At 39.4% G+C, this 72,089-nt stretch overlaps 1 protein-coding gene across 2 annotated transcripts; it reads left to right on the top strand.

Annotated features, from left to right (window-relative positions):
• The first annotated feature begins 24,246 nt into the window (after positions 1-24,246).
• Positions 24,247-70,332, top strand: PPP2R5A (protein phosphatase 2 regulatory subunit B'alpha). 2 transcript variants are annotated; one of them, XM_051616332.1, is made up of 13 exons: positions 24,247-25,268; positions 42,679-42,875; positions 48,055-48,156; positions 54,145-54,237; positions 56,400-56,530; positions 56,738-56,797; positions 57,977-58,085; positions 60,464-60,517; positions 64,473-64,523; positions 65,484-65,603; positions 65,688-65,815; positions 68,208-68,309; positions 69,095-70,332. In XM_051616332.1, exons 1-13 carry the CDS (start codon positions 25,118-25,120, stop codon positions 69,225-69,227), a joined length of 1,431 nt encoding a protein of 476 aa, XP_051472292.1. In that variant the 5' UTR covers positions 24,247-25,117; the 3' UTR covers positions 69,228-70,332. The 2 variants fall into 2 exon arrangements, with proteins under 2 accessions (XP_051472292.1, XP_051472293.1); XM_051616333.1 differs by lacking the exon at positions 24,247-25,268 and adding an exon at positions 42,209-42,313.
• Positions 70,333-72,089: the final 1,757 nt, after the last annotated feature.

Genomic DNA, 72,089 nt, shown 5'->3' with positions numbered 1-72,089 from the left:
TTTTCCCTAGTACTTAGGACGGTGCTTCTGCCTTTCTCAAAGGATAAGGGAAGTCAGAATCTTCCCCCGTACATTTTACTGAAGTTACAGTATTTCAGGCAGGTTATGAATGTTAATGTTGTTAATTGTTTTGGAACATATTTTTACTACCTTGTTATATTTATGGACTTTATTGTAAATCATCTAACTACTTCCTTCAGGCATATTTCCTTTGAAGTAAGGGGTACAATGTAAGTGCTTGAAATCTCAGGAGCTGCTAAGGTTTAGGATGCATGTGATGATGATTAGTATTTCCTTCAGAAACTTAATGCTTCTGGGATGTTCTTAACATCAAACTTTTGCGTCCCTCAGACAATTTAAACTCCCAGGAGTTCTAGGGAAGTTACAGTCCAGCCAACTCCACTTATTCCCACAGTTCGCTTTCCACACCTCATTAAAAAAGTGATCCGGGATTTCTCTTCAAAGCTCCAGCAGCCTCACAGATTTAGAAGAAACCTTTCAGAAACAAACCAGCGTCTGCTGTTAAGTGCACACAGTACTCTGGGAAGGATTACATGGCAATAAGAAAATACTTCTCTGCAAAAACCAGAACAGAAAAATGTTTTTTAAAAGCAATGCAATTCAAATGAGACCAGCAGCTCTGCCTGACTCCTCAAACAAGATGCCGAGGTCTTCAAGGACTTGTCTGTGCTTACAAGTTCTGCTACTTTAATTATGCTAATAGAGAGCAGCAGAATGCCTTTCTGACATAGTAGCAATTATACTTGTATGGTTTAGTCCAGTCACACACAGTGAAACAGAGTTTACTGGCATACAATTTTTGTAGCTGTGTATGCAAAGTTCAGTTATTACTGGGAATATATATATCTACATATATCTCAACAGAAAAATCATATTCTTGTTAATAAAACCTTGGTGTCAACTAGGTATAAATCCCAAGTAAATTCACCTTTAGTGGAATTAGCTTATTGCACTATCACTTCTCCTAGGGTTTTTCTTTGAGGATCTTTTTATCATCACCTCCCTTTGTCTCCCCTGCTGTGCTTCTGTGTGTGCTTCCACAGATTCCAAACCTCTTCCTAGATTTAATTCTGGGCTAGACTCCTCCCAGTTCTCTTGCAACATTTTCGGATCAAACTGATGGGTATGATCATCTAAATTCCACTTTTCCTTCTGACAGTTGCTTCCTCATCCTTCCGATCAGATAGATTAACAAATCAGCTGCAGCAGAAGGCCAACACAAGCCCAGTTATTCCAGCAGGACAGGTGGATGTTAGGCAATACTGTTACCTGCTTATTCCTGCAATTACATATACGAAGATAGGGAATGCATACAATTTGAGAGAGGTATAGCTTTTATTCTTACCATCAGACTGCCTCACCAGCCTATTTTCCATTGCTAAGAGGTTTCCCTAAGTACAGACCTTATTTTTCCCCACACAAGTTCTCTCTTGCACAGGCTCTTGCACGTTTATAAGACATTTGAATTAGAAATTAAGAGACACCCCACAAAACTGGATAAGGTACCTACGTGTCTACACCTAACTTTCCTACTGCTTCTCTAGTAGCAGCAACATAATTATTCCCAACCACAGGAGATAACCAGTGGAACAACTCCTCCTCGCTTCCTGAGGGGAGTCAGCATCCCCTCAGCCCCTGTACACACATGAATGCAACTTTCTCTGAGGCAATCACAAGCTAGAGGCAAAAAAAAAGGGAGGGAGTTTTCCATCCAAAGTGAAGACTGGCACCACCTCTGAGTATACGTCTTCACGTCACAGTTGGCACTGGTGGTTTGAAGATGAGTCTGAGACCCCAGACTCACCTATTAAAAATTAGTATGAAGAACTGTCTATGTTACTACCAGTCTGCCTGTCCAGGGACATCTCCTGCAGCTCTTTGGACTGGTACATTTGAGGATTGTTTCTCTGCTGGTTGCATCAGCTGCAGAAGCAGTTGGGTTTTGAGAGGGGAAGTGCGAGAAGGGCATCAGAGAACTGCCTGCATTTCATTCTTGTCCTCCCTGCAGATGGGGTAGGTACCAGGCTGCAGCAAAATATCACTCGGAGAACTAACCCACAACCCCAGCCAAGAAAACTCACTTTCACCAGGAATACTTCCAAGCTGGTATCTCTGGGGGCTGGGGAAGCAAAGGGCTGCACAGTGCTGAGTACAGTGAGGTTTTGACCCCCAATTACTGCATGTTGGTCATTTGAACAATCTAGTGACAAACCAAGGAAAGAACCTGGCTGATGTGGCTATTAAAGAAAAAAAAAGCCAAGCTTCAGAATTTGGCTTCCTTCATGTTTACTTGACTTGAGTGAGGACAGACTGCAAAACACAGAGTGGGAAACTGAAGCCCCGTATTGACTCAAACATTAGCCTGAATCCTGTGATGACCCAGATCACAAAGATTAAAAGCACCACAAGCCTTGAACTAATGAAGTAGATAAGTGGCTAGGACTTAATGATGGTGTGATACCTCGGTTACAGCTTGTGTACATACAGCAGTAAAGAGGAACTCTTTGGCTAACTGATTAGTTTATTTCCCCCCCTTTTTCTCAGTCTGTCTGGAACCAGCACTTACACTCTCGTAGCGCCTTGATCCTGCCAACATTCTGAAAGGGATGCTAAATGCGACTCACGTCAGAATGTGGTAGCACAGAAATGGCTTAACTTTCTCCCATCAGCTGCCCTTTTTATGATTTATACTGTAAGCTGTTTAACTAGGGCAGGGACAACTTATTTTTACGGATTTGCATGCTGGTTTCAAACCACAGCTCCTATATTTCACTGGGACCATTGTCTGCTATTACTTTAAAAAATATATAAAACAAAACAAAACAAAATAAAATAATCTTACAGGGATGTGCAGTGAGAAAGTCTAATGGTTACTGAAAAAGCCCACATATAGAAAGGCCAGTAGTCTAATGGTAAGTGACATCTAGTACAGTTATGTGACAGCGACAGAGATAGCAAACAAGGCACTAGTAACACTTATTATCAAAGGAACAATTACAGCACTAGCAGTTGTGGGTGAATGTGAAATCTCTGTAAAAAAGCCTGTACCTCTAGCACACTGCTTTGGCAACAAAAGCAAATGAGACACTGAGCTACCAAACTGCTGCATAAAGAAGGAAGATGAAGCAAGTCAGGCATGTCACTTTAAACTTCAGATAGCCACAAAATACATCACATTTTCTAAACCTATGTCTAGGCAAGCACGAGCAGATAGAGCTTGTGGCAATGGTTTTGTGAGATATTCAGATACCACAGTGATGGCTGCCACAGACATATATGCTTAGACACTATTTCGTAAGATGGTTGCCACTGGGAATCTCTCTTTCCATTTTCATGTGAGTGGGACTAGACCAAGGGATGTCATGCAGCGGGACAGACTGCTTATCAAAATTAGAGACCACTAAAGGACTGGAAAAGGGGACAAATCATGGCATATGATGTGTTACAGCAGGGCTGTCTAAGCCTTGGGAGTGAGGATGGCAATTCTGGAGCACTTCTGTGGACCAGCTCTGACTCCTCCTGAGCCCTGCGAGCACAGTAGCTGGCATGACTTGGGCCCCATCCATGCACAGGGGCTGTAGGAGGCCCTGAGCTATGGCCTCACTGTTGGATATTTCTGTGTTACTAAGTGCATCTCTTCTAACTCTCCTTATAGACTAAACACTTGAGGGAATCCCTCTAAACACTGCAGGAAAGTACATCATCCTTGGCACTAATATGGCTGCCAGCATTGTACCTACTGGTGTTTTGTAATCAAAGGAGTGAAGACTGCAATTAGTTGCTCATCCTTCAAGCCTTTATTTTGAAGAAGGTAACACTCCTAGCTACAACCAAAATGATTAAGACAGCAGAAAACGCAGAGCAGATGAGTGAATAATAACCATCTGACTCATTTCCTAACTCAGAGATGCCTGGGAACAGAAATTAGTAAGTCAGAGAGCAAAAGGCAATTTCAGCAATTTCACCTTTTCTTTTTCTTGTACATGAAGAGAGAAAAGTCTGAAGGGCACGGGCCTTGCAGCCGTGTCTTGCTAAGGCCATTTACAGAGGAACCTGCACTTTGTGTTATTTACAGACATACTATGCCTTAAAGCACAGTGCACAGCCAGGGGGTCTGCAGTGCACCTTCCTGAGCCATTGACACTGTGGGGCTTTCTGTTTCTGGGCCCTTCTTACTTTCCCAGCTGCAGGTTGCCAGTGGTTTTGTTTGGTATTTATAATAATGGCTCAGGATTGATTTTAAAACAAAATTGCCTTGCTGCAAGGAAAGCTGAGCTTTGAAGATTAACTGGAGTGTGAATTAGAAGAATCCACAAACTAAGAGAACCCTGCTTATGTTCATGAGTAAACTTACTGTTTGAAGGTGGCTGGTCTTTACCAGCTGCTGCTGACACCAGCCTGCTTTTCTTTGCAAATATGTTGATTCACAAATGGAAGTGAAAGACTTAGGAATTAAATCCACCACTCTCTGCAAATCCTACGGATCCCTTAAGCTGCAAAGAAGCCTAATTTTGAGGGTCTAAGTAGCACAGAAGTACTGTGTAGGGTTTGTGCTCATCCTGGAGCAGGGGAAACATTATTAGAACACTTAACATAACCTGGTGCTCTGGAGAGTAGCCACAGAAATTCATTACAAGACTAAATCCATTACACAGAAATAATTCACCTCACCTTGACAATTTGCACTCTGGATTTAGGAGATTAAGAGGTAAAATGTTAAGGCAGATATGAAAACTACTTAATCTGAATGTAATTTAAATGTCCAACAGAATGTCATTGTAGTTCCAAGTCTCCCAAATGACTGCTGAGAAATGAGATCCAGGGAACATCATTCAGAGTTTCAAATTAAGGAATATAAAAAATGGAGGTAGCCTGTATTATTCATAAAGGCTGGTCCAGTGAAAGACCCAAAGGGCCTGAGCTTTCAGGAAGTTCAGCCAGTGACGATCCCCTGCCTAAAGCCATTGGACCTCATAAGTCACTCAGCCACAGTGGACTTTAACACCCACAGCAGAGAAGCCCAGATAAAAAAGAAATATTTAAGAACACAAAAAATCAGTAACAGTGCTGAGCAGCAGAAGATAATTTACAAATGTATGAATCGGTTGCTTCATTTGTATGTTTACATAGCACTTATTTGTTCTTGAGAGTTTCTTAAAAATAGCATCCTTTCAAATTTTTGTAGAACCAAAACTATAACTAAAACATATTGTCTACCCACATTTTTTACAATTATCAAGTGTTCTTTTTTGAGTTAATACACTTATTAGCAAGGGTTTTGCAAACATTTTGGATGTTCTGGTAATTTAAAACAAGCATAATATGAATTTGCCCATATTTGCAGCAGAAACAAAGACATGTTGAGGTCCTGCTGGCTTCCCTGACAGTGCTCTAGAGCTGCTCAGCTGTCCTGGTCACCTCATCAGCGGGCTGAGGTGCACTGCCTGTACAACAAGCTTTAGCCTCCCCAGCTGCTCCAGCAGTCCCCACACAAGAAGCAATGGGAGGCTTCCCACCATCATGTCCAGCTTCAGAACAGAGACCTACATTTTATCTTTCTGTACTCTCCATGCCATTGGCCCTTCTGCCCTTCTCCTGTCACAAGCTCTTCCCATCCCCATTACTCCACTGCTCTCCAGCTGTTTTCCAGATATTACCAGTCAAACCCAGGAAGAAGCAGCAACAAAAAGACAATTTTTAGCTCAAACATGGCATCAGCTGAACAACCCAGATCACACCTTTGCCTTCATCTGACCGTGACTCTAGGATGCCTCTCACACAATCATGTCCTCATGTGTCCTACCTATATTGCCTCTCACCTAGTTTTCCAGTAAAATTCCTGGTTGCCATTAGCATGACTGTGCATACACAGCCTGCTCAATGAAAGCACAATTGCCTTTCACCCAAGGTGACACAGTTACCTTTCTCCCTCCCTATTTACTTCATCTTCCAGAGGTGGAAACCTTAAGTCCATTTGACTCCAAACATTTGAGCCTCTTAAACATTGATGCCTAATCATCCCCTGCTCACCAAGAGGTTGCAAGAATGCAACTTCAGCTCATCAACTGCCTCTCTCCGCTGAAACCCTTGAGTATTGGGGTCTGATATATATATATATATATATATATATATATATATATATATATATATATATATATAAAAGTTGGAATAGTTACTGTATTCTGTAGGTTTACCTGGCATCCAGGAGAATGAGTCTGGAGCTATTCTGGAATATAGATAAAATAACAACGTGCAGTTGCATGGTTGGTGTAGAAGTGCAGGCTCTTAAGCTCCTGTGGAAAACCTACCCTAGGCAAGGAGTCCTTGAAGGGGCCAATTTGGATCCTAAATTCTACCTTAGCCAACATACAAGTGAGCACTCAATTAGGAGTGCTCTCTTCCTGCCATTATCAATAGTGAGGTGTCAATGTTCAACACTGTGGAGTGTTTTCACCACTACGGGTAGGAGCACTACCTTCATCTGTATTTTACCTGGGCCCTGAATCACATCTGTTTTTTTTTTCCTGTACAGTTATTGCACACTAAGCCAGTGAGCACAGCCCAAGGATTTTGTTTTGTTTGTTTAAAACTTGCTTGCAGCTATGAGGTTTTGAAATTCTCACTTCTTTTCAGCTGCTAAAGCAACACTCTGGGATGACATGACACAAAAGCGAGGCCAGCTGCTTTCCAGAAGGAGAAATATCATAAAACAAAATAAACTACAAAGAAGAACAGGCTATTCTAAAAGCAAAAGGTGGTAACGTAAGAAAGCAAAACTGCAAGCAAAAAAAAAAGAAGTACAAGAGCTCGCACTACTCTTTTAGTCTGTAAAAATACTCAACTAAGGGCAGCAGTATTCAGTGGAAACCACACAACAGCATCATTGCCCAGCTGCTTTATTCTTTTCTTATAAAATCAGATCTAATATTAAACACTACAGCTCCTTATTAGAACATGAAGAACTAATGCTGTCCACACACTATAAATCATGTTGAGTTTCTATCTGTATTTAAATTTTCTGGACTTTCAACAAACTGACCTAACAGCTAAAAATACAACCCAGTTCCCATTTCTAAACTCCCATTTCTGCCCATCCTAGCAGTTCATCATAGCCAGTGATGGTTTGCTGTGAAGGTACCAGAGATGTGATGCAAACTCTTACTGATTGGCGTGGATAGGTATTCAAACAGACAGTTTCTCTGAGCTATCAGTTTTTAACTTCTGTGTCGCCCAGACATGATGACAGGGATCTAAAAATTAATTACTTTGCAATTTTCCTTGTTTAAAAATATTTTGCAAGGCTGACTTCTGGCTCCTGCTACAAAACTGTGGGAACACTGCTGTTCCCTGTGTTTGGTCCTGAATGGCACTGCTAGTAGGAAACAATGAAGGACCTATCTTCTTCCAGGCTATAGAGATAAACCACAAAAAAGAGAAAAAAAAATGTGTTCTTACATCAAAATTACCACATAATTTACAGTGTCTCTAAAAGATACAAAGTAACACACTGTCTACTCTGATGGAACAAAAATATCATTCAAAGAGAAATTTGTAATGATGAATAAGTGGCTGCATCAAATTTTACATAGGTAGCTGTGTAATGCTATGCACACAAGGCTGACTAGACTTGAAGATATTTCTGTGGGACACGTAGACCAAGCGTTTACAATATGGAATTGAGGTTTTCTGTCCTGCATGAGGCATTCATCTTCCATAAATCAAGTTTGGAAAATGATAATGATTCTTATATACTCATGTAACTACATAATTTAGAAATGTCAAGAAAGACTGCTGTCAGTCTTACAACACATTTGGCAATGCCGTAGAGTGGAAATAAAACAACTCCATAAACCAGGGTTTGGGGGGACATCCAGCATACGTATCCTTCTAAATCATCTCCATTTGCTTAAAATAGGTCTGACTCAAAAGGTCTGACTGAAGGTCTGACTGAAAAGCACACATTCTTCAAAAGTTAAACCAGTCTTCACTTCAGAGGAGTGGTTCTTTACTTGTGTGAAAGGTACAATCCCATTTAGCCGGCAATTTCATTTTGGCAAGAAGAACGTACAATTACGTTTTTACAATTCTTCAACCACGAGAACAAAAAAGCCTTACTAGCTCCTTGAAAACAAATCATGCTAAAGAGTGATGGAAAAATCGTGGTGGTAGTAAAACTGTGTGCATTGTAAATCGAACACTTTAATAAATAAGAGTCGTAGGAATTTGTAACAAGTTTAAGAGTTGTAAAGGCAAATTCGAAAAACCTGTTTGTTAATTGATACATTACATTAGCTACATAAATAAAGCAGCAAGCATTGTAAGTTTATTTTGCAAACAATACTACATTTTTTTCCCATACAATATGCATTGTTTGTATCTCATGCTTATTTTCTTCTATCCTCATACCAGAAACAGCACTACAGCAAAGTAGCCAAATTATGACCCACCCTTGGTAATTCCTTTTCATTTTGAAAACTATGATCCTATCCCATCCCAGAACAGAGGATCATTGTGATCCACAGAGGGGGTGACCCACTCTGGGACTACTGTTGAGAAGTCAGTATCTCTTGGGTACACAGTAAAGTTTATTCATATCTGACTAATGACTCTCCTGATCCCCACGGAAGAGTTCGGAGCATAGACAAGGAGTTCTGCAGAAGCTGGCAGACTTGGGACCTGCCTCGTGTATGATCCTGGAATTACAAGGGGAACATGCGGGCAGATCCTGTGCAAGCCAAGGAGCAGGCCCCATTGAGCATCTTGGTTCAAGAGCAGCCATGGTGGCCAGGTCTTTCACACTTGAGGGACCGGCCCTGTGGAGTTCCTTGGTTCAAGTCACGGTGGCTAAGGCAGGGCATGGTTGAGCTGCATCTGAGGCCAGGGTTGAGCTCTATGGGGATGACTGGAGCAGAGATGGCCAGCTGTGCCCCAGCACTGCTTTTTTCAGCCTCTTGGGCTGCCACCTCCAGCCTCACACTAACTGATGTGCTAGTATGTAAAATGGACATTGTATTATTATTACCAGAACAACCTGGTGCCTGCCACATCTTTGCCTACTTTCTCAAGGAAATGGGACTTCCACCATCATACCATCTGCTAGTCTGTCTGTTAGAGGTCCCCCTACAAGAAATCCTGAGTCTGTTGACCTGTTGTAACCACATCTAACAAATGGGCAGGAGTCTTAAAGAGAAAAGCTCTCCTGAATGTCATGCAAAATTAGAATGTGGGTTGTGGTGGGGAGACCATAGTAGTTATCCAGCACAAGAAGAGATCACTATAAAAGCTCAGCAGCTGTGGGATTTTTGGCTGGTCCATGTGCAGCAGACGTCAGAGCTAGCCATGGCACCATCTGTGTCCTGTGCACAGGAACACTGCAGCACTGAGGAGATGATGAGGACTCACATGGGACACCTGTGGTTAGTAAGGTGTTGCAGGTCATCAAACACCTACCATCAGAAACCAGGCTCTGCAACAGGCACAGCTTGTTGTTCCTATCTCTAAATTAATCTACAGAAGAAAGATATTTATTAAAGGTCACAACAGAGATGAAGTTTTCAATAAAATGTTGTCAAGAGGCCAATATTTTAATGTCTGATAGTTTCAAGTGCATCACACTGATATTATAGCATGACAACATACTGCTGTAATTTATTTTCTGATGCTCGCATAATGTGTAGATTGCCATTCTGAAATTCTCACTAAAAAAAATTAATAAAAATCCTACCTCCTGATTATTACTTGGAGTTCTGTGTTGAACTAGACCTTTATAGGCCTCTAACTCTGCTGCAGCAATGAATGAAAACTGAAGGGAGCACTGAAGGGAGCAGCAAGAGAAAACTGGTGAGCACACTAGCACCACACTCTAATCACCAGCAAAACAACACACCTTATTGGTACCAACCACAGAAGGATGTGGTCTGTGCCCTTGGGAAAGCCCAGACTCATGAGATTGGTTGGTCAGATTGGTTGAGGAGGAAGGGAAATCGAAAGCTTCACAATCTGGATGGCAATGATGACAACAGCATGCTGCTTCTTTTCACCATTTGCTAACTAGAATTGGGAATGTACAGTTTATTTTCTGTAGAAAAAGAAATTGGAACAAATATTATTTGTTCATTCCTGTTTGTTTATAAAGAAGAAAAAAAAAAATCCTGTGTCTTTAAATGCAAAAGGAATCAAGCAGCAAGAGAGACAAGCTTTGCGCACAAATCCAGTCCTCTTTTTGTTGGTGGTGGTGGGGTTTTTTTTGTTTGTTTGTTTTTGTTTGCTTGTTATTTTTAACATTGCTGAACTCTTGGTACTTCTGTGGCTGTGGCCATCACGTTCTTACTGCCCTAACTCAGTTTCACTCTCTTTACTGCCCTTCCTCCCAGACCAACAAACCTTTACCAAACTACACTCAGTAACACTTCTTTACTTGCTTATGCTTGTGCACTGGAAAATAGCTCTTACTGTTTCAGTTACCTGGTCTGTACAAAATACCTTTTCTTACCAAGTTATTAAAACTTCCCTAAATTTATTAAAATTACTTACTCCTCTGAAGGCCTAATGAATGTTTAGACACAGCAAAATGGTAGCAGCATGCAGTCTGATTAAAGACACTCAGCATGATATGACCTATGAAAGTAATACAAAGAATTTAAATTGTGGTATGCAGAGCTAAAAGCAACATTAAATCACATAGTGCTACAATTCCTACGGTGACAGATTGTTTGCAGTTAGAAGAGAGCACAGGTCAGTGAAAACAGCAAATGTAATACAATAAATGGGAGGTGGAGGGGTAATGCAAAGCTTATTAAGAAAAGACTGAAGGTATTGCCAGATCTTCAACTAGTATAAATTTGTATATCTTTGGTGAACATGATTAACTTATTTAATGTAATGGAGCTAAGAAAATAGCCCAAAACAATTATTAACAATTTAGACGGTCATAAAAGAACAAGGGGGGAAAACAAATAAATTAATGAAAATTAGTTTCACTTTGCATTATCTAGCAAAAGAATAATGCTTTAAATAACATACTTATTATTACTCAGATAAACAGAGCTTTCTAATATTCCAGTTACAAACCCAGGAACTGTGTTCCTCCAAGTGCTGCTGACAGTCTCCTTTCATCTGTACAGACTTCTCAGTCTCTTCAGACCCACAGTTCTTCTCTTGGAAGGCATAAAGTGCTTGGCCTGTGGCATCCACTTTCTAAGGCATTAGAAACAAAAAAACAGTGCCTGGGAAGCGTCGCTTCCTGAAGGCAGAAGAGTCAGACAAAGGAAAGCAAAGCACATACAAGTTTTGCAGTTTGGGATAACACCGTGGCTTGGTCAAGGTGGAACTGCAGGCTGTACAAACACATAATGCAAATGAGCGTGAGCTGATTTCCGAGTTGCCAGGGTTTGGCTCAGGACAGGTGATTAGACCAGCAACAATACTGCTTTTGATCCCCTCCCCGTCCCACCACGGTAGGGAAGGAGAGAGGAAAATAGGAGAGAGACTTTCCTGATTGAAAACTAAACTAGATAGATTTAATGAAATACTAGTGATAAAAGAAAAGATGTACAAATATATAGAAGTATGTACAGGAATATGCAAAACCCTTATCACCCCCTTCACCCCCAGCTACTCTCACAGCATCTCCTGAGCTGAGAGCAGTTCCAAAATGTCCTGGAGCTGCCGGAGAGAGAGGCAGAGCAGACAGGAGCCGAGGGGAGAGTTATGAGGATCAGGAACACAGGAGTCCAGGGATCAACAGCGATGGACAGATGAAGTCCTCCCTGGACAGTGGCCATGGACTGAAGAGATGGGAAGAAGAAGAAGGAAGGGGCTTGACTTCCATTATCCATGACCCTACACTGAGCTTACGTAGTGGAATGGAATACTTTGGTCAGTTTTGCTGTCTGTCTAGTCCACTCCTTCCTACTGGAGGGTTGCAGATATGACTCTTCTGTTTCTTTAGCATCCAAAGCTGGAGATTCACCAAGTTGTGCAAAGTGCCCATGGCATCTCAGCTGTAATATAAACATTCCAGCATTATCAGTCCACTAGCTGGAAAACTTGGTGCTAGTTAAAAGAGAGGACACTAAAGAAAATAAAATCAATAAAAATAAAATTTGCTTTAGCCTGGCTCAAACCAGGACACAAGTGTTTCATAGATTAGAAATGCTTCCATTCTGATGAATCAAACTTTTTGGAAACCAGTTTTTGGTACTAAGAAAGCACTCCTAAGCTCAAAATCAGGGCATAGCTTGTACATGGCATACTGGGGGCTTGGATAGGTCAACCTGGGCAAGGTGCCATTGCAGTAAAATGGTGATAGAGGTGGGAGATTCCCAATACCTGGCAACAGTCCCTAGGCTGTTTAAGTCCCTCACATAGTCATAGTCTCACATTCTTGGTGATCTTCACAAATCCTTTGCTAAAGCTCCAGCTTTGTAGGTGTTTTGGACTTTGGAAGCCAAAGGCCAGGTCAAGTCATACCCAGCACCTACAAAGGATGATGGCCATCGTAAGCTACTTCTGTAGTCAGTGTAGAGAGACAGGTAGTTTCCAGAGAGCAATTCAGTCCGCCTGAGATGTGACTTGCCCTGCAGAGTTCCTGGCTCACTTTTCTGACTAGAGAGTGCCTTGGTTAGCAGGCTTAGCATTTAGGCATTTTGGGTAGGTGCCCACAGCCGGGAAGGATCAGGCTGTGTGCAAGTCTTTGCGTGTCTGTGCAAAGCAGCATTCATCGCCATGCAGCCTTCTTGCTGAACACTAAAACAAGTGACTCTGCACCACGGTAACAAAAAAAAATATCCAATCATGCACAAAAGAATAAACTTCAATGATATTTTGCAAGCCTCAGTTTCTACAGCATTGTTTGGCAGTAGGTCAGACATCCTATACTGTACCTTACAACTCACTGCCTCTCTTCAAAATTGAGGTGTCTTTCTTGGACGTTGTGGGGTCTCATAGTTAAGTCCCACCTGTTTTCTCCTGCTTCAAAAAATTGTCTTTCTTTCCATTTAAAACCTTTGAAGGACTTATTAAATCTTCCCCTTTGTTCCCTTTGTGAGTCCCTCTGGAACTGCCAATCTTTTAATTTCTCTTCCTTCTTGTTTGAAAACTTCCCACTTTATCTGGTGCAGCCATTAAAATTTGTATCTCTTCATCACTCTCAGAAGTATATGGTATAGACCCAGTGAGAAAACAGTCTGTTCCATATTAAAAATATGACATTCATCATAACATTGTCCAAGATTCATAAGATGTATAGAACATGCTGGCCACCCCATGTGCCTGGGACCAAATAAAGTTTAAATGTTGTTGAAAAGGGATGCTTTAGGGGCTTTTCTAAGGCATAGTGCAGGACTGAGCCTACTTTAATCCATAAAGAACAGCTAACCAGCCTAGGAAATGAACACAGATATTTAAGTAAGATTTTGGTTACAATTATTTTGAAATTTCACCCTTTTTTTTTTTCCTACAAAAAAGGTAGTCAATGGTAATAATAAAACTGCAGAAACAAATGTGTTTGAAATCTCCACCGCCTTATTGGACAGGGCAAAAAAATACTAAAGACACTTGAGTGATGAGAGTTTTGTAGTGTTTAGTAATTACATGTGTAGACAGCAGTACATTCAAGACTGGACTCAATTAGGACATTTTTAAAATAAAAAGCTGGTAACTTACACATGCTCTGAAACCTCTGTGGTAAAAATCATCACAGGAAGAAAACAATTTTTGATCTAGGACATATATTCAGAGGTATGATTGGTTTATTTCCAACCACAGTAACAAAATATATACAGTTATTATAGCAATTTGCCTACATTATTTTGGAAATGCAGGGAATATTAACAGAAGCTGTTGTAAGAAGAGATCCCATCTTCTGTCTATTAGAGTGATCTAGAAAAATAGTTGACTGTGCCTGTATTGAATAAAACTGGAAGACATCTTTTAACTGTATCCCCCTCTTTTTCTGAACACTTCAATTTGCACAGTGGGAAAGCAGGCCTAGGTTTCACAGCATGACACCTGACACGTGGCCCAGTACAGCTGTTGACAGGGACAGAACAAAAACACATGAAATTCAGGGCATGGCAACAGTACTTACAAAAACTCTCTTCTCACTTAGAAAACTTATTAGTGATGCCTCTTAACAGTCATAAAAATGCCAAAAGTCAGAACAATCATCCTTGGGTGAGACAGGAGAAACAAGGTCTATGCAACGACATCTATTTTTTTAAGTCATGCTGTTGAAATCAGTAGCAGCAGTGAGTCTTTTGAGATCAGTGAAGACCCTGTTTTACCAAGGGTTATGTTGAAAGAACACCTAATATTTTTCTGCCTTATTTTTCACACAGTTTATCAAGTATCAGCTCAGGTGCATTGATGCGTTTTTTTGATAAGCACATGGTAAATGTCTTTACAAATTAATCCATGTTCAAACCCAATTGTGTTTCTCCATTGCATTAACTTATCAACCATTACATGCTCTCCTATTCCATAGAGTTCTGAGCTGCTTCAAAGACATACCTCCAGTGGTGACTCCTCAGAAGACAAGGAGTTTCCACAAGCAGTAGGCTAGTGAGTGGGCAGTGCACGCACTGACAGCATCACGCATCCTACGGAAAAGGTAACTGCATTTATTTTTATTAAGAAACTCCTGTAAATCATTATTTTAACACAAGTAGTGTAGATACAGGCACAATATTACACTTTGTTGCATTGGTTCCCAGCTACTGAATGCCTGTAACATAGGTGAGGTATAAAGCAGGCTGATAAATCTGCAGGACTCATGTCAGCTCCAGGCAGCGAAAGTTCAGGACAGACCCATGTGAATTTTCCAGCTGGAGCCAGAAGTCATCCTGGCTGCAACTGGTGGAAGTGGTGGCAGGACAGGACACCACCTGGGTGAAAAAGGGAGGGGAGGCAGCAGCACCCCAGACAAGAAGCAGCACGAAGGTGCTGGAGGCAACAAAGAGAGGAAGGATGTAGTGTGTGCGGTCCAGCAGGGCACAGCACCAGGAGTGAGCTTCGATGGGTGCCAGGTACAGAAAGGATGGGAACTGGTGCTTTTTGTGATGGCCTGCTTATGGCAGGACAGAATTCTTATGGACCATTTCATTCACTTGCAAAAGGATGCAGCAGATGCATCTGTCCTTGTTGGATATATTTGGTGTTAAGGATTGCATGGATCTGGGAGATCTACCTGATCTCTGAATTATTATTAGATAACCCAGCAAAGGGCAGTTGAAGTGGCAAAGTGCTGAGGGACATTGCAGGCCCTTTTATTCTGATTTTTTTTTGTGGTTTTTTTGTTTGTTTGTTTGTTTGTTTAGATTTAAATTAAATTTAATCCTAATAGAACAACTAGAATAGAATATAAAGTATTAAAATGAAATACAAATTTTTACCTTAACATAATATGGTGGTAGGACACTAGAAGCAATCAGACAGGCAATAGCAATGGAGCTCGTGCTAGTTGAAAAGATGTCTAACACAGGCCAATGAGCCTAAGCACAAAATAGGGGCTACTCAAAGAGGTAGAGGTGTCCTGGTCTAAAGTGCATGTATTTCAGAATATCTAAATATATACACCCAATATACGTACTTAAGATTGTATATATGTCTAGTCTTAGGCCAGTCCTACCCCTGTATGTATTTGATGGTTTTAACTGTGGCAAGGAAATTAGGATCATGAGTTGCCCTTAAAAGCAGTGCTCTTAGAACAGCACTGAGCTTTACTTACAGATCAGCTCATACTTCTGCTGCCTGCCTTTTCTGTAAGAAAATGGATAGGTTAACTTTCCAGACACTCATTTTAATGTTATTTTTAAGGAAAATGTAATAATTTGAAATATGTTTTAATTTCAGAAAACCAAAATTTTCTTTCTTAATTATAAAATTTTACCTTCAGGTTAATTTGAGAGATTGGTCCTTAGACATGTAAGTTAGTACATTTTATGTCAATGTAACTGTGATGACTTTGCCAGCTCTTTGGTCTTCAAAAAGAAGAAGGCCACCAGTGTTTTACAGGAGGGGAAAATGGAAGAGGAATCTGAGGTGCCCCTTTATGAAGGCATACATGACCAAATAGTTTTGCATATTTTTCCTTTAAGGTCTGTTTTATGTTCCAACTCATCAATCAGTAGGAAATAATTCAGAAAGGAATTATAGCAGGTGCTTGGTTATACTATAATTATTCTGATTCACCTCAGAGAGGTCTGAGGTTTATTAATACAGAAAACAGTCTGAATGTTTTCTTTCCTTAGAATCTGGAAGCTATTAACAAAGAGATAGACCAGAATAGCACATGTAGTCATTGCAATCTGTTCTGATCAGTGCTGGCTAATTAAGGCTTTAGCTAATTTAATTTTGAAAGATGGTTTGAGTTAGAATCTGAAAACTCCTGTTTAGTAATAAAAATGGGAACTGAAAACATATGTTACAACTGAGAATGGAACAGCACTTGTATGGCTCATGTTAATGGAGGCTGTAGCTGTCACTGACAACAATTCATTTCACAGCAATGATTTTGACTCAAAGAAGACATCTTTTGAAAGTGTAAAATAACCTACTGGTAAACTTTGATGTTTGAAAAGGGACACTAAACATGAGAAGGCTGACCTAAAAAGTGGTGGGCTTGAGTAGCAAACCTTAAAAAAACCCCTTTATTCTCTGTAAAACATATTTTCCAAGGATTCAGTTGTGTTTCATTTGAAGAAATGCAAATTTCTATCAGTTTCAGTAACTACGGGGGATATTTTTCCCAACACCTTGAACTACCTGTCTCTCCTAAGACATCAACATGACAAGAAGTTCTGTTGTTGCTTCTTGACAGTTTCCTGAAAGGCTAAACAGGACTGGTGGGACCCGTGCATGGGCAGATTGTATAGCATGGCTACTCCATGCCGTAATGTGGTTCAAGCCAGAATAATGTTAAATATGTGTTCATAATTTACTTCATAAGAATATGGAATCATCTAAGTGTTGTCCAGGCTGCTCCTTCTACAGTAAAGATGAAATTTTTAAGAAATGCAATCAGGTGAGATGATGGCTGTGGCCTGAAAGAATCCATCCTCATCCAACTTCTCCGCCTCTCTGGTGGAGAGGGGGGTAGTGGCTTCCAAAGCTGACTTTGCACTGAAGCCAGGGTACATTGAAATGGTATTGTAAACATCCAAACTTGAAAACATATGGCATTCAGTATAAAAATTGGATCTTCTTATGTTTTTTACATGACAGGGTAAAGATAAGTATGTCTACAGCAAAATTTCCAGTTGGAACCTTTGCTGTGATCAACTCATTACATACTGTTAAAAAGGTTATGTATTAAAAAAAACATATGGTTAGCTCATCTGTTAAGAATACTCAAACATATTTAATATTCCTGATATTTGTCTGCCTGTTTGCTTACATAAAGCTTTTTCTTGAAAATGAAAATACAGCAATATTTTCTTGGCCATGTTTAACTTAATGCTTCATAGACAGTAAAGTGATTCTGCTATTTAGATTGCTAGAAAAGCAAGAAGAACATTTGCTCTGCTTAAATCTTCCCTTTCTGAATATATGGTTTATTTATTTATGTATAATACGTGGAAACACACCCAGAGACAAAGTTTAAAAAAAAAAAAGAAGTAACAAACCAGAGTTATGAACTGAAATTTCCATAACGGTATGAAAAGGCAAATATTCAGAACTTACAAGCATGCTACGTTGAAAACTGATAAATCAGGATGGAATTTATCTCTTCCAAAGATGGCAAGGTTGCATACTGTCTAACCACATTCATAGTAGATGAAGCTTTATTTCTCTCAAAATCTTTGTCTTTTGAGTTGGTACTGATCTAAGATGTTCGAAATTACTGCAATCTACAGCAATAAGGGAAAAAAAAAAATCTGTTGTTAAACATGTCTGACTCTTGGAGACAATTCAAATGGAAAAAAATCCAGGTCATTGGCCTTTTTAAATAGACCCCCGGCAATATTTACTCCTCCATAAATAGCACAGTCACATGAAATAAAACTGTGTTCAGTAAAGCCTGCAAAACAAAAGAACAATTTACAGACTGAAACACAAACTGTGGCTCATGTGCTCGCTGGGTGGGATTAAGTGAGCTTGCTGCACGGTCTGCTTAGTGACTGTGGTGTCAGATCTGCTGGGAGGAGAGCAAGTCAGGTCACCGAAGGTGCTCCATCCTTCAGCAAAAGCAGGGAAATGCTGGGATCCTGTTCTAGACGGTGGCCTGTGAGAAACAGTTTTTGCTATCATGTCACATTTCACTGTGGCAGAAACAAAGCGCCGCTGCCTTTGCCATCCTGACGGAGAGCACAGCTGCATGAGGAAAAACCACGGGCTTGTCTGTGCTGCTTCAACTGCCCGCTGTGGCTCTGTCACTGTGGACAGGCAGCACTCTTCCCCAAAGTAGACAAGTCCTAACATGGAAGTACGTACTTCTGAAATCTCAGTATGACCATTCATTTCATCTGCTGGCAAAAATGTATCTTTTTTGATGTTACAGACAAAAAGACAAATTACTAAATTACTACAAACATTATTTACATCTCTTTAAATCTCGTATCAACTTCTTCTGTGTGCTTACCCACACTTATCACTTTATTTCAAGTTTTACTTCTTTCCCTCCCCACGCAAAGATACAGCTCCAGGAATCATGTTATTACATAAGAACCACAGCATTCTCTTTTAAGTCTTTTATTCAGATCTCAAAATGGTTAAGAAAAACTTAAAAAGATAAAACAAGTGCACACGACAAGCTGCATAACCTACATGGCAAATTAATGGTGTCCGCAAGTGCATGTGACTTGATTTCATTCATTAACAGGGTAGTGGAAGGATTATTATAGTTAATCAATATTTTAGACTGCCCCTTACTAGTAGCACTCATTCTGCTTTTGTAAAGTAAGTTAGAAAAATGCCACTGAAAACATCTAGTTTGAAATTGAGCAGTGTTTCAGAGGGCAGATTTGCAGATGATGGGTGCCTGCCCACTTGCTAGTGGACCGTGGAGAACTGGCTATTTGGCAGACTTGGCTCTTGGTTTCCAGTTGCTAAATCACAGCAGAGACAGACAAAAATATAAAAATACTTTCCTGCTATTATTCTCCAAGGAGAATAGAATTACAAGGGAATAGAATTACAATTCAAGATGCAAACCCAATTCCTTACAGAAAATACTCTACACTGTCAAAGCACTCAGAAACCCTGGTACAAGGAACCCTTTCCACCTTGGATTTACAGAGATTTCCCCATCCTCTTAATTTCTCTTTCCTACAGCCTATGTATCTGGTTTACATCTCTTGGCCCCGTTTTGTACTTTTCTGGCTGCCACAGTCATTAAGTTTCCAAGAGCAGCTGATTCTTAGCATGCACTAATTCTTGTTATCCTGCTGAGAAGCTGACAGAATAAACCTTGCTGTTTGTTTGTTTAATTCCCTTCACTGAGCATTAGGAATTATTTCTGAAAGAACTCAAGCTTCCAGGTGTTCGCTTTCACATGCAAACATTTCATAACAGAAATAGTTCCCCTTTATTTTCTAAATGCCGTGTTGAACAATCTTTACAAAAGACTGTGAAGCTGAGGACAGTGCTCATTGGCATTTACAGAGGTCTGCTTTGCCACAGCCAAAAGCTTTTAGAGAGTGGTAGTGGAACGGCTACATTGGTTTTTGTTGTTGGTGGTGATTGGTTGTTGGGGAGTTATTTTGGCATTTCAGTAAATACAAGTGCCAAGTCATTACACTTAAAAATACCATTAATCCACTCCTCTTGCTGAAGAATTTTCCCCATTTTATGGGGAAACAAATGCAAACAAATTTTCAGTTAATAAATACATGTATCCTTATGTTCTGTAGATTTTTTGCTACGGAAATATCGTTGTGGCAAAGATGCTAGCTGACTTTGAAAACTTAGTTGTAAACCTTTATCCCTGAGGGATGCTTTGCATTTTACTGAGCCAGAAAGAGTGCTGTTGAGTTCTCAGCACGGTTTCCACCAAAAATGACAGTTCAAGACACAGGCAGAATTATGGAGTTAAACTGGGGTACATTTGCATTGGACTGTTATGACAATCAGTGCATGTGTGTGTGTGCGCGCGTGCCTGTGTGTACAGACTTCTTAAAATATGCTTTTATTTGCAACACAATCACACTGGATTGTCTGACAGAAGATTTAATTAAAAGGTTTTAAAAATAACAACATGAATCACAGCTAGTTTTAACAATCCATTGCCTGCACATACCCATACACATAGTTTTGCCTGGAAAGACTGTAATGACATATTGATAGGTATGCTGAGGGAAAAAGAACTCAGGGCCCTTACAAAGGTCTTGCTGACTAATCTCTGAGTTTCAATCCCAGAATCTCAAATCCTGCTCTGGGAGGAAGGTGATGGATGGTCTCTGAGACAACCAATTCTGTATTATTCAAGGATTTATCAAGCAGAAGACCTGGGAATACTTCTGCTAGATAGTAACCAGCCAGTGTAAACCAGAGAATATGTAAACCTATGATTTAACCTGAAGTATGTGAATAGCTCACTTGGTTTTATTGGGACCACCCAAGTGCTTGAACTTAATTCCACACATGCTTGAAAGAGCACAGCCTTAGAGAAAGTATTTTAAGTTAGCTGAAATACCCTGAAAAACTGACGGAGTGGTGTTGTAGTAAAAGCACAGGTGCACTCAATATGGCCTTTCCTTAAAGATTTTCATCTTGAGAAGGAAATAAGTTTTCATAACCATTCTCCACAAACCTTCCCGGCTGAGGATTCATCCACTCAGGGCATCCTCTTGACTAAAATGTTCCTCCCACTATCTCTGAGAAGAGCTAGATTTCTTGTAGCTTGGCCTGTGAACATCTCTAGAGAAGAACGGGCAAGGAAAACTAGTCAACTCCTCATCTGTTGGCAACCAGGCAGCTCCCTGTAGCAAAAACATGGCAGCAACCTGGTACTCAGAAAGCGCTATGCTTTCAAGACAAGTTGGTCAGGATTCTGAAAGCTAATGATGCCTCACATTCTCACTGACCTTTCCAAAGGTTTCACTCCTGGATAAAAAGGTGTTAAGAGGTGCAGGAAATACATTTCTCTGATTGGATGAAAATAATTGCACCTGTGGCTTTTAGTTAAATCTGTTCCAGAATGTTGCTTTTCTGGTTTGAATAATGATCATGAATGATAATGAGCTTTCTTCCAAGTCAAGTTACATACATGCGTGAGGTTTTGCAGAATCAATCCTTCAGTGCATATTGAGGGCTCTGGTTTAAGAGTGGGAATAGCTTGGCATAAAATTACAATTCACAACATTCTCTGTTGACACCTCAGACTTTTATGAATTGGATCTGGAGCCAGCGGCTTATAACCTGGCATCATTGCCGTGTGCCTTTAAATACCCTCTGAAAACCAAGGGGCTGAGGAGCTGACTCAGAGCAGCTCCAACAGCTGTGTAGGAAGCAGTAAGTGCAGAAAGCAGGCAAGAGCCATCTTCAGCCCTCTGAAACGCAGCTATTTCAGATTGCCAGTCAGAGCTCTCACTTTCATTTTTGTTTTTCTCCAAATACCCCAGTCCTGCAGGCTGATCCAATGATTCCACACACCCAAGTAATTGCCCTGACTTCAACAGTACATTAATTCAAACATTGCCATTTCAGTTTGAGAAACTGTGGCTGGCCTACAGAGCCGCTGCTGATTCTTCTCCAAAACAGAAGAGTTATATTAAAAAGACAAAAGAAAACTCCATAGCCAAATATACTTTTCATTTATTTGAGAGAATAAAACAGTTTATTTTTGTTTGGCTGACTCGGATTTCAGCAATGTTTCTTTTATGAGCGATATGTGAAGATACAGTCTGAAAATATCTTCCAGTGCAACTGATACAAAAATCTCATCATTGCAAGACTATATCTATTATTACTCACAGAGGTGTCTGCGTCACGAATCTCAACTTCTAACAGATTTTCACAACATAGTTTTAAACAGCATGGCAGTCATTCCAAAGCCTGCTAACGTTGAAGAAAATGTTTTAAATCTTAGAAAAAATATTTTTACATTGCTTAGAACTTACAGAAGGCTTTTCATTAACAAAGCCCAAAATATTTAATTGATGAAACTTTCAGGTAGACTCTTTTACACTAGGAGCACACAGCAAGGCTTGAGTTGCCAATAAACAGTATACAGGACACACCAGGCAGTGCAACTTTCTAAAAATGGGGGCAGAAGAAAATGACAGCTGTTGGAAGGCAAGCAGGAACAGAGGAAGACACTGATACACGGTCTGGGCCTTAATGCTCTTTCAATGGGAGCTGTGGGCCCTGAAGTTAAATGAGCATTAACCAGGTAAGAAATGCAAGAATCTCCTTTATTTCAATGAATACACGAGTTGACAGTTTCAAGGACAAGTGCCTAAAGACTGCCATTTTGTTTGTAAAATACATATTAAAAAATAAAGTCTATACACTTACAAGAAAGATAATATATATTAACACTTGTCCCTGTAATTTCTAGCTCTGCTGTATCCAGAATTGAATCTAAAGTATACAGAAAAGAATTCTCTTAGAGTACTCTCCATCTCTGCTTCCAGACACTGAAGATTATTTCACCAAAAGCTAAAGAGATGGAAGGTATACAAGTAATTATACACAAAAACTTAGCAGAGATTGTGCTGGCAAAGGAAAAAGGAAGAAATGAGAGAAGGAAACACAGCTTCCATTGAACAGGCTTCCCTGGCCATAGACTTCTGCATTTGCATAAAGCTGTAATGTACACTTGGGTTTTGATTTATGGTTTATATATACAAAGATTAACTCATGAAAGCTACTGAAACTTGAGCATGTTTTTAAAATACTACGAATACTTATTTGCTGAATCGGTCCATAGAGCTATATAGTAAGAAGAAATGTGCTGACGTGCATAAAATTTATCTCTGTGTGAATGACTATCAGCTAAGGCATCCCACAAGTTTGCAGTTCGAAAGGGGGGTTGCTCCTACATGGAAATGGCACAGGGCAAAAGTCAGACTTGAATGCAGCCACGTACTGCACGCACTGTCTCGATGTTCATATTCTGCAGCACAGTTCTCATTGCCTAACTTCAGCCTGAGCCATATAAACCGTGCGGAAGAATTAATAACTCCATAGATCTTCACTTCTTGGCAACACGTGCTGGTTTCAGGCAATCCTGTGCCTTCCACCTGGAAAATGAGGCTGTGACTCAGCGCGAGAAAGCGAAGACCACGGTAACACAGACTCCCAAGAGCCAAATTCATCCGGAGATGCACGGAAGACCGGAAAACTGAGGTGCCGAGAGGCCGGAAAGAAGAGAGGTGAGAGGCACGTCCAAGAGGGCATCAAAGACACCGGCAGGCTGCCCAGCCCCCGGTCCGCGCCGCTGCCGGCTGAACAGCCTTTCCGCAGCTTCCCCCGTGAGAAGCACCCGCAGCTCCCGAGCTAACGGCCGCCTGGGAGCACCGAGCGCCACGGCTGCTTCCCCAGCAGCTCCAGCACCGCCGGACAAGCCCCCGCCATGCCCGGCAGCCCTCGCCCCACAGCCGGGACCGCCGGCTGGCTCAGCCCGGCCCCGGGGGCGGCGGCAGGCCCTGGGGCAGGCCCGGGCCGGGACAGCCGCCCTCTCCCCACGCACCTTCCCCTTCTCGTCGCTCTCTCCCCCCCCCCCCCTCCTCACAGCCCAAAACCCGGGTAGGGGGGGGCAGGGAAAAGGCCCCGGGATCCCGGCTGCACGTCCTCCCTCCCCCCCGGGAGGCTCGTGTCTGCGCACAGACGGCACCGAACGGGCCCGGGCTCCACGGAGAAGAAGAGCCCCCCTCGCCACCCGCCGCGGCCGCGGGCGGCAACGGCCCCGCCGCGCGCCCAACCGCCCTCCCCCGCGCCCGCCCCCCGGCGCGGATTGGCTGGCAGCCGCCCCACCCCCCGGCGCGGATTGGCGGGCAGCCGCCCCACCCGCCGCCACCGCCCCTTCCCCTTCCGCCGCCTCTGACGTCTGCCAGGCGAGCCCCGCCCACACCCCCGCTTTCCTGCCTCTGGGTTGGACAGGCCCGCTGTCAGTCACGCCGCCCCGCCTCCTCCCCAGCCCCTGCGTGGGAAGGCGCGGGGGGGGGGCGGGTGTTCCGCGGCCCGCTCATGTGATCGGCTGCCCGGGCTGTCAGTCACTCGGCGCCGCCAGCAGCGCCCGCCCCGCATCGGCCCCGTCTTTCCTCCCCTCAGCTCCGCTCCCTCCAACTCCGCTGCCTCCAAGTTGCGCGGCCGCTCACCCGCCAGCTCGGGGCTTCGGGCGGCTCGGCCGCGGCGGGCGGGCGGGCGGGGACCCTGGTGGCGGCCCCCGGCGGAGCGGGAGGGGGCAGGATGACGGCGGAGGCGCGGGGAGCCCCCGGCGGCGGTTGAAGGCGGAGAAGGGGCGTGTGTGGAAGCGAGCGGCTGGGGAGCGGGGAGGGGAAGCTGCCTCCCCGGCCAGCTCGGCCCAGGGGCGAGCCCGGCCGATGACAGCGGGCTCGGCGCGGACAGACGCAGGCGAGCCCGGCTGAAGGGGACGCGGAGCGAAGGAGGCGGGAGCGGGGCGAGCCCGGCCCGCTCGCCTGCCCTCCGGAGAGCGGCCGCCCGCTCCTCACTCTCCCCCCCGCGGGGCCGCGGGAAAGTTTGGCGGCCGCCCCCCCCCCCCGCCCTCCTCCCGCCGGGCGAAGTTGTCGTTGGGTTGGTTTGTTGGCGGTTTTGCTGTTGGTTTGTTTTGTCTTTTTTTTCCCCCCTCTTTTCCTCCACCTCCCCCCCCTTTCCGCTCCGCCGCCGGCTGCCGCTTTTCTTTCCTCCTCCTCCTCTCCCCCCCCCCCCCCGCCACTTCCCTCCGCACGGAGAGGAAACTCGGCGGGCGGCAGGAGCGGAGGAGCGCGGAGCCAGGAGCCTCGCCAGCAGCCCGGCCCCGCCGCCAGCCTTCGGGCAGCCACCGCTTGCCTCGGAATCTTTGAGATATATTTTTTTTTTTTGAAGTTTTTCCCCCTTTTTTTAATTTTTTTTTTTTTGCCCGCCCGCCTCTCCCTCCGCTTTGATATATGCTTCTGGAGAGCGACGTCCCCCCGCGCCGCCTCCCCGCCCCGCCATGTCGGCGGCCATCTCTGCCGCGGAGAAAGTGGATGGCTTCACGCGGAAATCCGTGCGCAAGGCTCAGAGGCAGAAGCGCTCGCAGGGCTCCTCGCAGTTCCGCAGCCAGGGCAGCCAGGTGGAGCTCTCGCCGCTGCCCCAGCTCAAAGGTACCCCTTTCCGGATAGTCCTTCAGAGCTCCCCCACCTCCCAGCCCTGCACACCCCAGCCCTCCCTCCGGCTTACAGGTGCCCTCGGCCGCCCCGGGGCTGCCTCTCCTGGCACAGCTGGGCCTGCCCCGCGCTGCCCTGTCCTGGCTTGCCCCCTTCCCCTGCACCCTCTGCCCTTCAGCCGCGTCCTCCGGCGCTCCCGGCGCTTTCCAGGTAGGGAGCTCGCCGGGGTGCGCGGGTGGGCTGCCTGCCTCTGCTCGTGTAAACAGGCGGCACGCAGGTCGGCTCTCGTTTGCTGCCCCGGGAACTGACTTCTCCAGCCCTTTCCTGGGTAGCTGAGGAGTAAGTGTAGGTGTGCTTTTGAGGGCTTGCTGCGGAACGTGTAGACGGTGAATTGAGTTCAGGAGCGCGGGGAAGGGAGCACCAAAACCTGGGAGCCAGGGGTGGCTCCTCCCACGACGGGGTTTTGCAAAGAGGAACTTTGTGCCTCTGGCATAACATCCTGAGTTACCGGAGAGAGTTTGCGTTGGGCTTATTTGTTCCTTCCCATCACTTTTAGACGGTGTCTGAGTGACGTTTTGCCTGTCTTATTTTAACGATCAGGAGTTGCCTCAGCGACCTTCTCCTGCCAAGTGCTGTATGCGAACACTCACAAGTGAATGGAACTTGCAGATGCTGGCGTCGATGACATTAAAATAGATAGTGAAGGTTTTATCTCTTGTACTGGAGCTAAAATCTGAAAGGACTCCGTTCGATTACAAAAATAAAACCAAAGTTACTCGGCAACCTTCTACACCTTTGACTGTCAAAATAAATTTATGTATATTTCGTCTTTTAAAAATTACACAAATACTTATTAGGCAGATTATCTAAACTTGTCATTAAACTATTTGACAGAAACCTGAGAAATAAGGGAGAGATACTACCTTAACATGACCCAGCATATTAATTTCACTTCCACTAAAGTTCTAAGTTTTTTGAAGCTTCGTCGTATGACAGTGGAAAAAAAATTCTGATGATTTGCAGCAAATATTCAAAACCTGCATGAAGTAAAGCAGACTTGAAACATTCCTATATTCTTTTTTTTTTCTGTTTGATATTTATGGCTGTCATGTCTGTAGTATTTAAAGACAGTTTTGGGTTTTTTCCCCTACTCTGGAGTGGTAGATGTATATTAACCATAAAACTGGCCATTAGCAGAAATGTTACTAAACATAGATAATCTTGTGCAGGAGAATAATGAGAGGAGGGCTTTATTATTTTTTTTAACATTTTTGTTGTAGCGGCTCTGGGTGCTAAACTTGACAAGAAGGGTGTTGCTGCTTATTTTGTTTTTGTTGTTTGGTTTTTTTCTCTCTGAAGTTGTGTCCTGTCTTGGTACACTAGTTTGATTTGAGGGATATATAACCAGAGTAATATGTTTGAAATCAAGATTTAGTTTCTGTTACTCATCTGCTGTTTAGACAGTATATTTTCCTCAGATCATTTTTGTAAAACCACACTTGAGACCTCGTTAAAGCACTTGGTAAATATTGCGCATAGGTGGCAGACTTCAGAAAGTTTTGCTCCAGCAAACAGTTAAACATACAGACGTTATGCAGGGAGTAATTCCAGCTTAAGTCAGCAAAATGTCCAAGTTTACATTCTTTGCTGAGCTGAGACTTTAATATTAAACATTTTTAACTCTGTATGATTAAGCCTTATAGTTCTGTGAGTGCAGTGTAGAGCTTTTTACTTTTAACACAGAGAAATTTTGCCTGGTATCAGCAGCTCAGATGTTTGGAAATTTGAGGCCATAAACTGTCAGAGGAATTTCTTCAGTTATACAGAGTTTTATAGTAGTTTGAATTGCCTTAAATTCTTAAAGGAAAACCACATCTGTCTTTATGCTTATGATGTAAAGACATGCCCTCTAAACCTGCTTCAGAACATAAATTGTGGGCAAAATATACTTTGATGCAATATAGTATCCCAACTAGTCAGCAGAAAGTGTAAGAGTTTTTTTTCTCCCTTTGTGATGTTAGATTTGTCCTGAACGTAGGTAAGGACATAGGATGATTTCTTCTCCATTTGCTTGAGACTTTCTCTCCCTCTTCCTCTCTTGAACCTGCCTTGCTCCTCCACCCCAAAAAAGCTTCTAGAAAGAAAGTGTTTGCTTTCCCTGTGAAGGCAGCGTTTTGTAAAACTTCTAATCACATGTGTCTTGGGAAGATGCAGCTTGGCTTTGTTCTTTAAAGCCCATATGGAAATTGGTCATAGTTGTGATGCTGCCAGTGTAGTAGCATCTACACAGTAGTAACTAGCATTCCCAGAAAGGGGCTGGAAAAGAGAAGTGCAGTCATTATACTGATGCCTAGGGGTGCTCAGCAGACAGTTTTGAAATTAGACTTAGACTTTTTGCTTTTCTAGTCATTTTCAAGTAACTGGTGAAATCTGAGGTGTTTGCAGCCTGTATGGGGAGAAAAGTTGTGTTTCGTAGTTGAAAGAGCAGTTTGGTATTATGCTGCTGTAAAACATGTAATCTTGTTTATAGTTACTGTCTTGTTTCATCACTTTTTAAAAGAAGTATTCTAAAATAAGGATGAACAGTATTCTAAAAGCCCCCAATAGGCTTGTCAGACTGGTCTAAAATACTTTTATCTATTTTACTGGAAGGGGAGATGCTCCAGAAGAAAACAAAAAATTGCCATAATCTTTAAAAAATACTTTATTGGGTATTGTGTTATGGGTTTTTTACTTTTATCTAGGAACTGTTGCTGGTTTGCCACTGAAATGACCAGATCAGATTATGTAACACGTTTTCATAGCTGGGTTGTTTAAAAGCCTGTAGACATACGTATTTCTGGAGTTAATTATACTGCTGCCATGTATTACCAAAATTCCTTAGTTTGGCTGTGTATTGTATCACTGTTAGGAGAAGAAATACATCTACAACTAGTAGGTAACAATCCCAAATAGTAGGTATTCTTCACTTTGGAGTTTTTATTGACAGGTTGAGTTTGAGAGGAGAGGCACCAAGGTCGAGTGTTGTAATTAATATTCAGCTTATTTTTCTGTGTGCTGATACCTGTCACTTTTAGATAAAAGCTCAGCAAAACCTGACTGATGTCAGGATATGTACAATAAATTAGTGATGTGTTCTTCAGTTAAGTTAGTAGGTTTCCTGTGTGTATGTTATTCTGGAGAGTGTCTGTTTTGCTGTATTATTTAAAAGCTGAATAAGAAATACTGAAAACTCAATGACTGTATTTAAAAGGGGAAAAAAAAAAAAAAGCTTGTGAAACCTGTTGGAGGTTGAAATTGCTATTCCCCAATCTTCTTTTAATTTTGTTACTCCATAGTTTAAATGACATAAACTTAATGAAAAATCTGCAGCCAAAATAATATACTGGTTAACAGCAGGATTTTATCACCTCACGGACAATTCTGAGAGTGTTCAGTTTAAAGAAATCTGGCAAAGGAAGTGTTATTTTTAACATCTTAAGCAGCGGTGATTTTGTCTCCGTAGCAAGTAATTTTAAAAGACTGTAATAGCACATGCAGTTACCTTCATTTTTTGGAAAAAGAGACACAACTTGACCTTGAAACCTGATCTGACTCATCACAGTAAAAGTATGCATACTTATCATTTTTGGATGAAGAAAAATGTAAAAATACAAGTTGAAAACATACAACTTGTTACTTTTATTTAACACAGTTAATAGGGTCTGTCAGCTTGCAAAGCAAATACAGCTTTTTCTTCCTGTGTAGCAAACAAGCCAAGTGCAGCTGGAATGAATAAACATTTTCTGATGTCTTTTTGTGATTTTTTTTTTTTTTTCAATAGTGAAAATCCATTTGGGAAGGTGTGTGCCACTGCAGGCTTATTTCCTCCTTCATGCTCAGAGAACAAACATATTTAAAGAAATTCTTAGTATTCACTTTCAGAATAAACTGTGTCCCCACAGAGGAAACCCTGGCCCTTGCAGCAGGTGAACTGGAAAGTGGTCCAGAAACCTTTCAACCATAGGCAAGCAATGATTATAACAGTCTCTGTGGGGCTGAGAGTTAAGGTGATGAAATATACAGGAATAAGATAGTTTTAAGAAGACCTTCCAGTGTGTAGCTTCAACATTCAAATTCAAGGTCTAAAGTGCATGTTAACAATAGTTTGGTTTTTTTTGCTTAAACCCTTGAGAGAGAGCTTGGTTTTTGACTGAAAACCAAGTGCTATCTTCAAGCTAAACTTTTCTGGAAACATTACAGGAAGGCCTAATAAGCTTGCTTATGGATAAAATTTAAACCTTATTAAATCTATCCGGGGTCAGTTCAAACAAACTTTGAATATTTAGAATCATAGTGTGCGCTTCAGGGTGACAAAAATGAATGGAGTTAAGAACAGCTGAAATGTTAAGAACAGCTCTCATGTTAAGTTGCCTTTGTTCCCCAAAGGAAAGTGTCCTTCAAAAATTTTAGAATGTTTTATTTTTACTACTGCCTTAATAGATAAGTAAAATGACAGTTTTTTGTCTCATACTTGGCCCCCCCCCCTTTTTTTTTTTTGTAGCCTTGATGATTCATTGTTATTTCCTTTTCTATAGTCCCCCATCCTCTACCTTTTCTATTCAACATGCCTTGCAACTACCAGCTTCTTGGGTGAGCTTTTTTTAAGAGAGGTAATCTTTATTTTGGGTGAAGAATGAGGATGTTCTATGAGGAATTTAGGTTTAGCTCTTATGTGTAATCTCAGGACACACCAAAAAGTAGTGAAAAATTCTGTTTAGTGAAGTTACAATGTTGAAAAATAGATAACCTATTATAGGTGAAGAAGCTTTAACATTTTTAAAAAAATATTTTAATGTAGTTCCAGGAAAAATGGGGGGCTGTTTAGTTTTTTTCTATATTAAGGAGCTGTTCCTAGTTTATGGAGTGGAACATTTAGTCTTTAATTCTTAAAAATTGACCTTTTTTATCCCTAGACTTGAATTTTTGGTCTTAAAATGTACTTCCATCAAGAGCAACTCCTAAATATAGAGCCTATTGACAGTCTTCACATGAACTTTTCTATTTAAATCTTTCACATCTTCTGTGTGCCAGCTTAGTATATCAGATTTCTTTTTCCATATTCGTTGCTTTCTAGTTTAGTCAGATATTAGTTTTGCAGGTGCTGAATTTAATGTTAGTTGCTGTGGGAAATACCAATGGAATTACTTACTGTTTCAGGCTATCTGATCAAAAGAAGATTGCTTCAATCTGGGGATATTTATTTTTTAATATCTATCTGTCTTAATAGAATTCAGTACTTTTGTCATACCAACAGTTCTGGATAGTTTAATATTCTAAGTATAGAAAGGATATGTGTTGAGTTCTTATGAAAAAAGACACTTTCCTTGGGAAGGGTATAAAAATCAACCTTCTATGCCATTGCAGTCCTAACTTCTGTTTTACTCTAGCAGGCTAAAATTATATTTGTAGTCTGATAACAGTGTATGGATTTTGAAGGTTGGAACCACAGCCTAACTGGATTGATAGGTAGTAAGTAATGCCTGTTGTGTAAGACTCCATTGGCAAAAGTTCTAGTAGAAGCTGGACTGACTTTCACAGCTTCTTTTTAATATCTGAATAATTTATTTATATTGGAGAGTCACTGAACTAGTTTCTGTTAAATTTTGCTTAAGTTCATGGCTAATGAATTGTGTTGTCTACAAGATGCCTATTTCCTAATATACTTTTGACTTAAAGGCAGAGCTCCTTGTAGTTAATGTTGCCTACAATTTTCCTTCATAAGACCTTATTCTCAGCTGCTTACAGCATTGCTGAACTGTTTGGATTGAAGTTTTCCATGCCAAGTATGGACAGTTTTATTTGCAACTGTTCCTCAGGCTAATTTTCTTATTTCATCAATAACAGCTGAAACTGTTTCTAAGACTATAGTAAAAATAAATTTTATATTGTTAGTATTTAAACGTCAAGACAGTTAATTTTACTTTTTTTTTTTTTTTTTGCTGTGCTTTGGAGCTTAACACGTAGTTATGAATTAAAATTTATCTAATTTGGTATGAATTCAAAGACCTGTTCAGTAGCAAGACTGATGATTCAGTATCTACTGTGCTACTCCGTATGCATGCTTCAGTATCTGCTGTATTACTCTCATCTGCTCTGTGAGGCTATTAGGCATGGCTCTTCTTTGGTTTTCTTGTCTGTAGCAGTGCTAGGCATGGCAACTAAGTGTATGGAAAACTTGTAATGTTCTGTTCTACAAGCAAGAATCCAGAAATGTTGCAGGGGAGGGCACAGTATGGAACTGGTGGGCTGATGAGAGAAGCTGAAGTGGGAAGGAGGGCAGAAGCTAGCTCGTCTCCAGTAGCTGCAGTAAGCTCAGTATTTAGAATCCCAACTCTCTTGGTGGCTGAGAAACTTTCTGGAAATATTTCTTACCATACTCTTATTTCTTCTTGGTTTTTCATTGCAACCAGGTTTTTTAACTTGCCATGATCTTCCTTCATGGCTTAAGGGTTTTTGTTCTGTGCATCAGAAATTGATTGCAGATTAATTGGTTCATCAAATGAGGGCCTTTACTTGATATTTTTAAAATGAGGAGAACATAACTGCAGTGGCCGTGATTAGAGCATGAAGCAGTTTTTTATTTTTAAATTGTGCTACCGCCTGGAAAAGTTTTCTGTCTCATTCTTGCTGCAAGTTTCCTCTCTATACCATTCTCACTTATCAAGCAAAGCTTTGGTGAAATATTAGTAATTTTTGTTAGCTTCATTGATATGATAGGGTTCAGAAGAGAAAAAGAATTTTGCTGTGAAGCTGGGAGTCAAGGTGTAAGTAAAAACAAAATTACATTTGTGTGTGCTGCAAAAGGAAGGTGTTCTGATTTGAGTATGTAATTTTTAAACCCTTGGCAATTAAAGGCATTACATCTACTTCCTACCATAACAGGAAAACTTAACATGTTATATAAGTTTACTTTTTCCCATTACCAGTTTAAAGTTTATATCTCAGACCATCACACACTTGAAGAGTTGACAAGCTCCAGATAACTGGTGAAAAAAGCACTGTAGGTTTTCTCAGAGCTTGAAGAGGAGGTGGAGTGATAGAGAAGGACAGTATATCACATACAAGGAAGGCTGACCTGAACAAGAGCAGGAATAAAAAATCATAGCAATTTGTCTGAATATGAAGGAGGAAACGACTTTCTTTCTGCTAGTGTTGCATTTGAGAACTAGCAGGGTGCACTGCTACATAAAGAAGTGAAATTCTAGAAGATACTTTGTTTCTGTAGATGATTGGTCAGTTAGAAAAATAAAAGCATAGCTTTTCTTAATTTCTTCCGAAGTAAAATTCTGTGGTAAGGTGGGGGGGGAGGGGGGGGTGTAAAAAAAAAAAAAAAAAAAAAAGGTAAGAAGTGAACTTTAGATTTTAAATGATGTATGTTAAAGAAATTTGTGCATTTCAGCATTGTTGGGTTCTGTAGAAAAACAGTCATTATTTTGAGATCAAAAATAAAGATGCAAATGTCAGAACCCCCTAGAGAGGTATAGACTGGGTCCCATAGGAAGTAGTAGCAAAATAAACTCAGTACATCAAAATGGTGTAAATTGAATTTAAGAATAGCCAAGAGATTTTTACCAAATGGGAATATACTTAAGTCTAGGATTCCTTATTACTGAAGGCTTGACATTTACAGTTTTTGATAGAAGGAACATAACTGTTTGGAATTGATGAAAGAAGTAGCTCAACCCTTTAATTATGAGGCTTAATGCTTAAAGTTGAAGTGGGTAAAGAGATCCTGCAAATGCTCTGGATAATCTATTCCCATTGAGGTCAGTAGGAGTCATTGAATGCAGCAGAACCAGGATTTCACCTGTGTTTCCAGTGTGATTGGATCTTAGTTCTGCTTACTGTAATTCTTACCATTATAACTTATCTTGTTATCTCATTTGTCTGAGAAAACTTTGAAAATTAAGAAAAACGGGTTTGGCCAATTTGTAAAGTATATATTTAGTCAAGGAATTAATCCGATACCTATAACTTTCACCTGGATTTACACAGGGATTCAAGGGAAGAGGTGGGTTTTCCTTGGCTTTTGAAAAGCTAGATTGCAAGTTTCCTTTTCACACATTTAAACCAGCAAGTTTCTGTACTTGATGAAGTAATGTTTAACAGCTGCCCCTTTGTTGCAAATACAAGATATTTTTATATTGCACTCAGTGCTAATTTTGCCATGTGAAAATAACATGAGTGTTGTTTCAGTTGCTGGGAAAATACAAACTTGATTTGTAATGTTGACTTGCATTTTCCAGTGTGATGCCAAAGTGGAGCAACTTCAACATCTTATTCAATTCAATCTTATTCAAAATTAATTTTATTCTTGGATAAGGTTAGGAAATAATAGATTTTTAGAAAGGCTATCCCACACCAGATCAACTTATGGCATGCTTCATTATCCATGCTCACTAACAATAAAATACCATCATTTCACTCAGATAGGAGTCTTGCAGTTGACTTAATAAAAAGGGAATTTATTCAAATGGTAAATATAGTTTCAGACTTCTCCAGCTTAAAAGATGCAAATAAAATTGTTTTGGTCTCCTGGTCAAGCAAATTATTTGCTCCTATGAATAGAGAATGTTGTTAACACAGCACTGTGTAACGGGTATTAAGGTTAAGGTTTTACTGAGTCTGTGTGGCACACAGCTTTGTCACCTGCTTTTCAGCTGTCTTTATTCCTTGGTCATGTAGGTACAGAGTACTACAGCTGTTGGGGAGGGTAGGAAGGGGGTAAAATAGGGAGCAAAGCTGTGCAAATTATTCTCTTAGTTCTTAGCAGGGTAGATGTGAAACAGTTTATTGAGTCTACCTTCTCACAACCTGAAGAGTTGTTTTGCATATTCAAAATTACACGTGAAAATCCAAAATGTTATTGAACACACTTCAACTTTAAGAGCAAATACTTGTGTTTGGGGAACAGTATGATTAACAGTTCCTGTATCAGGAATGAGGAGCATCATACTGACTGTCCCTGCTAATCTTTTTGATTCCACAGTATCAGAAACTTGATCTGTAGTCTCTTTTCCCTTTTGGTGGAGTCTCTTGCATCTTCCTGGTGGTTAATTTTCTTGGCACATGAGTAAGTTACCAGGAGTAACAAGTTGTTGCCTGCCAGCCTCTCTGTGGGTGCCTTCAGCTAGTACAATATAGCATGAGTTAGATTTTAAAGACAAGACCTTTGTGCATACCCAGGACTTTCCCTTGACCTTTATTTTTTCACTCTTGGTAGGTGGACTTCTTGAAAACATGTATGTTTTACCATAACAAAAGCTTTTGCTGCATTTCAATATAACAAAAGCTATTTAGCAGTTGTAGTTTCTGTTAAGGGAAAGCAGTTTTAATTCTCAGGCCTTTATATTGACTTTTGTAATTTTAAGTTAAAGGTTGCTATCTATTCTGTATTCACATCTTTTGAGAAACAGTTTTCAATTCCAGAAATCCATTACTCTCTCTTTCCTCGTTTATTGACCTGGCTGAGCATAATAATTCTGTGATAGGTTCTATCACCCTTACATTTAGTGCTATATTCCTTAAAGTGGCAAGGTTCCTATTTTAAATTGTTTTAGGATCACTGTAACTTAATCACGAACTATTACACCTTCATCAAGCCAATGAAACCATTATATGGGCTAATGTCTTGAATGCAGAAGAGAATGCTAAGCTCTTAGAGCCTCTGGTCATAGTCAACATAGGCCCATCCTGGCATATGATCAGTCGTTAAAACTGCTTGATGGTTTTTAAATGAAGACAGAAAATACAGTAGCAGTGGATGCCAAAAACAAATGAATGCACTCGGAACATAATAGTTGGCTTACTGGTGGAGGAAAGCTTGTTTCAAATACTAGAGGAGTAGCATACTGTAAAACAGACACTTCAGCTGTATAAGAAGTGAAACTTCTTTGCCTTTTATGATAAATATAGTATCACTCTGAACAAAACTTGCATACAGTTAACCACACGCAAATAATTCAGCTTCTCAGTACTTTGAAAAGCAGCATTGATTCAACTGTGTCAGGTCATCAGGCAGTTTTTTTTCTAGACTTTTTATTGTTTCATGTAGCTGAAATTCACTTAAGTTCTGAACTGGTGATGTGCTCTTGTGGAAACCTTTGTGTTGTTCAAGTTGTGCATCTTGTTAAGGATGACTTCAGGGTGTTTTATGTTCGTGTTCAGTGGTCGGTATGGTTGGTGGGTTGTTTGTTGGCTTGTTTAGGGAATCAAAGGTGTTTTAATCCTTCTTTTTGAGAAAGTGTGGTAAAAGTTAGGTAAATTGTGGCGTATCTGGTTACCAGAGTCTTGCTATTTCATTTTTTGAGATCAAGAGAATAATTTCTATTCCTTTTTGCATCTGACTGCATGTTGTCTTCTGTAATTAGACAGTATATAGGGCTATTAATATGAAAGCATTCAGCAGGGTACTTTCTTACTGTCTGAAGAGTTTTGGTTGACTCAAATATTCATTAAAATCAAGGGATTTAACATGGTAGTAGCTGAAAACTCTTAACTATGTGAGATGATGAGAAGGCTTGGAAGAAGGTGGAAACAATCTAGGTAAAACACTTGCAGTTTACTGTTACTTCAAGGAGTCATGTCACAGAGTTTGTGACAGATGTTGTTAGATCAGCATAGGCTTTTCGGATTTTCTAGACTGATTTGTTAAGGTCAACTGCTGGCCATGGTGGGTGGCAGATGAGACAATCTGAACAAACAATATCTGTTATTGGATGGAAGATAGCTTTCCAGGAGTACTTTTACAGTACTTTGAAATGATAGCTGAAACTTTGTGACCAACTTCATAAATTGCAATGCTGTATGTGAATACAAGTAATTGTTGACTAGAAGTAAAATTAGACAAGGATATTAATGTGTGATTTCTTTTTTTTTTTCTTCTTTTTCCTTCCATTCTTCCCTAGCTTGTATCACAGAATTAATATTAAAATCCAGAATGTTCTAATGAGCCAAACTCATGATTGCTTAGCTATTTCAAAAGCAAGTGGAGATTTATTAGGATGGTGGCATGATTTTTAGTGGGTTGATTGTTTTTTGGCAGTTCTAATTTGACTTTGCACAACCACTTGGAGAAAGGTGTATAATAGCTTGGATAAAGCATGTGCTATAGGGATAATTGAACAAGTAGGGTGTCACAGTGTATTTTTGAAGTATTGTTCCTGTGGATCTCTTAGTGCAAGTCCTGCCTCATGACCGTCTGCAGGATAGTTTTACCTATATGTGGAAATACAGCAGAAGCTCAGCTCGTTATCTTGATTGCTCCTTTGCAGTCCTTTAGATTTCTGAAATTAAGAGGTTAAGTGTTAGTATGAGCACATGTATCCTAGATGGGATTGACCAATGGGCCTTCTGTGCCTTTAATTCTGTGCCAAGTCTTTCTTTTGGTTATCTCCTGTGTGTAGTATAAATTTCCTTATGTTTGAGAGTACTTTGTCTTCCAAATCTCCTCCTCTCGTGAGCAAACCTACTACTGTGCAGGGAGCTGGTTAATTTTAAGATACAAATGTTGTTCTATCTAACTCCCTTATCTGACCTGGGAATTCAGAGCTCTGTTTACTGAAAACACACAGTACTTACTGAGCCCTTTCCAGAGATCCAGCAACATCCTTAGACTTCAGGGTAATAAGTAATTTGAGGGCATGGAGGGGAAACCTACAACCCTAGTCCATTGAGAAAGAGTACTTGCTTCTTAGGGTGGCAAAGTTTTTCTATGTGGAAAGCCTGAAAATACTGATGGCAGGGTTCCTTGGATACCTAAGGTGCTGCATTGAGCCCTCATCTGAGTATCCTCACCAGTTCCAGTTGAGCTACCAAAAGCTGCAATTGTGGGAACTTCTATTAGGGGTGTTACGGAGTTCCTGGAGAATGTTACAGACTACCAGTATAGCCGAGTATGCTGTGGGATTTTTTACAGGAGCTGCCTTTTTCTTTAAAAAGGAGCTTAAAGTCATTTTAAAAAAACACCTGAAAACAAACACCTAAAACCAAGCTACTAAAGAACCAAAATGTATTACTCAAAGGGGCAAACTTAAGGTGTAGGTAGCATTTTTCAGCTATCTTACACCTCTAGAGTTGGATGATATGTTTCCGCATGAGACAGTGAACTAACAGAACAGCTCACTGCAGCTGCAAGAGGAGTTTCTCCTCCCGTTGCTAATCTTGTGCCAGAGCTGATGCACATCAGGCCCCCCCAGAAGCTGTTTAACCTCGCTAATATGGCTGTATTATTGAGTTAAAGCAGCTCGCAGGGAAGTCTGATGAGTTCCAGAGCTGGTGTTGAGGGATGGATGTGACTAGGAGCAGAGGAAAGGAAGGGAGGAATAAATGGCAAGGGCGTAGCAGGAAGAGAGACCTCTCTTCTTCTCCTTGCCAGCCAGCTGTTTTGCTGCCTGTCAAGCTGCAGGCATAGACTTCTGAGAACCAGGAAACATGTTCTGTCTGTCCCCTGTTGTAACAGCAGTTGCATCAGAACTCCATTTCTTAACAATGCTTTTCCATGCCGGTAACATAAACACTGACACCCAGGTGCTGTGAGAGATGGCAACAATAATGCACACAAGAACTCCACAGGATAAAAAGAAATCTTAAGTTTAGGTTAAACAGGACTCCCTATACTTGATTTTTGTAGGCGAGGGCAGCGTTTACCAGACTGACCAATTTCCAGACTTAATGGTATCTCTGAAAAGAACAGGTTGTACACCAGTGTTGACAATTTACTGATGTGAAGAAACAAATAACGAGCAAACAAAACCAAACACTTGATGTCTCATGGTACATGTGTTCCTGCCTTCATGTCAGTGTTAAGGCTTCGTTCTGTTCTAGCAAATCCACCCACCATTGAGTACAGCTGCATATAGCACAGTAATTGTAAATGGACAACAGAGACTAAATGCTAAACATCACACTGTGGAATATGACGTAACTATGGCACAACCCTTGCCAGTATTTCAGTTTGTCAGGGAATTATATACAAGTGTAGTATTGACCACCAGGTTCCATTTACTGTAAGGAGGGATGCAGTAGTTTATTCCATCATATAATTGTTCTCTTAAGTGTTCAAAAGGGCTGTGTGTGAGCTGCTTTAAGAGGCTGCCAGAGGAAAACTTTATAGTTGTTTCTTTGGCATTTTCAGGATAAAGTAGAAATATTTAATTACAGATATGTTAAAAAAAAGTTGGAAACTTTTTGCAAGTGTTTAAGAGCATTTATATTGTATTGACTGTGGTTTTTTTATTAACTTACAATTTGTATAGCAGAGAGAGGAGTTTTTATGGACTTAGTTTCTGGTTCCTACTACTAAAACAAGGATTACGTTAGGTTCCCTGGCTTTGTACAGAGAGTAAATATTTTTGTTAGGAAAGGAGAAGTATCTATTTTCCTTCCAGGAAAAGACTGTAAACAAAGAAGATAAATTTACTGTTGGAAGATGTCATTGTAGTCCCCTGCCTAGTGATACAGTGGTGTTTGTCTCTCCAGTTATAGAGTAGTGAGGTAGCCCTGTGATTATGAATTCTTTCCCTATCTATATTTTGTTTGGGTTCTCCCTGAAAAAAATTATATTTACTCAATAATCCATGCTTGGACTTGGGTTGATGATGTTGTAACTTTGAAAACATTCACTTAAGAGGCAAATTTATATAATCATGCAGGTTTAATAACTTCTGTTCAAGAGGAACTTCAAAGTCTGCTTGTTTGTAACTTTTTATCCTTTTATGATGTGGCTACTGTCTGTAATTAATTTCTTTTAAGAATAGTAGGGAAAGTTTGTTGAATATTTCAGTATTATGAAGTGCATGGATCAATTGAACTATTTTCATCGGTTACAAACATTTTACCATCTATCATGGAAATGACCGTAGGCAATTAATATCCTTAGAAAGAGTCATGATGAGTCATAATCTACAATAACTTTTATGGTGAGTGTTAACAGTGGATTTAACAAATTTCCTAAATAACACGTCTGTTGAGCAGCCTCTAGAAAATAAAGTTGAGGCAATTGCATTTTGATGACCTCGATCAGATGGTGTAGATGCTGTTTTCTGGTATTTAGTTTAATGTATGTGTCTTGACACTCTTCCAAATAGGATTAAATGCCCCTGTCCTTTTTTTTTTTTCCTGCTTTAGGCTTCCTCTTGTTTTGTCTCCTTGCCTCCTCATTTCTCCCCCCTCCCCCCCAAATGTCATTTTCAACAACAGGGACAGGCTGGTAATAGAATTCAGGCTGTTTCTTTTTTAATTTTATTATTTCCCCCCCAGCTTCAAAATACAGCCTATCAACAGGGTTATTTTATTGAAGCATCCACTGTCTACTTTGAATCTACCTTCTATAGTCTTTATGGTATTTAGTGTATTTGAATAAAAGAATTATCTGGAACTTCAGCTATACGGTGCAAATCTTGACAGATGTTAAATTGAAACTGGTTTAAAAGTCTTGTCATGTGTTATTAAACTACCAAGGCTAAATATGTTGATGCAGTTACGGTAGCAAAGTGTATTTTATTCGTAGTTCCAGAGAAGTGGTGGAGTCACCATCACTGGAGGTATTTAAAAGACATGTAGATGTGGTGCTTAGGGACATGGTATAGTGGTAGAATTTGCAGCATGCTAGCTTAACAGTTGAGTTTGATGATCTTAAAGGTCTTTTTACCTACTGCAGTATGATTTTATTATGATACAGAGTTGTCTATCTTCCATTGTACTTGGGATAAAGACAGCTAAAGACAAGGCTCAAAGTTAAGAGCACTATCTGACAAACAGATTTTCTCAAATCATTTGATAGTTCCCATGGTACCTCTCATCACATTCCCAGGGTAAATGTGCTGGATGTCAGACAAGGATTGAGCACACAAAGACAGGTAGTGCTGATACAACACAACTGGCTTTCTTGTTACTTATTTATTGCCATGGTTACACATATTTTTCATCTCTCCCAGATGTCTTTATTTTGTGATTCCACTTAAGTATGCAAAGTGGATGTATGTGGAGAAGATACTTCCTTGGGTTTACTTCAAATAATAAGAGTAACAAAACAGATTAGTGGGCAGGTTTTTCAATTGTAGAAAACATTTTTAGTTGAGACAGGTCACATTGCCAATGAAATGGACTGATGATGCATGGCAGGAGGAAGGTGATCTGTGTTACTCTAATGTCTAAATAAAAGTGGCTAATGCAGGGATTTCTTTAATATTCTAGGGAAGGTACTAAGTAATTTGATTATTTTGTCTGAGTTCTTGTTACTTGTTTTTAACCTTAGGACTTTAGTCTGTTTAAACCTCCCTTAGGACTATTCAGATGCTTTCTGCTGGTCTTTGAAACTTCTAGGTAAATTTTGGTTAATGACACTACATTTTATTTAATATCAAATAAATAGACTGTATTAGCTGTGCCTTGCTTGCAGGGCTTTTGTAACTTGGAGTAAAATTAAGTTTGTAGTGAGGAAAAATAGGAGTAGGTTTGATTCCTGTTTGAGTCTGGCTGTCAGCTTGGGGTTAGTGGCAAAAAAAACCTACCCCCCTCTGTTGATTCCTTAATTTAGGCTTTTTGGATTTTATCCTCAGCATGTCAGTGTTACTGCCTTGTTGCTATGATACAATACTTACTCATGTAATCCGCTGTAGAATATTAGAAGATCTGAGCAGAAATGTTATGTAACTTACAAATGTTTTTACAGCTGATGTTCATTATCTTGCAGGGTGTAACTATTCATCTCTTTGTAGTTATCTGAGTGAAATGAGCATCTTGCAAGATTTTTATTCAAAAGAAAAATCTTTTAAAGCTCAGAACTAACATTCTAAAGTATGAATTGTTCTTTGTGAGGGAGTAGTAATTGCTAGCTTTTTCAAAAGCTCACTGAAGTTGTTATGCTCAGCTAATAGGATCATAACTGTCAGATAGGGAAAGGGAGTATAATACAATGCAATTTTCTGGTATTTGAACTTTCAGGGCACAGAGAGCAGTTGTGATTACAGTGGAGGCATTTCAGTCCATTTTAACAATCACTTTTTGCTTATGGAAACTAAATAATTTTGCCAGACAGTTACTGAATATTAAAACCACTGACTGTTGTTGTTCCAGCCAGTAAATGGAAGGTGTTTAGATAAGACACTTGAGGAACTGGCATTATCAGAGTGTGGGAGTTGTTAAACTTAGGAACTTAAAATTAAGTGTGTTTAATTAGGATAATCCTAAAACAGTCAAGTGTAACGTCATTTTTTATTTATTCAGTTTTTAAAGTGAGACAAGATTTTTCAACACTGTTTTATGAGGAGTTGCTTTTTTTCTTGTCTTGATAATTTGCTTACGATGAAATAGTGCTAATTGCAATACTGCTATGAATGAATGATTCTGAGGAATTAGTAGTCTGTCTACAGAGAGGTCTCAGATTCTTCTGGGGGAGAGCATTCCTTACTCACAGATAAAACTGGAAATAATTCTTCACCAAAACAAGTGAAATCCCAACTGACTGATAAATGATGCGATGTGTTGTTGCCAACAAACAAATAAAAAACCCCAGATGCACTAAACCAATTTCTCAGTTAAAACCATGCTGCTTTTGTTGTGATTGTGCAACTTTTGAACAGTTACAATATTTTAAGGATGTATTAATGTTTTTAAGTGTACAGTACTTAATAATTCATCTCTTTTTAGAGCTAATGTGAAATGCTAACAGAGGAATTTTGCTTATCGGAGAAACTTCACTCAAATGAAAATGCCAAGTCATAGCCAAACGTTGTCTTAATGAACCAAAAAAGCTGGAAACCATTTCATGACTAAATTCTAATAAATTAGACTAAAGCATGAAAATTCAAGATTAATTCTTTTAAAATATTGAAGTTGATTTTTAAGGGAAACATTCATCACATGATGTCAAAAGTATGTGAAATATTTTGCACTGCTATAGAAAGACAAGGTTCCTTCAAAGCAGATTTTGCAGCTTTTAAGCAGGTTACATAATAAAGGATTAGGGAACAGAATGAGACAAATCGGATGAATGAAAGGTTGGTACAATGCCCTACTTCTGTACATGACTTTTGATGAGGGAGGGTTGATACTTATCAGTGTCTATGTATTTCAAATAAAGTTAATTCAGGAATTTGCTTTCTGTAAATATATTTACTGCCACATGTTTATCCATTATTTCTCCCATGAAACAAGTGGCGAACAGTGGGTTTCTCTTTCTATCATACTTCAACAGATGTTTTCAGTTTTGAAAATACTGCTTATTAATTTGGTATATGCTATAGAGCATACTGTTGCCCATAGTAAAAACCTGATAGCTATGCAAATACTAGCCAACAAAAGAGATTTAGAAATCCTGAGTTTGCTTCTACTTCCTTAAGTATCGGTTTGTTTTCTTTTGTAGATGCCACCTTCAATGAACAGCAAGATCTTTTTTGTCAGAAGTTGCAACAGTGTTGCGTACTCTTTGACTTCATGGACTCTGTTTCAGACCTGAAAAGCAAAGAAATTAAGAGAGCAACACTGAATGAACTGGTGGAATATGTCTCAACAAATCGTGGAGTGATTGTTGAATCAGCTTATGCTGACATAGTGAAAATGGTAAGTAGAATGCTCTTGTTACACTTTGAATTTTAATAAAATGTCATAAATTAATCATTTATGGCTGTGATGACATCTAACGCAGAATTGCTGTTCGTTATTCTGCTTTTAAAATATAATTAATTAATGATAACTTGGCTTACTAGATTGTTTAGAAGGCTTGTTAAAAATAAACAAACTACTTGAAAGTTTTAATTATTAAACTTAAATATGATGCATTCAGGGTAATTAAAATTAAATAACTGGTATATTGCAGATGCTTGCAGTCTGGTTAAGCTTTGAAGTTGTTCTCATTCAAAATTTGGAAATATTTTGGTGCTGCTTGTCTTTGGTTATTTAAGAATGGCAATGGGGTGACAGGCTAGGGGTTTCTGGTAGAGATTCTTGTGGGTGCCAGTGTCAACAGAAAGGTTTATCAGTGTAAGAAAGCAACCCTATTTTATAAATATATGTCTGTTGCTGTTTTGGCCTTGGAGAGCTGGGCTAGATTAGTCTAAGTGGTTTGCTTAAGTTGCAAACCACTGGATTATTTGTACTGTGCAATTTCTACAAATGGCTTGTTGAATAAGCAAGAAAATATTTGTGGTCATTATCTGCTTACTTTCCCAGGTTTTTTGTATGCATTTTCAAATGCTATGTCAGTGATGATTTGGAGTTGCCTATGCTCCATGTACAGGGAATGCAGCTGGAGGACATTTGACAGTAATCTGAAATATTTTAAAACTGCTTTTTCTAAAAATTTGAAAATAATGTATTTAGTGCCTGTGTATTTAAGCTAGTGATTCTATAAACTTTGGTTTGGTTTACATGGGCACAATGCTGTCTTTAAAAGTAGAAGACCGGTTCAAACATACAGCCTATGACTTTTGTAGTTTTCTATACAGTTCAAGCTGGCTTTTCTAAACGTTTTTGTTTGGGTTTTGGTTGTTTTCTTTTTCTGTGAGCTGCTGATATGGAAGATCAGAGCTTAAGTATAAATAAGCATAGAAGTTTTGCCATTATACTGTTTCACCAGATGCTTATTAAGTTTTAAACGAGTTCTAGGACACTGTGGCTTTTTGTATGGTTTTAAAGGACCTGTGTATCTGTCCTAAATGTTTTTTACGCCAGATAATAAAGGACAGGGTATGCCCACCTCTTCCTTGGCTGCTTTTATTTTCGCTGCTGGTGGCAGCAAGCTTGAATCATTGCAGTATTTTCTTACTCTGCTTGCCCTCTATAGCCTCTTGTTAGAAGAAAGAGTATACTAACTAGCCCAGCATATTTGTTGAAGGGAGAACTTCTTTTATATTAGAGTTGTTTTCTTTTCTTGGAGATAAGGTGTTGTTGAGCTGTTCTTTTGAGGTTGTTGTTGTTGTGCAAATGATTGGGCTCTGTGGATGCTTGTTTTTCCTTCCTTAACAAATTTCTATCTCCTTTTCTCCCCTAAAATGACAGAAAATTAAGGAGGCCTTAAAATGCTCAGTGAGAGCTTTTTCAGAGCTTGAGACAAAAGAACTCTCCAAGCCTGAATAGTATTCCTAGTCTCCCTGGCAACTGGCAGCAGAAAAGGTCTCTGCTGTGAATTAGGACTAAGTACCAGCTTTCAGAAAGAACTCTGGATGGGTTTCTCCCTCCAAAAAACAGCGTGTCAAGCTTCAGGCCTTTCTTTGTAGCAAAACTTCTATGAGATTTCTATTAGAAGAGTTGTGGTTTTTTGTTGTTTGTTTTTAAATTTAAGATTACTCAATGTTACTACGTTTAAAGAAGAATGCATTTGAGGTTTTTGCTGAGTTTGAAGGATAGTGTTTTGGGGACAAAAAAAGTAGAAACAGGCCTTAATGAAACCCAGCTATCATATGATTGGTAGTAAAGGATTAACAAACTACAAAAATTCACTTAGCAGAGCGGTGTTAGTGGCAGAAGCAGAGCTAATTTCTTTCCAAAGCCCATTGTCTTTCCCTAGATCCTGGGACCCCTTTCCTCCAGCTTGCAGAGAAAGGAGCCTGCTTTCCTTGAAGTTGTGCAAGTCTTGGAGACAAAGTCAACAACCCCTCAGAGATACCAAGAGGAAAAAAAAAAGTAGTTGTTCCTGACCAGTGGATAGGCAAGGCCTGCAAGTGAGGAGGTCCCCTGGCATTCCTTTCCTTCACATGGTCTCTGCTACCGTAATAGCTGCTGGGCCAGTACCACACAATGATAGTTTCTTGAGTTGTCCCTGCTCTGCTTGGATCCTGAAGCAGCAAGCACTTAGCTGAAATATACCAATGTCTTTTCAAGTCACCAAGGATGGAACAAGATTAAAAATAAATAAATATAGACATAATATTTGTTTAGGCAGATGTAAGGATTAATGCTTTTTGGTGTTCCATTATGGATGCCCCCTCCGTGGAAGTGTTCAAGGCCAGGTTAAATGGGGCTTTGAACAACCTGGTCTAGTGGGAGGTGTCCCTGCCTATGGCAGGGGAATTGGAACTAGGGACTTTAAGGTCCCTTCCAACCCAAACCATTCTGTGATTTTCCTACAATTCCTTTACCAAAGCCTTTGAATTAGGAACTGAGGAAGAGTTTTGCCTACAAAATAGTTTTGAAGGGCTAGCATAATTGTCTGTGCACCTCCTTTCTAGGTCATCTAAAATTAGTGTCCTCTGTCTTGAACTTCTCGATTGAAAGTACTCTGAAGCTAACAGCAAATTAAGGTTTGGCACTGTGAATATTTGAAGTTTTAGAACTTCCTGGGAAGTTAGAAAGCTCTATCCTTTATCAGATTTTGGAGCATAACAGAAATGTACCTCCAGTACATATTACTACTCCTTCTCCTTTTGCCTGTCAACCTCCCCTCATTCCCTACCAGCATATGAAATTCCAATGTAAATTAGGTTGTCCTACCAGCGTGCACAAGCTGTAGATTCAGAATTTCAGAAAACATCATGTATCCTTACCTGCACACTCAGAAATTGAAACTGAATCTAGTATCTCTCCAAGTGCTTAGCTCCTTGGGAAATGTACAGACAATAAGGGACTTCTTTGATGTTTTTTAATAAAATAATTGCTGTATCTTAATACCTTTCATATGTCACTCACAAAAATTTTGAGAGTTAATTTTGAAAACTAATGCTGGGTTTTTCTGGAAACCTATGTAGCTGTAAAAGCCTTCTACAATTTGTATTTTTCTAATCACAATTTTGGGATAAGACTGCATTTATAAAGGAAGAGGGATGTTTTAAATAATATGAGAACACAGAAGAATTTGTTCATAGAAAAAATAGAGGGTTTTTTAATCAATGCTATTAACAAAATATTGGAAAAAAACAAATGAGACAGGGAACAAAAGTATTTAAAACATAAGTAAAGGAACTAGTTATTTAGGGATACAGACTAATACATAAAAATGGGTACACAGTTTGTTCTAAGTTTCAAGTGTTCTCAGGAGACCAGAAGTGGTAGGAGAAGTACTGAATACTCTGAAAATTATAAAATAAATTTTCTAAATATCTGGACAAGGGGCTTGCTATTTGTTTCTGTCATAGGAGTATGTTCAGTAGTTCATACCTTTGTTTTGGACTCATCTTTTGCGTTCTGCAATCTGAGGTTCTGTGCTAAAGGGCTGACTGGTTCAGGTCAGCAAGATGCATCTAGAAATGAAAGGATGCAGTTTCAAGAGATATAAGAGATATTTCTGGAAAACTTGCAAGCAGAGGTAGGGAAGTTTCTGTAGGGGACTGATTTGTATGTTGGATGTTTTTGTTTAATACCTGTTGGGGGTAGATAATATCAAGTAACAGAACTAAGATTGTAGTCTCAGTTTTAGAGCTTGATTAAAATTCATGCTGTCTCAGGTGACGGTTTCCATTTTCTCTTGTGCTCCCTTGTATTTACAACATTAAGGGGCAACTGTACTGTTTTGGGATTTTTTTTTCTGCTATGCAGTAGTAGTGCCCTTCCATACTGAACATCACTTCTGTGCTAGAGAAGCAGTGTCTGCAGCTTCACTGTGTAGCAACAGGAGACAGTAACAGGTCATAGAATGAAATGTAGGAGAAAGGAAAAGTCAGTTTATGCAATAGCTTTATGTCTTGTTTAATGAGGCAGCTGATACTTCTATGCAGAGCCAGCTGGGTGGCTTCAGGATCTTTTAAAGTCCTTTTGCAAGATTCTTCAAACACCTTGGAGACTCCATGGAAGCTATGCAGTAGGAACCTTTGGTGCAAGCTGTCAAACATTTTTCTTGGTATTTAGTAGGCTTGGGTGGTTAGCAGCTATTTGAAACAGATCTGATTGAAACTACTCATAAGTTTAAAGATTATTGGAAAAGTTGGGCTAAACCTAGAAAAAGTAGAATTGAAATTAACTTGTTCTCTTTTGTTCGTGTTGAAGGGATTTAAAATCCAGTGGGTTAAATCTGGCAGGAGAAACTACATTTATTTTTCTTTTAACATCTGAAAGATTTGTCTTGTATCCAGACTTCTGTGTACTAGAACAATCCCTAAAGAAACCTTTTAAAAATCACCCTTTTGAAATTTATTTGGTATGACTATATCATACTTAAAGTAACTTGGTAGCTATTTTGTAAAGGTTTTTTCAAAGTTACTCTGTGTTAAATTAAAAAGTTACAATTGTTATGTATTTCCGACTTCCCAAAACCTTGAAACATCTTGACATTATGAAAGGTGAAAAATCGGAAACAGTTATTCAGTTCTTAATTTAAAGATATTCTTCAGTTAGAAGTAAGTGAAGAATTCTTAAATCAGATGTATTTGGGAGATTATCTGCCTTAAGATCTGCTTTCTCTGTTAAGAGAACTGTTTAAGTCCTAATTGGTTAGTCATGCTGTATTTGATGTCTTATATAAAACCTCAGCTCTGGGTTATAAATAGTTAAAAATTGGTCTTTTTAAAGGTAAACTGAAATTTTCTTAACTTCCATAGTTTCAGGGAAAAAAATTAAATATGACCATGTCTAGCTACAAACTTGTAATACAGCTGAGACAAAAGTTGCTTTCTTATTATTTTCACTGGCCTGTTTCAGATTTTTTGCCTGTTTGGATTTGGCAGTTTTGAAAAAATAAAGAATAAAAGTGACTTTTTTTTTTAAAGCTGGTTTTGTTTCATATAATTTTAGAATAAAAGCAATGCTTTGCTGACTATGGTCTGCAAAAGCATAACAAGTGATACAGTTAAACAATTTTTTTCTCTTGCAGATTAGTTCTAATATTTTTAGAACACTTCCACCTAGTGATAACCCGGATTTTGATCCAGAAGAAGATGAACCAACTCTTGAAGCCTCATGGCCCCACATACAGGTATGTTTCCTTTATTTTCAAGCCCTCTCGTAAGGCAGGAAATGTGAATGGATACTGAAGTAATTTTGTGCCTTTGGTAAGAACCTCAAAATTGCTTTCATGGTGCAACTGAATTTCTTCTGTACTTGGGGGAGAAAAATGGTGCATAAAGATGGCAGAATGTAAGTCTTCCAAATTGCTTAAGTACTGTTGTTTTTTTTGACAGAGTGATTACACTGTTCAAGTATTGTATATGTATGTTATTAAAATCTATGGATATTTTAGGTAATTATGCTTTTTATGTTAGAGGCTTGTTTTCTGCACTTGAGCAACTTTATTTTGTGATTTCAAGAAAATATAAGTGGATGTTAACACTTCAGTTTCTTGTGACAGTAACAAAGGGAGCAATAGCTTTTATTTTTCTTTTCAGCAAGAAATAGATAACTCCTCATTTTCCCCATCCTCTTCCCTCCCTCCGTGCAAAAACTTTACAATGTAGATGTTGTTGTTTGGCAACAGTTGGTTAGTTATTCTATTGTTGCACTGCTATGCCAATCTCGTGATTTTTACAGCATTGCTGTGTCAATCACATGATTGAGTTGTAGTACTGCTGAATTTGTTTTTTTAAAATGAACTGTAAAAGTTGAAAATAAATAAATTTACTTGTAATCATCCAAGCTCATATCTCAGGTACTTCATTGTCACGTTTAAATATGTAGTATCTGTTAAATAGAAGTTGTGTAGCAACTTTTAGTAGTGGGTAGGTTAATAGCTACCACACATCTGCATACTCTCCCCTCTCAAGGAAGTTAAAATGCTAGTCTGTCCCTCTAATATTATAGTTCTAATGTATCAACAAATGCTCTTTATTTAAAAAATAGACTTATAATATTGGCTGTTACATGTTCAGGATAGTATTTGAGACTTAAACCATGTAAGAAATAAGTTATAGCAAAAAAAAAAAATCTGGTGGCTAAAGGCTGTGATAATTATTGTCTCAATAATATATGGCTGATTCTAATTCAGAGGAAAACTGGCTGTAACTGAAGTAGATGAGAGGCTTGATTTTTATTTATTTATTTATTAGGTTTTAAGGGCTATGCAAATGTCTCTTGTAGTCAGTAGTGGCCTCTGACTTCAAAATGTCCCTGTGTGAGCAGTAAAATTTGTAAATGTTTGTTCGGTTCATTTTAGGTCATAAGTAAACTACAGTTCTTTCTCTGCAAAACAACTTGTGATTTCTGTGACCAGTTTTTGTGCTTCAGGCTTGTCTAAGATAAATTGAAAGAGGGTTGTAGCCCGTGATATTTGAAATTTTATTTTCAGCTTGTTCTTTTGCTTTTTCCTAAATGAGTTTTCACCAGGCTGACTGATCATTGTAGATTTCCCTCTCCTGCATCAGTTGTTCATCTTGTCCTTGGAACACTGCTCACTGCAGCACAAGGGAACAGTTTGTGTTTTCCTCTCCTTTCTTTCACAGTTCACGTGCTAATGGATGGTAGAAGACTTAACTTGATTAGTAATTGCCCTCTGGGAGCACAAAGCTGCTGGAAGTATCAAATTTTGCATATGGAGGAAGAGATGTGCTCACCCATTTTTCCCCATTTCCGTCCATATCAAACCCCATTATAACTTTTGATATAATCTAAAGAACTGCTTAGGGGAATGTGTGTTTTTATGTTTTGCTTACTGTGATTTGTGGTTGCTCAATTACAAACATTCAGAATTCTATGCTGATCTAACAGTCAGGTAGCCAGTTTTCTGGGAGAGAGAACTAAAAAAATCTGCATCTCTGCTTTTCCCTGGTTGAATCTGTTGGGCGTTTTTCTGTAAAATAGCATGATAGATAATAGCTTGTTAAGTTACCAGTGTGTGTAGTCACAACAAAAGACTCTTGACCTTCAGTAAAATTGAGTGCCACTTGAAAGACATTGCTTTAAAGCAATACCCAAGATGGTTTGTAACAGCCAAACTAAGTTGAACAGGTTAGCATTAAAGGCATTGTGTCTTTTGGAGCTTAGGGAGTTGCAGAGTTGGTGGAATTGCTATCTTAAAGAAGTAATATTTTAGTGGTGTCTCCAAGGAGGAAGATAGAATCACTGAAGTAGTAGGAGTTACTCTTTTTAGCTCTTTGACCCAAGCAGACCAATTTTTAGAGCCAAAATTGTTAGATCCAACAGTTCTCCCGTCAACTAGTATTTCCAATGGTAATGCTTCATTTAAACCTGAAGTTGAGCATACCTGTATCTTTTCTTCAGTCAAGAGCAGCCAGTGTCTGTCATGGGTAGAATCCGTTCTCGTTCCCCTAGTTGATAGCTGTTGTGCTTTTAAGTTTGCAAACATAAGCATACAGGAGAAGGGAGAAACTAGCTCTTCAGAAATGGCCATTACATCTTGCTTTCTGAAATGCCTGTGATAAAGCTTCATGGATTTCCCAAGGCTCCCGACGATTTCCAAAGTTATTTGAGACCTTTTACCAGTTGTACATATTTAGGAGCAGTGGTACTAATTATCAGGTAGCCAGACAAATCAGTAAGCACCAGAACTGCATGAATGCTCCTTTAGTGCACAAAACTTTGCTGTGATACAGCTCAGAAACTGGATTTCTGAGCAACAAACATTGTTTTGGTGAAATTTCTCAAAGAACAATAGCATCAATTACAGATCTAGAATTAAATGTGTTTCTCTGAAGCAGTCAAATGGTTACTAATGCATATTCTCCCTAAATTAGAAATGAGACATGTAACTGATTAATTTGTCATCATATCTTGAGAATCTTGCATGAATATTGGCTTTCCTGTTTTATAGATGAGATATACCTTGGTTTTGACCCAGGTCAGTATCTTAACCTTAATCTTGGACAACTTCTACCAAGATTTTGCAGCATTATTCTTGAACTTAGTTCTGCTTGCTGTTTATCACAGTCCCCTATACCTATTTATAGTAAGAGGCCATAATTTTTCTTCTTCCCCCTGTCCTTCAGAGGGAAAAAACATGCCAGTTTAGTCTTCACTCTGTCCCGTGATGACTCTAGTGGCTCCTTCTCTGAATCCTTACAGGTCAAATAGATTTCCTCAGATGGAAACCATGGGTAGGACCGCATCTCTGTCAGTATCTTTCTGGAATATCCTGGGATTTCATCTGTCACTTCCATGGCTTCATTGTGCGGATGAATCTTAGTCATACTATGGCGAACCGTATTCAGAACGAGTATCTCTTCCTTTCTTCTCTTAAACACTCTTAAGCACTTGCAAGTGCTTAGCAGAGCTTTTTCTAGGATCTTTAACTGTGACTTTGCAATCCTTGAGCTTTATCCTGTATCTGTTTCCAGGATCAACTTGTCCTTTGTTATTGATAACCTGTCTATTTTTTTTTTATTTTTTTTCTCCCCTTCCCTGGTGGTAGCTTCTGATATTCTGGCATCATCTACACAGTTATCACACATGACTGTTCTTTGTTGTGGTCACTGATGGAAATATTTAATGTAGGAATTTATTACAGAAATACTTTATGAAATTTAATTACAAAATTTTAATCTCTATGAAGCTGTACTAATAACCTCCTTCCAGCCACGTTTTCTGATTCAGTACAAACTACTGACACATGTATTTAGTTTCTAGTTTGAAAAAGATCAGTAGGATCGTAGAATGGTTTGGGCTGGATGGGGCCTTTAAAGATCACTTAGTCCAACCCCCCTGCAGTGATCGGGAACATCTTCAACTAGACCAGATTGCTCAAGGCTCCGTCCAACCTGACTTTGAACGTTTCCAGGGATGGGGCATCTACAGCCTCTCTGGGCAACCTGCTCCAGTGTTTCACCATTCTCATTGTAAACAATTTCTTCCTTGTTTCTAATCTGAATCTCCCCTCGTTTGGTTTGAAACCACTGTTCCTTGTCCTATTGCAACAGGCCCTGCAAAAAAAAGCGTGTCTCCATCTCTTTTATAAGCTCCCTTTAAGTATTGAAAGGCTACTATAGGGTCTTCCCAGAGCCTTCTCTCCTCTAGGCTCAACAACCTCAACTCTCTCAGCTTATCTTTATAGGAGAGGTGCTCTAGCCCTCTGATCATCTTCATGGCCCTCCTCTGGACTTGCTCCAACAGGTCTGTCTTTCCTGTGCTGAGGACTCTTGAGGTGGACACAGTACCCCAGGTAGGGTCTCATGAGCATAGAGTAGAAGGGCAGAATTGCCTCCCTTGACCTGCTGGCCATGCTTCTTTTGATGAAGCCCAGGATACGGTTGGCTTTCTGGGTTAGAAGTACACATCGCCAGCCCAAGTCCAGCTTCTCATCCACCAGTACCCCCAAGTCCTCCTCAGGGCTGCTCTCAATCCCTTCATCCCCCAGCCTGTATTGATACCAGGGATTGCCCTGACCCAGGTGACTTGACCTTGTTGAACCTCAAGAGGTTCACATGGGTCTCCTTCTTGAGCTTGTCCAGGACCCTGTGGATGGCATCTTGTTCCTCAGACATGTCAACCACACCACTCAGCTTGGTGTCATCAGCAAATTTGCTGGGGATGCACTCAATCCCACTGCCTGTCACTGATGAAGATACTAAACAGCCAGGGTTGATCCCTTTCTAAAACAGAGGGTGGGCTATGGAAATATTTAAAATTATACTATTCTATTACCAAGCTTTTAAAAATTCTGTCCTATGTTGTCTATTGTGCAACTGTGTGTTAAGCAGAAGATGACAAATTAAGGCTGTGCAGAGAAGCTTGGGTTTTAATACAGTTACATGACGTTTGTATACATTTAAATTGCTGAGATGAAAAGCTCTTGGTACACTCTGTCAGAGGGGAATAAAGAGTGAAGGGGAACTTGTGTTTCTGAACCTCTGCCTTGCAGATACAGCATACCCTCCTTGAGGAAATGTGTAAGTAACTGTAATATCAAGTCTTCTTAGATAAAACATACCTATTGTCAAGCACCTCTCTCAAGAGAACTTCATAATTGTAATTATTCATTACTCGGGTGTTTACTCTCAGTTTAATAAATAGTATTAGCAGTACCACTTGAAATGCATGCCTGTAAGTATGACCACAGCTCTGTGTGTTTTTTATTTAGAAGTCCAGTCAGTGATGTCCTTGTGTATCTAAATTGCATTTTAGTATTATTACTAATGAGTTCTGTAACTGGAGTTAAGAAATAGACATTGAGAACATAAGCAGCCCTGAATGCATGTAAACATAAGATGCCTTTCCGCTCAATTCTCTCTTAGTTAAGAGATGCCTTATGTGTATTTTATAAATCTTCCGTTGTTATGGAAGTACATTATTCTGTGTGTTGGACTTTACTGAAGTATATTTCCCAAAATATGGGACTTGTGCTCTGGCTTTTTCATGCCTCTTTGCTACCTCATTGCAGGATGATAGCAAATGGAGACTTGAGCTCAATAGAAATAATATACTGCTAAATGCAAAGGATGTTAAAGATAAATCTTTAGAGGGTCTTGTTCTTTTAATTGAGTGTTGAGGGTATAGAAATGTAATGTTAAGCCAAACTCTTAAGTTTCTGTGTATTAACTGAGCTTTTTACTATGACTTTTTCAGTTTTGGAGTTAGCAACTGGAACTTCTTTTCAGGGACACTTAGCAGACTTTTCTTTATCTGTTTAAGGAGTTATGTGATGTTACAGCACTTGATTTTACCCTCAGTGTTGCTAAGTGTTTGGTTACTCATTTCTACATAATATGTATTCTTAATATAGTAGGAATTGTGAATATATGTAAAACTCAGAACTTGTTTTTTGTCCAACAGTGATATTTTTAGTAGATGATTATTAGGCTTTGACTCTACTGGGAATTGGTGTTCTTCGTACTTGCTGTAATTCTTTTGTTAAATTCCAGCTGAGGCTTTTAATTAAGCGGTGATGTGTTAGGCCTCAGTTGCCTTTTGTACCTTGTAAGCGTGTGAATAGTCCCACTGACTTTATCGTGGTGGCAGGGCTGAGATCTGTGTTAGGGTATATTTATTAACATTAACATTTTCGTTTCAATGTTTGTAGTTGGTGTATGAGTTTTTCCTGAGGTTTTTGGAGAGCCCGGATTTTCAGCCTAGCATTGCAAAGCGATATATTGACCAGAAATTTGTACAGCAGGTAAGTAGTGAGTTCTCCTACCCCAGGTTTAACCTCTCCAGCTTAACTTACAGATGACTGTACAGCTAAGGAGATAAAGATTTCATGTTGACAGAGGGTTAGACAGTTGTTTCAAGAGCAGTTTCTGCCCAACTCTAAATAAACAGCAAATCATACTACACAGACTGTGTGTAATTAGTAACTTCAGAAACACTTGGTTTTCAGATATCAACCTAAGTGCTTTGCAATGCAAGATATTTAACATCTGTAAATACAAGTTGTGTTTTTAATGTCTGGAGTTTTTCTTGACTTTCAGTCAGATCAACGATGTGCTGATGAAATTGTTGTAGGGCTTTTGTGTTTTGTTTGGGTTTTTTTCATAGATTTATCACGGGAAAACTTACAGCAAACTTTTTCCTGTAAAAAGCTCATGTACTTACTGTACATGAAATGTGTTCCAACATCTGGTAACTTGTGTCTAGTTGGTGTTATTGTGTGTTAACCACAGGAGGAGACTCAGATAAGAAAGTACATAGGAAAATGATGTTTTGCCATTCAAAGTGCCATTCAGACTACAAGGAGGAAAGCAAAGTGAGGCTTCACTTCAAGTATAACTTCTCAAGGAATTACAACAAGGTTAACTCAGTGGGGATTTCATTACCATGTCAAAATATTTGTTTGTCAAGGAAGAGCTCAGCATCTGAAGAGTGCTGGCAGGCCATCACAGTACAGCAGTGAAAAGTAAAAACATAAGTGGACACTGTCTCTCCACACCTTCGGTGACTGCATTTAACTTCCACTTGTTTGGTTTTACTGGTCTTGTTTATAGGTGTTAGCTCTTTTTCTGTTTTATTTTACTTTCCCACAAAATTAGGCCTGAAGCTGCTGCTGAGCTATTGGGCCGTCCAATTCACTAATGGACCCATGGCTTTTAAGAGCCATGTTGCAGAGCTTCAATTCCTGACATGTCACTTGATCAAGAAAGACAATGCAATGAACAGCTAGCAATATATGGGGAGAAACAGTGGAGTAGTGATCCTGAGAAATTCCTTCTAAATATAAAAATGAAATGAGCCTGAATAAAGTTCTTGAGCAGCTGTTTCCAGTCCCTTATGCTGCTTGGTGTAGACATACTGAAGCTCATAGACATGGACTGAGCAGGAGATTGTAGTGACTGCTTGAGCTAAGTTACTAACTTGTTCAGCACAGTTAGTGTTTCTGAATATGCTCGTTGGACATGCAGGGGAAAAAAGTAAGTAAAATAATGGCCTGTAATGGGATTGGATTATCTGAATTGAAGTGACTATAGTCTTTTCCATAGCTTTGGAAAACTTTACAAGAAAAACAACGTATGGAAAATCTTGCTTGCTTATTGCAGCATTGGTCTGTATTAGCAGAGAATTAGTTAATAGCTACGTATCTTATGCTTATTTTATACCGCCTCATATTTAATAATTAATTGTTAAATTTCTTGTATAGGAACAAAACCAAACATGTTCATCACTCAGAACATAAGAGGAAAATGAGGGTGGGAGTGTGTGAAAGGTGTGTTTAAAATGAAAAAATGGGAGGGGGCAGGGAATACTGGTAATAGATTTGGACAGAAATGAACCAACTTCCAACAGCTCACTTCCAGTGCATTATCATTCTGTTAAATCTATATATCTCTCCCCTTTGCCCCTGGAGAAAAATGTGCATGAGTCTTATCGACTTATCCTGCAAAAAGATTCTGCAAAGAATTACCCTTTTGCTTAACCTTCAAGACACAAGCAGCTTTTTGAGATTAGTACAGGATTTTAAATAAGAAATTGTAAATATCTGAAACAGGTTTGATTCATTCTGATTTCTTAAAGACCAAGTGTAAACCACTTACCTAAGGTTTGATAATCTCATTCTTACAGTTTTGTTTTAATTTTCATAATGTAATAGTTGTTGGAATGGATTTTATGTCTGTTGTATAGAGAGTTTTGAAGGGAATTCAGCTGATGGGTTAATTTTTTAAAAATCAATTTTATTAAAAATCCAATTTTGAAAACAGTGTTGACGTCTGAACAAATCATTGGTTAAACCGATTGTAATTTTTCTAATTAAACTTGTAAATTAAAGCTAAAACTCAAATTGGTTAGTAACATAACAAAATGTAAGTCTTTGAAAAGTAATACATTTCAATTTAATTTTTAAAGTTGTTGGAGCTCTTTGATAGTGAAGACCCACGAGAACGTGATTTCCTAAAGACAGTTCTTCATCGAATTTACGGAAAATTCCTTGGTTTAAGAGCATTCATCAGGAAACAGATTAACAACATTTTCCTCAGGTATGCTGTGTGTGTTTGTATATGACTAGGTTGAGGAGTATTCTATCTTTCCTTCATGGTCTGGGTCTGCAGTGAATTATTCTTGAAATAAAAGACCTGCTTTGGGTCTGTGATCTGGCTTTCAAATATTTGAAGCTTATTGAAGGTCATTTCTTAGGAATCTGATCCCCTGTTTTGATTTTTGATGGTTGTCTCTTTTTGTAACAGGTTTATATATGAAACGGAGCACTTCAATGGTGTTGCTGAACTTCTTGAGATATTAGGAAGGTAAGTTTGATCTGATACAGAAAAAATAAAACATTTTATTGTGGGTGTTTGCTTCAGCTTCCTTGCTTTGGGAATGGAGGGGGAAAGAGAATTATTACAGTGAGGAAGTGCAGTCGCAGGTATAATCTAATACTGTCTGGGTTACCATGTGAATATCAAATTAAGATACAGAGTATAAATTACTCTTTTTTGGTGCAAGTTTATAAGACGACTGGCAAAATATTTTTCCAGGGTCTTGTTTGCCAGGTATATCTACTCTTGCTTATCTTATGTCTGATAGGTGACTTGTTCTTTGATTCAGTAAATGAATGTTTTGCCCTGCTGCTGAAAGAAATGCTCTAATCTTCAGCAGGCTCGTTTTCTTTAAATTTTGTTCAGGAAAGCCTTGCAAGTACCAGGGCTTTTTAATTGTCTCTTTTTTTACATTATTTCACTAATTTAATTTTTAACTTTGAAGTTTTTTGTGATTGTATTTTCCTCTTTTTCCAAAACTGTCACATGTATTTCATAGTAGAAATACACCTAACTCATTGTGGAACCATTTTGGAACAAATGTTCATGAAAATCAAATGAAAAGGATACCCTTATTTTCTCAGATTTATCTAAAATTTAGGGGGAGGGAAGCCCCAACCTCTTCCTCAGGGACTTTGTTCAGCAGCTCATCAACTCTTAAAAAATAGATTACTGAATCAACGAGACAAGATTTTCAGTTTTTTTTTGGAGCAAAAGTTTGTTCAACAATCTCAAATGTTTCAACTGCACTGTTAAAATAGTTCAAAATTTTATGTCATCTATTGTTTTTTTCTCTACAAGTTGCTAGTGACTATGAAGGAAATGAATCAGATTCCTAATGCATCTGTCTAAACTTTACAGTTAGGCATCAAGGCTTACTGTAGATGGTTTTACTTAATGGAAGTCACAATAACAATAATTGAGTTCATCCAATGAATATTTTTTGACTTCTACTGTGCTTCTATGATATTCCTACCAAGAGTCTAAATTTGCATGATACCATCTCTTTTAAGGTTGTGCATACGTAGAGCTGCTTTATGGCTTCAAAATAATGAGGTTTAGAAATTGAATCAGAAATTGAATGTCTCTTGAATTTACAGAAATTCTTGGCTTGTTAGGAAAAATATATATTTAATCAAAATAAATCCTGCTTATTCATGTTTTCAGTATTATCAATGGTTTTGCACTGCCACTGAAAGCAGAACACAAACAGTTCCTTATGAAAGTTCTGATTCCCATGCATACTGCAAAGGGATTAGCTTTGTTTCACGCACAGGTAAGCTTTTGCCTATTTTTAAGAGTGGTGGGGTTTTTTATATTTGCAATTCAAACTAATGAAATTTAAAGGAGTGTGTATTATAATATCAATATTCAAAAATATTTGCAAATATTTGCAGTCGTTTTTTTAAAGATCTTGCAGATCTTGTGTCTAAATGTTTATTTTGAGATAATCCTTATCATACATAAAAAGTGAAAAAAATACAACAGTGAGTCAGAGTCAACTGAAGTGGGAAGCTTTTTTGTTTATAGCCCTGTCACACTTTAAACCTCATTTAATCCCAGGATATTTTTCTGTTCTCACTTCCTTTGTGTAACCTAAATACTGTGTGCAAAGGAACCTTGGGTATGGCCAGGTACTTATTTCAAAAGTGGTTTTTTATTTCTAAAACCATTCCAGTGACAGGCTGGGGAGGAGTATGTTGGATATAAATGGCAGAAATCCCTGGATTAGCTAGAAATTATGTAGATCCATGACAGTCTGTCAGAATGCTTTAGTTCTTCATTTAGCTTCCATTTTTGTAATTTTTCACAGATGCTTAATATTTTATTGGAGGATTAATGTATATCCTTTCCAAACATACAGCACTTGAGTATTGATTACATTTGATGCAGAATTGCAAGTAATTTTGCTGTGGCTAATTAAAAATTTGCTTTGTTAACTTAGCTAGCTCATGAATACAGCTCCTTATAGACTAAAGATACAAGGAAATTAGTTTAATTAAAATGAAATCATTATGTGTGTATAGCCTACAAAGAGGATCAAGTCAAGAGCTCAGTAAATTCCTCATTCTCATATCAAGTTTTATTTTGGTTAAATCACTTGTCTTTGTGATTTATTACCATGCAGTAGGCTGCTCTGTGGAATGAGTCAGTGATATGAAGGGACCAGTCACTTGGCAAAGGTATTCTCACTGGTGGATCAGTATAGCAAGTTACCCTTTATTCTACTATACATTTAATTTGGTTCATTGGTATGTGAAAGAGCCCTGTTAATTCAGCTGTGCTGTGTGCCTGAAAGTAGCACTTGGTTTGTTGACCAGGCTGCTCACCCATCCCTTCATAAACCTCTAGTGCCACGTGCACTTTCGGTGCTGTGTGTTCCTAATTTCCTACTATCCTGAAGGTGTAAGCCAGCATTAAATCTGCTTTCCAATTAGGAGAGGCCTGGTTGCTTTGTTGCTACAGTGCGATTTTAGCCTACCCTTAAAAGTTAAAGCCCTAAGGCTTAATTCAATCTTTGTGTCTTTGAACAATAAAGCATTACTGTACAATATATAATGGGATTTTGTGAGATTAATGTGTGACATTTAGTGTTTTTTGAATCTGCACAGATGCATCCTTAGCCTAAGGGTAAAAGAAATAAATTAAACATGTTAGAATTATGGCATTGTAATTACCTGCTTTAGTATAATAGATTTTAAAAAAAAAGGAAAGGTAATGCTAGAATCCTAAGTATTGAAATGTACATGCATTACATATAAGTAATTTTTGGTTTTGCTTTATATTGTGAGAGGAAAAATACTGTGACTTCTTAAAATCAGTCTTAATGGAATCTAGGGTTGTAACTGCTTTAGCAATGGGGTTGTTGTGTGGTTTCTGTACTGGGTAGTAGGTACTTCACTAGGTGCTAAGCAGCTAAACAGTAAGTAATTATATAAGATATAATATGCCCCTTTGGCACAAGAAGACCCCTGGCCAGAGATCACTAGAGGCTGGGAGGTGATGCTGGTGTCTGCATCATCACCTTACACTTCCCCCACTCACACACTCACCCACTGGCATCTGTTGCTGGCAGTGCTGGGGATGGGATAATCAGCCAGACTGCTTCCTCATTTCTTGTGGCCATGTAATGCCTTAACATTCTTTGGCCTGTAGTCTTATCCCTGAACGCTGCACACTGTAGGTGTCTAGTGCTTGAGCCACATGTGCTCAGTCAAACTTGTTGTAACACTTTTTTTTCCTCTAACTGGAAGTACAGCCTTTTTTACCCCAATATGAGATGTTTGAAAATGATAGCTTTGTGGATAGGGGAATTGATGTTGAGAGAAATCTGTCTGGATACTGAATCTGAATTAGCGAAATACCTATCAAGCTTTAAAGTAATTTTCTTCTAGATGAAAAAGAAAAATGAAGATTTTTGATATGCAGGAAGTTTTTGTAAGATAGAGCAGGCCTCTATATCTTGCTGCTTTAATTGCTGTTTTGTTTAGTTTGGAAGAATTTTAAATGGCTGTGTTAGGGTGGTTTGGGTTGCCCCCTGCCTTTGCCCCTGGCCCAATCTGAGGTGTTTCCTTTGTAAGTTGGTATGTCATGATGCTGCAATGTCTGAACAATGTCTGTTTAACCTAAATAATCATATGACTTACATTCTAGCTCGCCTATTGTGTTGTACAGTTCCTGGAAAAAGATACAACTTTAACAGAGCCTGTAAGTGGTTTTCAGTTGAATATTTTTCTATTTTTAATATCAACTACATCTTTCAGTGTAACTTGTTAGAAGTGTATAGCAGTGCTAGCTGTGCTGTCTTGGTTAACAATCCGTAGGCTTTTTTAATATATTCTTTTAATCTAGGAGAGTTATTAAAAAAGTCTGGGTTTGAAAGCGCAGCTGTCTCTAACCAGTGACCAACACGGAGCACAAATTTAAACAAAAGGTTGAATCACTGATATAATGCAAATTACTTCCTATGAGAAAGCACCTTCACAACTGTATTCCTTCCTAATAAGAACTACAATGTCTGTCTTTTTGGTGCTGATGGTTATGCCTAGCCACTGCAGAAAGTTGAAATATTTTGGGAAGTAAACAATCCCAAAATAAAAGTCAGAAAGAATAACACCACTTTATTTAGACAGAAAGAACTCTCAAATTCCAAATGTGATGTTTCTGTTCTGTCTCTTCAGCTCTTGGGGCACCTCTTGGCAGTTTTAATACAGGTGCTTCAGGCATCAGTGGCTTTTGCCAGACTGGATCTCCCATGATACATATTGATAGCTCAGCTAAAAAGGGGTTTGCAGTGCTCCATGCAAGGGCTTTGGCAGTGCCCATGCAGAGCAAGAATGTAGGCTCAGGACAGTGCAGTGGCTTGTGGGGACACAGACTGTCAGACCAGCTAGAGCAGAAACTGGTTTTAGTTGGACAATCAGAAATCTTGCTCTTAGACTTACGTTGATATTTAAATGCTGTATCCCTTTTTGTGACCAAAAAAATTAAGAGCTTATGCAAAATCTAAATTTTTCTACAAAGATGGACAGTTTTGTGTAAACAACGTAGATCTTCACCACTCTTTCAGTGGAAGCTTGTTTTCTGCACAGCCACTTTATTGATGTTCCTTGTGAGCAGACAAGTTACTCTGTAGGTGGTGGTGGAAAGTGGTCGACCTGACTGTCTATACATTCATCTTGTCTGCTTGAAGCATCTTCTCTTCCACTGTACAACAGTGTTGCCAGCTACTGTGGTCAATGCCTTTATTTTGTTGGATAGGGTGAGGAGAAATAGTTGCACAAGCCATATTCCTTCAGCCAAGTGATAAAACAACCCAGGCATTCTGACAGTTGAAGTTGACATGTGAGCAGAAAATGTGTAGTATTACATAAAAACCTTCAAGATTGAATGAGGTGACAATGTGACAAAGTCAGAATTTCCTGATATGAATTTACAAAACTGCGATGCAGGATCCAAACCCAAACATTGATGTGAAGAAGGCAGGACTCTTGAAATTTGGAGAGCCATGGTGCAATTCTGAGACTTCATCTGGACTATATCTAGTTGCCTCTTCATCAGTAAAGATTAATTCAGAATGCAGAAGATACAAGAACTTTGTGCAGAGTCACTGGTGTTGGTCATTACTCTGAGTGTATAGTAAAATTGGCTTTATAAAGGAGTGAAAGTTAAGAAAGTGGTAAGAAGTGAAGCTTTAGGAAACCTTCTGAAATGATTGAAAAGGAAAAGTTAAAATTTGGGGCAACTGAAGTGAGAGCATTGGGATTTTTTATATTTTTTTTTGCTTTAGGTCAAGTAATATTTTAAGAATCTCATCACAAGACTGACTTCGAGTACCTTTCTGTTATTTTTCTGGCAGGAATTGTCACTCAGGGTCAACTTACAGGACATTCAATCTGAGCTCTGGTAACTATGGTAGTCAGCCTTAGGTCAGTCCTGATGTTTGCAGAGTTGACAAGAAGAGTTTGTTACCTAACACTGCTAACTGCAACGGCCTTTATATTGAAGAAACAAGGCTAAACATCCAGTCCTTGCACATTAGTTATATTTTCTAGCAGGTGCCTACTGTTGTAAGTCAGCTTTATGGGAATTTTGTAGCCCAGGGAGAATTACTAGTCTTAAGAGTTTTGTGTAGGAAGAGCAGCAGGATTTCAGATCTGCATTAATGTTATATATACATATTTTAAAATAAAATCTTTGTATATAAATGTGAATTTATCAGGTTTTTAATATGAAAGCATAGTCAAGCTGAAAACTGATACTCTGAGGAGCAAGGAATAGGTATTTTGTTGAGGTCTGCACTGTTACACTTAGAACATGTTATTTCTTTATTAAGTTGAGAATACGAGTCTTTGTAGTGAAGTATATTCAACACTCCTACAATAACTAAGTGCTAGAAACTGGATTTCCAGCTAACTCAATTTTATGTTTTCGAGACTAGTAAATCCGTGCTTCAGTTAGGGGTGTACGGTCAGTACGCACAGCTTTTCTTTGACAAATGTGCTTGTCTGAAGTTTTTTGGCTTACTTGCATTGTTCTGGAGGAAGGGAAGGTATCAGCAGAGTGAGCTCTCAGTCCTGTAAATGTTCAGGTTTCTTTTTTTAACCTTACAAAATCTCAGCAGCATAGAACTGAGTAATTCAGGTAGAAGCTAATTGACAGATAATGGCCCTAGATTTAAAGTGTATTTACAGAGACTGCTTTAAACAGTGACTGTAGAGAAACAGGTGTAATTAATTCATGCAAGTCTGACTCCTCGAGGGTGGAGGAGAAGCAGCTGAGTAAAGGGCTGCTGGATCAGGTAATGGCAGTGAAATGGGGAAGCTCCAAATGTCACTGTGCCATCTGCCCCAGCTCTTCTGTGCTGTCTGTGGAGGCCAGGTCAGCACTGGCCAAGCAGGTCAGGGAGAGAGCTCTGCCTCTGTGGGTGTTTGCACAAGTGTCACCTGTGTGGGCTGACCCAGGCCTCCTGTTCCTTCATCACTTGACAGGTGATGATGTTGCTATTTCAGTTGTCTTGTAGCTTTCACCCAGCTAGGTAGAACTGTATGGTTGAGGATCTGTAAAGGAAACATTTTTTTTTCATGTAATGTGTGTTCTTTTTGTGGATTTGGAGCATAGGGCTTTATCAGCTGCCTGGGGTTTCTGCATTTGCTTGGTGTCATTTGTAGTAGCAGGATATGTGTATCCTATGATATCAAAGACTTGTTGGCACTTTAAATGCTATTAACTTTTGATCTAGAAGGTCACATAGATGTGAATAAAACAGCCAGCTGGGGGTGAGGGAATCAATGCAGCAAAAATCAAACATGGAAGGTACTCAATTAGTTGAGCAAGTTTTACAGTTGGGTGTGACCAATTAGGTGCTGTTGTATCATAAAAAGAGATCCTTTCCTCAGACTGAAAGTTTATAAGGCTCTGGGAATGTTTCTGCTTCTGAAACGTGGTTACAGCTTGCTTTTTTTTTTTTTAGCCAGTCTGAATTTCATAAATTAGATCCCATGTCAGATGTTTGTTTCTAGGAAACAGGCCTTCAGCCTTTGGCTGCATGTGTGTTCCCCTTCCTCCTGGGGGCTGTACTTTCTAATTAAGTTTCCCAAAGGTTATTTTCCAGTCTTGTGTAAGGTAGTTTCCAATATAGATACTGGAATATATTATCTTTGTAGGTTCGCTTTTTTAGTTTCCAGTCTTCAACATTTCAAATTATAGAAGGAAAAAGGCAGTGGTAGAGGCTGTGACTCCTCTGTATAGCCCTGTTTGTGCAGTCAGCCTTCAAACCTTGACACCAAGACAGGTGCTCCTCAAAGCATGAGTAGAAGACAAGAAAAATTATTCTGGGAAATCTAGCTACAGGGGAGTTAACTTCCTTTTTTGATACTTTGATGTCATCAGCCTCTTAAAAATTAATGTATGTACTGGGATGGGAGCAGAGTGAATAGATAATCAAAGACTAGTGATAAGGGTCTAAATTATTCTGATAACCTAAACAAGATAAAATATTTAAATGAGACCACTGTATTTCTTTTCAGTGGAACTACATTTAGCTGCCTTTAGTTTGCTTTTCCTTAACCAGAGGTTTAATAAAAACTAGTACTTATTAAAAATGTATCGAATATGTAGTAGAAACTTGTTCTGCTTTAACTTGTTTCTATTTTGAATACAGGTAATCAGAGGATTGCTCAAATTCTGGCCAAAAACTTGCAGTCAGAAAGAGGTTGGTTTTGTCTCTTGTTTCTGGTGTCTGCTGTGATGTAAGATGTGGTGTGGCAGAGGTTCATAGACCTTGACCTCTGCTGTGCTTTTCGAGAGATCTTACAGAAAATTTGGACTTCTTGAATCTTCTTGAGGTGCTCATCTTTGTCATATAATTCAATGCAATTGCTTTATACGCCTGTTCTTACTATGGTGCTACTGTGTTAAAATTATAATAAAAGTTGCATTCTAATTAGAATATTATGTAGAGAAACTGTTTTCCAAGGGGAGAAGTATTTTAGTAGATATAGACCAGGTAGGAGGTAAATCATCTGCAATGTGACAAATAACATTTGAGATACTGAGTAAGTGTCTGGTAAAGTATATATAGGTTCTTTTTCTGTAGTACTCTTTTCGTTTCTTATATGTAGTTAAAATGAGTGTAAAAATCAGGAGTCTGGTTTATGCCACCAGATCCCACCCCAAAAACAGACCTATAAAAGTGGAGTCCCTTAACACTGCTGTCTCTGTCTGTGAGTGGTGTTGAATTTTTCGGTGCCACCTGCCTAGAGTTCTGCTGGTTGCAATTTAAGACTGGGAATTAACTATTTATCACTTCAAAAGCTACTTTGGACATCTCAGATAATGGTGACCTCTGCAGCCATTCTTGAAGAAACAACATGTTCTGTTGGGTTTTTAACTGTGAAAGAAAAGCATATTCTGCAGAAGCAGTTTTGTCAAGTGTTTAGAGCAGTTACACAAAAGAAGAAATCCAAGATGAGAGCTGTAACCTGGCAGCTGAAACTGATGACCAGCTTCTTTCAGGCTGCAGGAGGACCTGTGGATGCCTAATGCACTGTAATTAAATACTGTGTTCTTTGCAGGATTCATGCCTAATATATAAGCTGTATTTTGCTTGTTTGTTTACAATAGAGATATTAAACATTTTCATACTGTTTGATTTTTTTTTTTATACAAACAGGTCATGTTTTTAGGTGAAATTGAAGAAATCTTAGACGTAATAGAACCGACACAATTCAAAAAAATAGAAGAGCCTTTATTTAAGCAAATATCCAAGTGTGTGTCAAGTTCACATTTTCAGGTAAAGAAAAAAAAAAAGTGTTAAAAAAACAAACCTCCAGTAATTTATTTTGTGGCTATTGACCCCCTGCACTTTGTGTTTCAGGTTGCAGAAAGAGCTTTGTACTTCTGGAATAATGAATATATTCTTAGCCTCATTGAGGAGAACATTGATAAAATTCTACCAATTATGTTTGGCAGTTTATACAAGATCTCCAAAGAGCACTGGAATCCGTATGTAATGTTTAGCTTTATCTATAGGACCATAAAGAAATTGTCCACTGTTCCAGGCTTGGATTGGAAGCTTGTAAATGTGATTGAATTTTTTATCTAGATCTGATGAAATGAATGAGATTATGGGTGCTAAAATGGGTGTAATTTGCAGCTATCTCACACCTTAATTGTTTTGTATAGCTGTGATGGAGAACCAGAATTTACTGAAGTATGAGGAAATTGGATGATGGTCTCTGCTGTAATCACATTTGATATTATGCACTAGTTGAAAATTCAGATGTAGTGCTACTTGGTCCAAAACAATTTTCATTGATTGCTTCTGCTGGATCTATGCTTTGTTGTCCTTTACTAATTTAGATGATCAAAATTCTGCCAATGTCTAAAGTAGTTATTGCAGCCCAGGGAGATAAGGGGAAAAGATAGTATTGGAGAAGAGAAGTCGCCTACCACTTCTCTACTTGAGAAGGCTGAGAGGGGATCTTAGTAATGCCTACAAATATTTGAGGGGTGGGTGTCAAGAGAGGGTGGTGCCCTGTGATAGGACAAGGAACAATGGGTATATGCCAGAGCACAGGAAGTTCCACCTCAACGTGAGGAGAAACTTCTTTACTGTAAGGGCTGTGGAGCACTGGAACAGGCTGCCCAGAGAGGTTCTGGAGCGTCCTTCTTTGGAGACTTTCAAAACCCGTTTAGGGTTCCTGTATGACCTACTCTAGGTGGTCCTGCTCTGGCAGGGGGTTTGGACTTAGATGATCTCTAGAAGTTCCTTCCAAACCCTAACATTCTGTGATTACTTCATTTTATATTTAATGCTGCAAGTTAAATGTTAGTAGTTTTAGATTGCTTGGAAGAAGCAGTAATTACACTGAAATACTAAAGAGCAAAGTTTGCCTCTGTCCAGCATCCTGAAGTCAATTTGTAGAACGTAAAGTGTGTACAGGAAAAAAACAGGGTAGGCAGGAGCCTCCCATAGTGTTGAAGTAAATCAGATGCCCTGTTCTAAGTCCTCAGAGGCTGTTAAATGATTCTGATTTTTTCTGCATGGTGTCTATTGCAAACATGTCAGCTGAGACTAAATAGGAATCTTGGAGAACTGGTTCTTGGACCATTAATAGTACTTGAGACCTCAACAAATTTGAAGGATGTCCCTCTTTCCCTAGCTGCAGAGAGAAGTTGCTCTTTATGAAAGAAGTGAAAGGGATAACTGTATGGCTGGAGGACCAGGAAGTTTGGGGGAAGAAAAATCATAACCCTTTGGTTTTAAACTGTTTTGGAGGGCAGAGAAACATGCTTATATCCATCTAGCTGTCTGATGTGGACTTAACTATTTAATCAAAATCAAGGTTTTCCTCTCTGAAAACCAAAACCTTGAACAAGCTTTTGTCTTCAAAGCTGGTGTTCAAAAGGAAAACAAAAGAAGATGCATAGACAGGCAAAGGGTACTGTGAGTTTTCAGTGAGAGCAGGGCCTCTGAATAGCTGGGGGATTTTCTAGTGCCACAAAGGACAAAGCATACTGAAAAGGCAAACCTTGTCCTTTGGTCACTCCTTTAGATTTCTTCTTTCTAGTCATTTTTCAAGGTCACAAGACTGCATGGCACCCCAGCCCTACCGCCTTACAAGCCATACTGCTGAGTGAAGGCAAACTGCTAGTGAGGGGAAGGATGTAAAAGATGTCTTTACCTTTGTCTTTGATTAGTGATAAGCTTGATGATAGGCATCTTTTTAAATGTTGAATTTTACTGCTGGTTTTGCATCTCTTTGTATAATTAAGAGTGGGCTTAAAGGAGATAAACAATATAGTAGTTAAGGTAACTGACTGAAATATGAATGCCCAAGAGTGATATCTAACATGGAAATATGGACAGCCATTTAAGACACAGTATTGCTCAAGGTGTTCAGTTTCTTAAAGGAACCAAGTTACTGGAAACCAGTAGCTGATGTTCTCAATTCACTTCTCCTAACAGGGCATGTGCAGCAGAACTAACTGCTGCCCAGAAATGCTTCTGGTAGAGCTCTTCCTCTGCCGTACTCTTTTGCCCAGTCTTAAGGCTATTAACCAGTTTATTTTATCACTCGGATATTACAAAGCTGTTGTTAAAACTGATTTTTAAATGTTAACTTAATTCAATGGCTTTCTACTACAGCCAGAGTACTACTCATTATATCCTGTACATCTTCAAGAGTCAGGAATTTGAATGACTATTTCAAGAAACACTTTAAAATGCATTTTATTAACTTACAGAGGAAATTAAAGGATTATATATTTTTTTCAGAAAGTCACAGACCTTGCTGTATCTTCAAGAAGCTCAGAGTCTAAAAAAGAAACGTAACACTTAGTGAAGTTCATTTTGTGTTGAGTAGTTCTAATGGGTGTGTTCCTTCTGTTGTAGAACTATTGTGGCACTGGTGTATAACGTGCTGAAAACCCTGATGGAAATGAACGGCAAGCTTTTTGATGAACTTACAAGCTCATATAAAGCAGAAAGGCAAAGGTACACATTTTCCTTCCAAATGTGTGCTGAATATCTAAAATGTACCAGCTGAAAAGAAACAAACTTTTAACTGTTGCAGCTGCGGGGTTCTGTAGTGGAGCTGCTCATCAGATACTTGCTGTTGGGTGTCTCTTGAGTAAGCTGCACCCACACAGGTGTGTGGCAGTGGTGTGATGGGAGCCAGGGCCTGGGGAGGTGGCAGGGAGACCCCAGCTCCCATTTTGCCTGTGCAGGGAGGGCTTGATCCCCTGTGAGGGAAAACTGGGCTTAGCTGTGCTGCAAGGGGCTACTGGGTGCTGGCTCTGCTGCTTCAGGGGGTGTCATCTGAAGAAAACTGAGCTGGAGGACACTTCATAGCTCAGCTAAAACCTCTTATCCTACTAACCTACTCAGCAGTACTGTTGGAGTAAGGGAAGTGTACATTATCCTGGGCCAGCAGAAACCACGTGCTAAGTCTCCTTTCAATAGTGCTTTTCTCCTGCAAAGATGCCCAGTCCCTTAATTTGTTTGCATGTGGTGAAGAACCTTCTTAGAATTGCAGCAGTCTGTGCAAAGCCACAGTACAGCAATTGTCTGGGTTTGCTGGAGCAGAGTTACAGTTTTACCACTAACAGCAATTTGTACGCTTGCTTTTTAATAGAGGAAACTGTAATTGCCTCTAAAAATAGCTTTGGAGGAAAACGTAGAAGAGGAATTACTAGATGTAAATGACAGTTGTAAAGTAACTGCGTCTCCACGTTGCACTTAAAGCACATCTGAAATGGATACTTTGCTCTTTTCTACAGAGAGAAAAAGAGAGAATTGGAACGTGAAGAGTTGTGGAGAAAGCTAGAGGAGTTAAAGCTAAAGAAGGCAATGGCAGAAAAGCAGAACAGCACTCACAGTGTGCTAAACACACACAATACAAGTGCCAAATAAAAGAAATTACCACCTCTGCTTGGCAGACATACTTTTTTGTACCCTTTTGAAATATATAGATTTGCAAAAGAAACCTCATCAGTATAATAGAAGCAGCCAATTTTTTTCTCTGGCAAATGTAAAGATATGAATTTAAATACAGCAGTTAAGTGATGTCATTACCACAGCATATTGTAAATTTGTCTAATTATTGATATACTGTCACTTCCAACGTTTCATAGAACTGAATTATCATCCTTAATGAGTGAAATAATTATGGGAGTGGTGAGAATTAATGACTTGAATTTTTGATTGTGTTGCACATAGGTGGTATAGTTTGCTATGTACATTTTTTTTCCTTGTTTTATATGTGCTTTTCACATTGCTGCAAACTTTGGTTAAGATGATAGAAAAGGCTTCTAGTTGTGCTGTATTTTCTCAAATAAAACCAAGGTATGTTACCGGTAACTTGAGATACTCAGTATGTGCCCCTCACAGCACTGAAAGGAACTTGGATATGGGGCTGTCCTTGAATTCCTGATTGGATTCAGATTTAGATTTATATTATGCTCACATTAGAATGAAGCAAAGTAGGGAGAGAAAGTCAGCTTGAACAGGTTGGGATGGTCCATGGGTCTGACCTGCCGCTTGGTGGGTGTCTCTACCCCATTCTGGCTGCCTCTTGGTCCTGGGCTACTAAGAGATTTCCTCCTGCTACAGCTGAGGATGGAGCTTCCTCCAGAGAGCCCATCAATGATGCTCCTCATGAGCCTAAGGACTCCCTGCAGAGTAGTTGAGGTCTCCTAGAGACTACCTTGAGTGTTTCTGCATTAGTTTTAGCATCTCATGGACTGAAGAATGAGACCAAAATTGGGGTTACTTTTTTTTAGTAAGGAGGAAAGCATGTCAATAAGTAGTTCCTTGTTTTATTTAAAGAAAATGCAGTCTGTTTCTTAAGGGTGGAAAGCTGACAATAGAAGTCTTGTCTGTTTACTTGATCAAGTATTTTTCACATCCTTTATCAGAGTACCATTCCAATCTCTTAAACTGCAGTTGTGTGGAAAACTTTTGTAATGAAAGATCTTTGGGGAATTGAGCAGCATTCAATAAAGTCTTTATGTTTGTATTTAGTGCTGTACATCACATCTTTGTGTTGATCATGCCCAGGAGCATTAGAATGGCTCTTATGAACACCCATGTCACTGCAAGTGTGTGTCTGAGTAACCTGTGGCTTTTCACAGAGCGGCAGAAGCGCTGGAGGTGCAGGCGGGAGGAGCTTTGGTTTTGTGAGTAGGTGGAAGGCTTCGTTCTGCTCTGTCCTGTGCAGGGCAGGTGGTGGTTGCTACAGCTGAGCCTGGGCTGGTTGTACCCATTGCTTGGCTGACTTACAGACTTTATCCACACAGTTTCCAGGGGGAACAAGTCTCTACTACACTGTTTGAGTCAATATTATTATACCTTATTGTTACTTCATTTTTGTCTCTACGAAGTTGTTTCACAGGGGAAATGGGGACAACACTGCCTGAAGTGGCTCATGCTTGTAATAGCTCTGAGCAAAACCAGTGAGTTGCTACTCTACGTGTCAGTTTTACGTCAATAGACTGTATCATCAGCTGACCAAAGCAGACTCTGCTGTGGGAGGTGGCTGCCCAAATGTGGTTTTTTTGGGGAAAAAAAATCCTGAATATATTTCATGGCGCTCCTGAAAGTCCTGAAGCCAGATGTTAAAGACTGTGGGGTCAGCAAGCTTTGCCAGCTCAGGAGGGAAGGTGACTGTCATGCAGACACTTTATCTCAGTTTAGTTCTTTTTAGTGTTGTCTTCTCATGGAAGAACAAAAACCTTAATTTAAGGTATAAAATACTTTCGGTATTTTACCTACAGTATAAAGAAGATAAATTACGTGGGACCCTAACACCTTGCAGTGGTATAAATAATAAATTACTGGTGTTCCTAATTTTTGTGTGTTGTTCAAAACTTTACAAATCTGGACAGCAAGAGTAAGTAGTAAGTAACAGAAAAACACAGTGGCTATAACAGGCCATTTCAAACAAATTGTCAACACTTGCTAGTAGAATCATTCCTATAAATAGGTATATAAGAGAGGCTTCTTGGCTGGAATCAGCTGGCCTGCTCTAGTAACATTTCCTTATAAAACAAAAGATGGTGATAGCTTAGCTGTAGTGACTGAAGCTGACTACTCTGGGAATTTGGTCCAAAAAAAAAGTACATTAAGTACTGTAGAAAGGAGTGCATCTTTTCTTTAACCACACCTTCTACTCTGCCCACAGCTTGGAGCTGCCCTGTCTTCCAATACTTTCTCTGACCTCATTAGCAAAAAGAAAAGGACAAAAAATACAGTAGGATGCATTGGTACCTGTTGTTTCTTAATATTCTTGTAAAATCCAAGAAATAGCTGCTGTAATACCTTTGTTAAAGGAACACTTGGGTGTCTCTGACAGCAAGGAATGAAGAAAGCTCAGCTGTCTCTCTTACAGGCACTCAGCAGTCTTTTTGGGAAAGCAAAGGGCTATAAGCTGACCAGGAAGTCAGCAAAATGCTTTCATAGAAGCCCAGAATGGTTTGAGCTGGGAGAGACCTTAAAGATGACCTAGTTCCAACCCCTCTGTATGGGCAGGGACACTTCCCCCTGGACCAGGTTGCTCAAAGCCCCATCCAACCTGGCCTTGAACACCTCCAGGGATGGTGTGTTCACAACTTCCCTGGGCAGCCTGTTACAGTGTCTCACCACCCTCACAGTAAGGAATTTCTTCCTAATGTCTGTCCTCTTCCAGTTTAAAGCTATTGCCCCTTGTCACTACAGGCTCCTGTAAAAAGTCCCTCCCCAGCTTTCCTGTACGTACTGGGAGGCTGCACAGGCTCT

The sequence above is a fragment of the Apus apus genome, chromosome 3, assembly GCF_020740795.1.
Source record: "Apus apus isolate bApuApu2 chromosome 3, bApuApu2.pri.cur, whole genome shotgun sequence".
NCBI lineage: Eukaryota > Metazoa > Chordata > Aves > Apodiformes > Apodidae > Apus > Apus apus.
This window is presented reverse-complemented; position numbering and strand designations above follow the sequence as displayed.

What these genes read in the sequence shown, in the direction of transcription:
- PPP2R5A (XM_051616332.1), top strand. Translation starts at nt 25,118, where the DNA reads ATGTCGGCGGCCATCTCTGCCGCGGAGAAAGTGGATGGCTTCACGCGG. An exon ending in GCCGCTGCCCCAGCTCAAAG is followed by an intron (nt 25,269 to 42,678) that starts GTACCCCTTTCC and finishes TTTCTTTTGTAG; the next exon opens with ATGCCACCTTCAATGAACAG. An exon ending in TAGCTTTGTTTCACGCACAG is followed by an intron (nt 58,086 to 60,463) that starts GTAAGCTTTTGC and finishes CTTACATTCTAG; the next exon opens with CTCGCCTATTGTGTTGTACA.